The sequence below is a fragment of the Papaver somniferum genome, unplaced genomic scaffold, assembly GCF_003573695.1.
Source record: "Papaver somniferum cultivar HN1 unplaced genomic scaffold, ASM357369v1 unplaced-scaffold_83, whole genome shotgun sequence".
NCBI classification, from domain to species: domain Eukaryota; kingdom Viridiplantae; phylum Streptophyta; class Magnoliopsida; order Ranunculales; family Papaveraceae; genus Papaver; species Papaver somniferum.
Genome location: NW_020651304.1, coordinates 838,474 through 910,562, shown reverse-complemented (window position 1 = coordinate 910,562; position 72,089 = coordinate 838,474). Strand labels below are relative to the sequence as shown.

General features: G+C 37.5%; 2 protein-coding genes, 1 long non-coding RNA gene and 1 pseudogene across 7 annotated transcripts; 1 reads left to right on the top strand and 3 right to left on the bottom strand.

Moving 5' to 3' along the window:
• The window catches only part of LOC113345738, a 1,623-nt pseudogene extending 780 nt beyond the window's left edge, over positions 1-843 (bottom strand).
• Positions 844-44,744: 43,901 nt separating this feature from the next.
• On the bottom strand, positions 44,745-45,671 carry LOC113345736. Its single transcript, XM_026589416.1, has one exon. The coding sequence runs from the start codon at positions 45,669-45,671 to the stop codon at positions 44,745-44,747; it is 927 nt and encodes a 308-aa protein (XP_026445201.1).
• Positions 45,672-48,989: 3,318 nt separating this feature from the next.
• Positions 48,990-53,089, top strand: LOC113345766. 4 transcript variants are annotated; one of them, XR_003358295.1, is made up of 3 exons: positions 48,990-50,618; positions 51,496-51,620; positions 52,793-53,089. It is a non-coding gene; the product is annotated as an uncharacterized LOC113345766 (long non-coding RNA). The 4 variants fall into 4 exon arrangements; XR_003358297.1 differs by lacking the exon at positions 52,793-53,089 and having other exon boundaries at positions 48,991-50,141; positions 50,323-50,618; positions 51,496-51,964; XR_003358296.1 differs by lacking the exon at positions 52,793-53,089 and having other exon boundaries at positions 48,994-50,141; positions 50,492-50,618; positions 51,496-51,964.
• A 1,922-nt stretch (positions 53,090-55,011) lies between these two features.
• Positions 55,012-57,550, bottom strand: LOC113345726. 2 transcript variants are annotated; one of them, XM_026589409.1, is made up of 5 exons: positions 57,249-57,550; positions 56,808-57,152; positions 56,046-56,719; positions 55,822-55,912; positions 55,012-55,673 (listed from the first exon to the last, which is right to left on the bottom strand). In XM_026589409.1, the coding sequence occupies exons 3-5, from the start codon at positions 56,489-56,491 to the stop codon at positions 55,173-55,175; spliced, it is 1,038 nt and encodes a 345-aa protein (XP_026445194.1). In that variant the 5' UTR covers positions 56,492-56,719; positions 56,808-57,152; positions 57,249-57,550; the 3' UTR covers positions 55,012-55,172. The 2 variants fall into 2 exon arrangements, with proteins under 2 accessions (XP_026445194.1, XP_026445195.1); XM_026589410.1 differs by lacking the exon at positions 57,249-57,550 and having other exon boundaries at positions 56,046-56,387; positions 56,625-56,719; positions 56,808-56,849.
• Positions 57,551-72,089: the final 14,539 nt, after the last annotated feature.

The following is a 72,089-nucleotide window of genomic DNA, read 5'->3' as shown; positions in this document are numbered from 1 at the left end:
ATGTCCAAACAATTGTAACACAAACAGTAACGACAACAAGAATTAGGAAAACCAGTAACATAAATCCAAACACATAATAGACCTGCAAGCAAGAACAAGAGATAGAAATGGTAATATTAGATCAGGTTTTTAAAAAAATGAACAGTAAAATGTAGCTAGCAGGATACAAAATAAAACATAGCAGTTATATGTATGTAACTTGCAAAAAAAGCCTCCTAAGACTGATTAAAGAGGATATGTACCTTGTAATCCCAGAAGGATGTGAAGACAAAATACATCTCAACAAATATGCTGCCAAAGGGAAGAAGACCCCCCATTAGTGAGCCTACCGACGGTGTGAGATGCCATTTCTTCTCAGGGATTGGACGAGGAATGGTCTTGACACAACAAGGATTGTTTGGAGCACCACTCCAGTTTCTTCCAACACAACAGTACCAAGAAGTGCTAGAGGGAAGGAGATGAAGTCCCAGATGACGAAAACAACTACCATAGCTCCAAAAGGAATAGTGGCTAGAGATCCGTAGAATATGGAAATTGTATTGAGTGCAAAGCCAATCCCAAAGCACATAAATGGAAAAAGTGAGGTCGTAAGGATCATCGACTTTATCCAGCTTTTACCTGAGAGAAAAGGATTAGCAGGACTCCAGTAAGATACACTGAACAGAGATGGAGCATAAAGATAAAGCAATCACGCGTGAACCAAACATTTCCTAGAGTGAGTCAGATAAACATACCACCACTCCTGGAATACAACCCTCCTCCACTCACATAGCCAGAAATGAACGACGTAGGAGCATAACATACAATGAATATGGTGACAGTCGCTCATCGTCTGAGACACATCAACAATTTCAGTGGAAATAAAGTTCTTGACGAACATAAACAGAATAATGCAAATGTGAGGGGAAAGGAGTATACAAGTTTCCCACCCCCACTTAACGTTTAACATAAGTAAAGGTCAGCGCAAGTACACCTCACAGTAAGCTCATTAGAATAAGAGTTTAACACAATAATTTAATACTAATATCCCATACATATAAAGTAACTAAACTCAGTATATTACCAGCACGTAATCATTATTTCCATTCTCATGATTGTGAAGTTACTTTAACCAGAAATCTCTCTATTCCTCATCCACAACAACATCACTATAAGCAGCTCTGACTACCACATCTCTTAAATTCGATAAGTCTATTCCTCATCCACAACAACATCACTATAAGCAGCTCTGACTACCACATCTCTTAAATTCGATAAGTCACTCGTTAGTACACTTGATTTTTCTACAGCTCTCAGGAGAACATCCCAGAGCCTGGAAGAATGCAGAGATATAGAGTTAAACACAAACACAACTGAAAAGACGAGGGTATCTAAATACACGAAAATCTTTAATTTATCCACCTATAAGTCCTCTTACCGAAAGTGATTGTCTATGGACTAAGTCGAGATAATACGACAAGTCGGTATTCACACTTTGTGTGATCGTCTATGGGTACGAGATCGAGACAATACAACAATCAAACTGTGGTTACTTGATTATAGGTTTGAACTTAACCAAACTCCGTAGGATCACTATCAAGTAATACGGAGTTAATGTTTGTGTATTTTACTTTTAATTATAACAAACAATTATAATTGCGGAAATAGAAAAGTAAAAGACACAACAAGATTTTTGTAACGAGGAAACCGCAAATACAGAAAAACCCCGGGACCAAGTCCAGTATTAGATACTCTCAGAATTAAGCCGCTATACAAAATCTAAACCAACTTCATATAGTTGGGACCAAGCAACTAAACCTAGTTCACTTAGTTTCTTAAGTATCCATGCGCTTCCGACATTCAATAAGTGCACGCACTGGAACAATTCCTTTGGATCGTATTCCAAACATTAAAGGAACAACGAATATGTTTGGTAACAACTCTATTGATTCTTTCCAGATAAAATATCTCAAGTCATATGCAAAGGCTCTTCCGTTTAAACTAATAAACTCATTTGCCTGGTTAGATCAATTTACCCAACAACTACTGAAGTAACAGAGCTTAGATTTGCAATCAATCAGTATAGAATCTAACAAGAAACTATAAAGCGATGCCGATCTTACACAACTAATCAATCGAATAAATCCGATTCTAGTTATATCCCAGCTGATCAAGGTTTGTTATATACAAAGATATGAGAAACCAATAAGAAATCTTCTTCGTCTTCAAATCTTATTTAGTTTTCAATTAAACCTGCACAACATCACTTGAATCTCTTGTGATCAATCACGCACATAACGGAGTCTGTGAACAATGGATTATCACAAGATGTCTTTAGATCTACAAACATTTCTATAGATCCCGTCGACACATCGATCTAGTTTGAGTGAATCTTATTGTCATGTGGTTACCTAATAGAAGGGTTGTACTTATCTGAACCTGAGATGCCTTCATCCATTCTTATCTTTTATTTACCCTTTCATGTTTTTAGCCGCTAGGATTCACACACGTGTCGCGTGAGGATTGAATACTGTTTTCTTTAGTTTTGCCCTATTAATGGTGTAAGAGAGGCGGCTGTAAGGATTATCAATTAATGTATTTATTAAGAACTTAGTTCTCAGGATGATTTTCGAATCAGAGTTACCATTTTCGATTCATTTGTTATTTCAATTTGTTCATTATAGAACAATTGGCATCAGAGTCGATCGATCATGTCACCATGGGAGGGCAGGGAGTTCTAGCTACTAAGGATTTACATGATACACAGAGAAAAAAACAAACTCAGTTGGATAAGGTGAATCAAGATGTGTCGGAAATGAAATAACAACTTAATCAAGTGCTTCTACAATTACAGAATCTAAACAACAGAGAAGGTGATCATGGAGAATCAAATGCTATACCAAGAGGGGGAAGTATTGTGCCAGATGTTAATCAACTCACTGAGAATCGGAGTTTCAATAGCTACAATCGATTCCCCAAGCTAGACTTTCCTAGATTCGATGAAACTAATCAAAAGGGCGGATTCAGAAGTGTGACAGATTTTTTCTTCTTCACAATATCAGAGAGGAAACTCAAAAGGTGCAGATGGCAGCGATGCACATGTATGGCAAAGCATAAAGGTGGATTTCTAACTTACAAACTTATAAATCTATCTTATGCTGGTTTGAATTAGCTAAACAAGTTTGTTTTCGTTTTGAAAACCCATCAAACGATAATATTGTGGGTATGTTTAACAAGCTATCTCACACAACTACAGTAGTTGAATTTTTTGATGAATTTGAGGTTGTTAGGTCCTTAATGATGAGCATTCATCCTGAGTTTCCAGAGAGCTATTATGTAATGAGTTTCATTGGAGCTCTTAAGGAAGAAATACAACATAATGTTCTAATGTTTCACCCAACCACCCTCATGAGAGATTTTACTCTAGCAAGGTTGCAGGATCAATCCTTACTTCATCAACAAAAACCTTCAAAACCCACCACATTTTTTTTCCAATTATTTTTCTATGGGAAAACCAACCTACCAGTCTAGTTTGTCACCAAAACCACCAACCCTTCCACCAAAAAATCCTAAACCACCACCACCACCACTTCTTCCTGAGTCAAACCCCACCCACCCTCCCATTAAAAGACTCACTTCTGAGCAACTCAAACTCAGAAAGGTACAAAGATTGTGCTACAATTGTGATGAGGTGTATAGACAAGGTCATGTTTGCAAAACACAACAACTATTTTGGATAGTTGCAGAAGAGGAGAGTGCTGATACCATTACTGAAGAGGACATACCACATGAAGAAGAGACTAATTCTCCAATTGACATTGACATGGAAATTTTTCTTGATGCTTTAACTGGTACTAGTAGAGGGGACACTATTAGAGTTCCTGGTCTTCTGCGGAAGCATAATATCTCTATACTTATTGATACTGGCAGCACCAACAGTTTTATAGATTCAGCTTTAGCTGAGCAACTACACTGCATTATTACTCCTACTACTTAGTTGGTTGTCACTATGGCAAATGGTGCCAAAACTTTCAGTTCAGGCATCTGCAAGGCATTACAATGGACAATGCAAGATCATACATTCTCTGGTGATATCAGGCTTCTTCCCTTGGGTGGTTGTGATATAGTGCTGGGTGCTGACTGGCTAAGACAGTTTGGTAATGTACTCTTTAACTTCAAAACCTTGAGTGTTTCTTTCCTGCATCAGGGTGTACATATTACTCTCACTGGTACTTCTACAACACCTAGTTTGAGACCAATAAGCAATAAGGGTGTCCATAAATTCTTTCAAACAAACACTCATGGTATTTGTGCTTAACTAATTTCAATCTCAGAAACACCCACCCCTACATCACATCCTCCAGAAATTTCTTCCTTATTGCAAGATTTTCAAGTTTTTGCAGAATCTACATCTTTACCACCTCACGGAAGTCTTGATCACACTATTCCTCTAAAGCCCAATTCCACACCAGTCAATCAAAGACCTTACAAGTGCCCTTATGTCCAGAAAAGTATCATTGAAGATTTGATTCAAGATATGTTACATCAATGCATTGTACAACCAAGCCATAGTCCATTTGCCTCTCCAATTTTATTGGTCAAGAAGAAGGACAATAGCTGGAGGTTTTGTGTTGACTATAGGAGGTTAAATGATCTCACCATTAAGGATAAATTTCCAATTCCTATTAATGATAAGCTTTTGGATGAGTTACATGGTTCTGCAGTTTTCACCAAGATTGATCTCAGATCAGGGTATCACCAAATCAGATAGTTCCCACCTGACATACCCAAAACAACATTCAGATCTCATCAAGGTCACTATGAGTTCCTTGTCATGCCTTTTGGCCTCACCAATGCTCCTTCCACATTTCAGGCACTCATGAATGACATCTTCAAACCTTTCTTGAGAAAAATTTTTTTGGTTTTCTTTGATGATATCCTTGTTTATAGTCCAGATATGGAATCGCATTTACTTCACCTCCAACAAGTACTCTCTGTTTTGAGACAACATCAATTACATGCCAAGTTATCCAAATTTTGTTTTGCACAAACTGAAATGGAGTATTTGGGCCACATCATCACAGCTCAGGGTGTTGTAGCTGACCCGACAAAGATCAGCTGCATGACTTCTTGGCCAACTCCCACCACTATCAAGGCATTAAGAGGGTTTTTGGGCCTAACTGGCTACTACAGAAACTTTGTCATAGGGTATGGCACTATGAGTAAACTATTAACTGAACTTTTGAAGAAAAATGTTTTTCATTGGTTACCAACTGCTGAGGAGGCATTCAACAAACTTAAAGTGGCAATGACAACTACTCCTGTTTTGGCACTTCCAGATTTTTCAAAGAAGTTTATCCTAGAAACAGAGGCTTCTGATACTGGCATTGGAGTTGTATTGATGCAAGATGGCAGACCCATAGCTTTTCATAGTAAACCATTGGGCCCCAAAGCTATGGAATTATCAACATGTGAGCAGGAGCTTATGGCAATGGGGTCAGCAGTTACTAAATGGAGGAATTATCTCCAAGGACATCACTTCACCATCAAGCTGATCATGAGAGAATTAAATTCTTTCTAGAATAAAAGATCACCACTGGGCTACAGTAGAAATGGCTGATGAAGCTATTAGGGTTTGATTATGACATCCAATATAAGAAGGGGACTGAAACAAAGTTGTTGATGCATTGTCCAGGAGAACTCATCCAGAAATTACACTCCAAGCCATCACACTGTCCAAACCTATTTGGATGTAGGAAGTCATTAATAGCTATGTCAATGACCCAAAGTCCCAACAATTGATTTCTTAATTGTTGCTCTCACCTTCTGCAACCCCTAACTACACCTATCATGATGAGGTTCTCAGCTACAAACCCAGATGTACATAGGTACTGGCAACAATATTAAATCTTCGATTCTATCTTCCTTACACTCGTCAGTCATTGGTGGCCATTCTGGTATTCAAGCCACCTATAATAGAGCCAAACTTCATTTTTTTTTGGAAAAAAATGCAACAAGATATTATTCCTATGGTAACTTCTTGTGATGTTTGTCAAAGGAATAAGCATGAGCACACTCTTCCTGCTGGACTATTACAGCCACAACCCATTCCTGAGCAAGCATGACAGCATATATCAATGGATTTCATTGAGGGTCTTCCCCAGAGTGAGCACAAGGATGTTATCCTAGTATTGGTTGACAGACTCACCAAGTACAGCCATTTCATTGGGCTCAAGCATCCTTACACTCCAGTCACAGTGGCTAAAGCATTCCTCCATCACATATTCAGATTACCTGGCTTGCCTGCTTCCATCTCTGACAGAGACAACATATTCACCAGTAATTTCTGGAAAGACCTCTTTCATCATTTGGGTACTACTCTCAAGCTCAGCACTGCCTATCACCCTCAGACAGATGGTCAAACAAAGAGGGTTAATGCCTGTTTAAAGAATTATTTAAGATGTATGACAGGATTTCAACCCAAGAAATGGTTCAACTGGCTAGCACTTGCAGAGTGGTGGTACAATACTATCTACAATACTAGTATCAAGATGACTTCTTTTAAGGCTCTGTATGGTTATGATGCTCCTCATTTAGCTTTCCCAACCACTCTAACTACTTTTGTAGCTGCAGTTGAGGACTATCTTCAACAAAGAGCTGCCATGCTGGATATTCTTAAGGACTCTTTGTCAGTTGCTCAGGCCAGAATGAAGTTTTTTACTGATCAAAAGAGGACTGAAAGATCTTTTGAAGTGGGTGATCTAGTCCACCTCAAGTTGCAACCTTACAGACAGGCCTCTATCTCTTTCAGAAAGAATTTTAAACTTTTATCTAAGTACTATGGCCCTTTCCCTATTATTTCCAAAGTGGGTTCCTTAGCTTACAAGCTGCAACTTCCTCCAGAGGCAAGAGTACATCCTGTCTTTCATGTGTCTCAGCTTAAGAAGAAGATTTGATCTACTTATGTGCCTTCCCCAATTCTTCCCTTAGTCATGAGGGCCATATTATTGTCACTCATATATCAGCTCTTGCTTACAGAACATCTACCAAAGGTGATCACACTGTCCCACAAGTCCTTATTCATTGGTCTAATGCCACATCAGAAGAAGCCACATGGGAGGACCTACAAAACATTACAACTCATTTTCCAGCTTTTGTCCTTGAGGACAAGGACAATCTGAAGGAGTAGGCAATGTCATGTGGTCACCTAATAGAAGGGTTGTACTTATCTGAACCTGGGACACCTTCATCCATTCTTATCTTTTATTTACCTTTTATGTTTTTAGCCGCTAGGATTCACACACGTGTCGTGTGAGGATTGAATACTGTTTTATTTAGTTTTGCCTTATTAATGGTGTAAGAGAGGCGGCTGTAAAGATTATAAATTATTGAATTCATTAAGAACTTAGTTCTCGGGCTGATTTTCGAATCATAGTTACCATTTTCGATTCATCTGTTGTTTCAATTTGTTCAGTATATAACACTTATATCAGAAGAAAAGATTCTCAAGAATAAACAAACTAGGTGCAATCAAAGTTCAATAACCGTTAGTCGATCAAATCAATCGAAAACTAATAAACTGCAATTATCTACTTTCCCACCAACGGTACTCGTAGAGCTTCTTGATCCCACAGAAGTCTTTAAACGAGCAGTCGTAAGAGATTTCGCTTAATTAAGGTACTTTCCTCTCCGAATAGACGACTCCACCAGAAACAACAAAAAGATGAAGTTTGCCTGGCTCTTAGGATAGTTTTCTACAAATGCAAACTTAGTTATTTATAGACCAAGGATGTTTAGACACCAAGGAATTTCCAAAACCGAATTATTCTCAAGATATGCAACAAATGCCCAGATCGTTTTTCATAATTCCTGGAAATGCTCTATCCAATATTTTCCGAAATCTCTCAATAGAAAATCTCCAATCAGTAAATGCACATTACTAATTTTTATTTTCTAGAGATATGCATTTAATTGCTGGTAATTAAAGCATATAAAACTAACAACCTTAATTAAAAGATTCTTAATTTATTTCGGACCGGGATCTCCTTGAGTAATTAGGAATATGTTTGAACAGTAAAAGATAAGAGTTACAGTTCTTGTTCAAAGTATGTTGACATCTTTTCTTTGTAAATCCTCTTTCATATTTACAATCTTGGAATCGATTATACCACACTTCCAAACAAGTTTAGAATTGGTTCATCTGTATTCCAAGACAACTATGTGATTGATCAATTATCAAATCACAATCACGGGTTTAACTGGTTCTACCAATCACTGGGATCGGTTATACCTTAATATGGATTACTTGTGATCGAACACACAAGTTACCAGGACTTGTTACATCAGTTACCAGGATCGGTTACGTCAATTACCAGGACCGGTTTCCATATACTCATGGTATTACTTGTGATCGGTTACACAAGTCACTAGGATCGGTTATACTAATTATCTGGATCGGTTACACCAATTACTAAGACCGGTTACACCAACTACAAGGATCGATTACAAAATTCTTTTGTGATCAGTCATGCCAATTACTAGGATCGGTCACACCAATTACAAATATGATCATACCATCTCAGGTGATTACTTAGGATCGGTTACACTAATTAATAAAAACTAGTCATACCAATCATAAGTCAGGCATTGTGATTAGTTATACCAAGATACATAAAAATTTATGATCGGTTCAACTAACTCACACATATTGGTAATCCAAAGATCTGCAATGAATAACAATACCAATAAGCCTAGCGATTTCTCGTTCAATTCATAAAACAAGATCATGAATGTACTTCCTTTAAACAAATGTAAACATTGTTTCCTAGGATTAAATATTAACCTTTACCCATACACATAATCACAAAAGCATTTATACGATTATGTCGATGTCATATTTACGAAGTTCAAAAGATAAGCGTTATACTTCGTAGTCTAATTCCTTAACATTATGATCATATGATCATGACTCACTACTAGAGTAAAATATCATTCACAACTTCGAAGTTATGTTTTCAATATAGCACGACTTGAAAGATACGTTAGGAATGAAACAGTTCAAGTCAATATTACTAACCTCAAGAGGAAGGATGATGTCGTCGTTGTAGCTCGTTACTTCTTCACATTCTTCAGGTCTTCGAGTAATACTTGTATGTATCATATTCCTAGACTTTCTAGTCTAAACCTATATGAAGTTGTCTTTAGTATATAATCAAGTGACTCTTTGATGAGTTTTGGTTCACTAAAATATGACAACCAAAGTTGTCTCTAGTATATAATCAATTAATAAATGTTGATGTTGACATTTTAATAACAAAGCTTAGACTCCTCCTAAAGGTAAGATAGGTAGATTTTCAATCCGAACATCTTTGTTATCCCACTTTTTGTAGTCCAAATAACTACAACAGGAATATGATATGTTTCTCCCCCTTAGTCAATGCTTTACTCTTTCGTTAGATATAACGTTTAAGCACAATTGTCCTTTCCTAAGTGATTCCAAATCACTTGTTTACTCCATATATTTCTCCCCCTTTTTGTCACAAAATGACAAAGGTTCGAGAAAATAAAGGTCAAACCGAAAGGATCTTACAAATCTAAAAGACTTGTACAACCTATAAGAGTTAAGCACAAAGGTTTCACATACCACTTTAGATAACCAATATTAAAACCGGAACTACAAGTAATTTAGTTTTAATATGTTATCAAGGAAACAATTTCCCAAAGAAATTTTCCCTAATAGTTTAACAAATTGACTAAGAAACTTAGTTCCCTTGTTAAACCGATTGTAAACATACAATCGCTTATTTCGATAAGACCAAAATAAATTCATAATTAACTTATTTATCTCACCAGATTCTAATTATTCAGATAATAACTTAGACCTTTCACTTTAGACAAGATAAGTACTAGGTTAGTTAACTAGTATTTCTTGTCAAGGCATTCGATTAGACTTGAATAACCGAATCCTTCTATTTGATAAGTCTAACTAAGATCAGAATTAACTTAGTTTCTCTTATCCGGAATCGAATTGGAATAAACAAATGATCTCGTATTTTGTTAAGCCATAAACAATACATACAAACAAAAATAAATTGACTTGCACAATTATTTTCTTAACCGGAAGCAATTGAAACAAACATAGACATTATAGCATCGAAATTGCACCGAAATTTCGTTAAGCAAAAACAATAAAGAAGATACCAAACAATAATCCATATAAATTGACACAGTTTTTCTTAACTGGAAAAATTGAATCACACACACACACATCCATACACACATAATGTAATATATATCAAATGTACCGAAGTTTTGTTAAGCAAAAGCAAAATTTATGCAATATAAGGAGGCTTTTCTTAAACAGGAAAATGATTAACTAACAAATTCGTTACCTCAGTATGTTGTCATCCTCTCGTAAGAACAAAAGAACAACAACAAAGAGCAACCTTTACCAAAGAAAAGTTGGATCGGTTTTAACTAATGCGTGCCAATAGCAAAAGTTGAAAACCCGAAACACATATGTTTATGCTAAACACAACTCATCATTGTTATAAAAAGGTATGAGGTTTGTCTCCATGATATCTAGGGCTATCAAACGGACGACGTTGAACGGGGACCATCATCCGGCGGTGGGGATTCTACGGATGGATTTTTTGCTTGGACTGTTGGGAAAGACTCGGGTTTTTCGTGGGTGGATATAGGTCAATAGAATAGGGGGTGGGTGCGTTGTATGTAACCTAATTATCACTACAAACACTCTCTTTTCTCTATTCGCCTCTCTGAGAAACCTTTCCCGGATAAACCCTAGACCTTTGCTTCTCTCTTTTTCTTTGGTCTCTGTTTGATTTTTTCTTTTATGGAAGCGCTATTTACTAACCCAATAGTTGATTGGTTTTTTTTTTTTGCAGGAGTTTTGTTGCTTAAGCTTATTAGTCAGTATTATGTTTGCAATTGCAGAGCTTACTCCCATACGGATTTTTAATTAGGCAAATCTATATGTAGATGAAAAGAAATTAACTGAGAATCACACGACTATTGATAAGTGCATAATTCATATGATTTTAGTGTTCATTCCATACTTGTTTTAACTATTATTCTTCCATGTATTCGTGTTATTACTCTTGTTCTCTCTTATTTGCCTCTATTAGGTGAATCATCCAAAAAGGATCTACAAAGTGCTGAAAAGATCTAAGAAGAGAAGTTTTCCAAGTATCCAAGTGCCAAAGTCCAAGAGAAGTTGAAGAAGTGCGACGAAAAGGAGAAAAACGCTCAGAATCAAGAGACGGCCCAAAGACCGATATTAACTCATTCAAATTCAGGATTTCTCATTACCATCTTGAAGATAATTGAAAGAGGAAAAGAATGCAAAAATAATGAGGTCATTCCGAGTTCGGACGAAGAAGTTGTGGCCAAAACAAGCTTTTTATCCAATACCGAAGACAACTAAGTATGCAAACGGGTACGCATACTTAGTTGCGAAAAATTCTGCTGGAATTTGAGGTACGCATACCAGTACGCATACTTAACTAGTATGCAAACGGGTATGCATACTTGTGAAGGCTTAAGGTCACGTTTGGGGTCCTTATTTCGTATTTTCGGGTCGGGTTCTTGAACCGAACTAGTGATAGACGCATTTATATGTCTAATTTGTCCTCAATGTTTCGTATTGTTAGTAATCGTTTTCGTCCTTATTATGGTGTTTTGTGTGTTTGTAGGTATTATTTGGAAATAAATATTTTTGGAAATTTCGGCTCGAAAAGTTTCCCGGGGCACCCTTGGAGGACACGTGTTATTCGGACTCTCACCGTTGGTTAAGGGGCACCTCAATTACTAAGGGGCACCTCAGTTGGGCACCTGCTAGTCGCACCCCCAGTTTGGTTAGGGGGATACCCTTTCTTCTTCATTTGAATTATGAAAACCGGCGGGAAAAACCAACCTTCAGCTGTCGAAATTAGGGTTGCGATTTGAGCTCGTTTCAGTGAGACTAAACGGCTGAATTTGATTGGATTTGTTCATATGGGCTTAACAAACGTGGTGTGATATTCAAAATCAATTCAGTTGGACCAGATAATCGGCGAGAAGGAAACAGAGTTGCGTGTTCACGGGAAAAATATTCTGGATTTGGTTTGGAAAGTTTCTGGTGAAATTCAATCGAAGTTTTAGCTTGGTATGGGCCTGTTAACCAAAAACAGGGCTGGTAATCCTCTTAGACTCGTCAAAGTACGGTTGTATCACTGATTGGAAGAAAACAGAGCATCATATATCCCCATGAGTTATTCTCGGGATTTTCTTTATTCTTGGAAAGATTGCACGAGGTCAGAGCATGTATATCTTATTCTATGACGTGTATGAGTCTGTTAAGAGTATGTTGGATGGATACATACGCGTGAGAAGCTGTAAAAAGGGAAGAAATTCCGTGACTGGCAGTGAAGAATATTATCGAGTAATGAAGATTATTCGGAGTTATTGGCGAGTATTTTTGATTCTGGAGAGTATATAAAGGGTGCTGAGGGTTATGAGAGAGGATGGAGAGTTAGGGGAAGAAAAGAGAGGAGTTTGATTGAGTTGCAGAGTTGGTTCTGCTGCTGCAGAAATCCTAAAAGACGAAGAACATTGACCCACACAAGTAGTCGTTTATGCTACAGTGAATACGACAGTCGCAAGACAGTCTTATATGCTACAGTGGTAACGACCCACAGTCGAGGGTCGTAGTTCTCTGGTTTGTAACAAATATAATTGTTACAAACCCGGTTTTGAATTATTTCTCCCTTTTCATCCCTGTAAGCACCTTTTTGAGCAATTCAAAATTCCTTTGAGTGTGTTTTCACCATGAGAAGCTAAACCCCACCACCGGGACAACGGAGGAAACAACTTTTCATGATTGTGGTAAATGAATTAATTCTTTTATTGACTTTTTGCATAAATTTAATTGCTTTATGATTTCTATTAATTACTTGTTATTTTGTTAGATGCCGCATGCTTAGTTTTAATTACTTCAGATGCATCATGCTTTTAACTTACAAATAATATGTTACGAAATATATTTTTGCCAAAGAAGTAGAGTCACAACTTCTTTTGTTTGAGCTATATTGTCTAGAAGTAATGACTGAACCAAACAATATGAAAAGTAGTGGAATCCCGAGTCCGGTCTCTCTCATCTGTGACAAATTTGTATATATTTTTCCTTATTTTCTTTATTAAGTCTTAAAACAAATTCTCAACAAATCTGAGTGAACGAATCATCTTACTACAAATCATTGAAAAATACCATCAATTTTTGGCGCCGCCGACGCGGATTTGTTTATAATTTGTTTAGTTTTTTTATTTGTTCTTTTTTACGCGTTTTGGTACTTTTTTGCTTTCAGATTTGGAGCTAAGCTAAAGAAAAAGAGAAGTGCTGAAAAGAAAGGCGAAGCCCAAAAGGAAAGAAAAGAGAAATCCAAAAGGAGTGAAGAAGAAGATTTTGTAAATAATTTTTATTTTATTTTTTTAGAAACTGTAATTAAGTTTTTTTTTTTGTAAAGTTTTATTTTTGGACATTTTTATTTTGGACATTGGACATTTTTTTTTAAAACCCTACGGAAGGGTACTTTTAAATAAACTGTGCAGAGAAGGACGACGATTACGATATCGTCTCCCCCTCGGGTTCGTACTGACATAGGAGTCGTGGCCCGAGTCGACTTCAACGGTTCATCCCCCGTCTGGAACGGGAGGTAAGAATTCTAAACACCCGCGAATCCCCTGTCAGCGGGTTTACTGGATGATTTTGTATGCTATATGTTGAGGACCTGAAATCGGATTTAATTTTCTAGTAAAGGGCAAGGCCTGGCCAAATCAAGATAAGGACTCGGATTTCATCACCGTTTCCTTCTTGCCCGCCTTAGGAACACGTAACCTACGCGAACCTAAGCCTAAAATTTGACTAGAACGAGACCGATAGGGTAACGAGCTTAATAGGAAAGTCATTCGAAATATTGGTTACTCTTTTAAGCATACTTCGAAGTTCATGATGGTTTCTGTGAGTTGAATGCGTGACTGCGCCGCCTTGTAATGCGGTGAGGCCTTGGGTATCAAAGCTCCACGCAGCTTCCCTCGCCTCTATTCAACTTACTTTGACTCGGATTGATTCCAGAGGGGTTTGCTCAAATTGTAACGAATTCCCTTTCGAAGGATTAGAAGCTGGTCTAGAAACAATCTAAGTGGAGCCATCATGCTTTTTGTTTGCTAGATAAAATAGGCTTGTTGTGGTCGAGTCAGCCTTCTTTGTGTTTGTTTAGAATTCCCTTGCAGTTAGGATGTCGAACTGGTATTATAATAGCCAATACAATGAGTATCCGACTGAGCAGCTTAGACATTATCCTTTTTATGACCATAGTGTGAATAGTGATTGGGAACGCGAAACCTTTGAAGGTTATGGTCCATACCATTTTGAGCCCAATTACTATCCACATACCCACAGGTCATACGAGCAAAACAATCCTTCTATTTCTCTAGAAGAGTCTCTCAAGAGTTTCAATGAGTCAGCACGGAAGTTATTTATGAAAGATACTTATAATATTCTTCTCCCAGAAGAGTCCGTAGAGCGGTCAACTAAGATATCTCTAGAAGAGACCCTCAAGCAATTTACTGAGAATACAAATAGGATTGTGGAAAAACTTGCTCAGGATAGTCTTAATTTCCAGTGTAGTTTTCCCAATACCACCCTCGAAAATAAGGATAGTTTTTATTCACATAATCAAGATGACGAGGTTAGAATTGGTAACACTACTTGTTTTGATAAGGTTCGATCATTTTCATGTTATTATAGTGATGATTATGATGAGGATAGTATTGAAAGAACATGAAATATGTAGGCATAGTGATCAGGAATTTGTTACTGATTGAGCTTTATAATGATGTGTTGTTTCTAGTACAAATCCAAATAATTTTAATAATTATTCACCTATTCAAAAGGATGGATTTGACTAGAGATACCACCGTTTTAGACGATGTAGTTCATGATCCTTTAGCCTGCATGTTGGATAATCCATTATTTGATGTGCCTATCAGTGAATCAGAGGAGGTAACTATGATTAAAACCTTAGTTGATGAGCCTTTATATGAAAATTTCTCTGATAATCCTTTATATGATTGTGATGATGGTTTAGAGGAAAGAGTTTACCCTGAGAATACTGTTTTAGAATCTAGCGATTTAGAAACACTAGTCTTAGAAGATGATAAACTCGTAGAAATGAGTGAGGATGAACCCAACTTAGAAGAATCTATTGACCATTTCCAGGAATCTGATGACCTAGAAATTAGGGAAGTTGTGATTAGTCTTTCTAGAGACACAAAAAACTCTAAGTTTGGGGCTGTTTAGAATTCTCCGTGTGCTTTAACTCTTAAGTACCCTCATGTTGGACTTGACATTTGTGCCTCAACCATCTTACAAGATTATCTTCATACACGTTTTCCCGAACCTAATGATGTCCAGAAAGAAGCTCAGTTGTTAGAAACCCATCCTCTGGTTGATGTGGTTAACCCAGGCTATGATACCAAGATTGACTTTGTTTTCCCACCAAAAACTTTTCTTCCAATTGTGGGAACTTTTGATTTTAAGATGTGTCAGGTATTAAGTTTTGAGACTAAACCTAATCACTTTAGGATATTAGGGTCGACACATTTTCTTAAGGAAGACCACCTCTTTCATTGTGGTCAGCTGTGTGAGTCAAATCTGATTGACTTAGAGATCCCCAGTTATTCAGGTTGTTGTTATGTGATTCTAAGTTCTTAGTTGAGTTTTTCCAGACTCTAATACCTGAACCGGATCTTAGCTTTGAGGAAATCCAACCGATGAAACCTGTTATCTAGACCCAGTTATAGAACCTGAACCTGAGCCACAACTAGATGTAGTTGTCTTAAACAAGGGTATGTTCGGTATCTTTTTGGTCTGTTGCAGTTTCCTCTTCTTGTGGGTAATACTTTTTGATCCAGATGACCCACAGTTATTCCGGCTACTTCTATATGATTCTATGAGGTGACTAATTCTTCCAATGTCTGGCTGAAGAATTTAAACTTAGTACTTCTTGGGAGGTAACCCAATATTCTTGCCACACGGTAATATGTTTTCTTATCTATTTTGCTTCAAGTCGTAACAGTATCTCCTTGTTCATGCTTTTAATTTTATCTTTAGAACATTGAGGATAATGTTAGATTTAAGTTTAGGGGTATTTTAGTCGCATTTTTGAAACTTCTAGCGTCACATGGTATCCGGTTAGCTAAGTTTACATACTGTTTCTCACCGAAAAGATAGAAATTGGAATACTAGAGATAACAATCTATTGAGACATTAGAGAAAAAGACATTGAGATCCTTGAAATTCAGGAGAGAACTTGTTCCTTTTAGAGGGTAACCGTGATGGACCTAACCATCCATGATGGAAAGGCAACTAGGTCAGGAAATGCCAGAAAGACAAAGCAACCTCACAATGTAGTCTTAGTTACTGGATTACGACTCTCTCTCAGTAGAAACTTATCATCATCAACAAGCAGAGCGACATCAAAATTTATGAAGAAAATTGAAAACGTTTAAGGTTTAGAAGCAACAATAGAAAAGAATAATTCAAAAAAAAAAATCGAAGTTGAAGACTTAGTTACAAAAAGTTATAATAGCAAATGATATAAGTTGTTGAAGTTCATGATACCAAGACATCACAAGTTGCGAAGATCCAAGTTCTAAAGTCCTTCTATCATGGCCATTTAAATTTTGTCATGTTATTTTTGTGTTGAAAAAAAATGAAATGAAAAATGAAAAAAATGAAAAATGAAAAAAATCATCGTTACGTTTTGTTCAATAAGGCCAAAGGGAAGTAGAAATTTATAAGTCAAGCAAGAAATCGAAGAGAAGAGTTAATTGTCAAGGTTCTATGGGGTTCGATAGTTTATCATCAACAGTTGAAGACCGAAGAAGACGTTGTTTCTACTGAGCACTATGAGAGAGTCGAAGAAAAATACATTTGGTTGCTTTGTTAGTCCGCTTTCAATCTGGCACAAGATCTTTCTAGCACTGGTTTAACTCATCACACGTAATTAGTCCAGCTGTGTAGCAGATGTCCCTCTCATCTTTATCTCTCTCCTAATCTTATCCAGCTGTAAATCAGCGGACGCATCTTACAATGTTTATCTAGCTGTGTAGCGTATATCTCTTTATCTAGCAGTGTTGCGGATGTGTCTCCCCTTTTCTTTAGTCAGCTTTAGAGCTGACACCTTTAATTTCTCTAGCATTCTAGTTACTTGGAGATAGGTTGATAATATGTATGTCCTCATAGCTCTTTGGATACTTGTGACCAAGTAGGAGTAATGGTTTTGTGGGTACACCTCTGGTAAACCCTTCCGAGATTAACTCGGTTTTATCTTTTATTAGTTTTGCTCGAGGACTAGCAAATAATAAGTTTGGGGGTATTTGATAGACGCATTTATATGTCTAATTTGTCCTCAATGTTTTGTATTGTTAGTACTCGTTTTCGTCCTTATTATGGTGTTTTGTGTGTTTGTAGGTATTTTTTGGAAATAAATATTTTTGGAAATTTCGGCTCGAAAAGTTTCCCGGGGCACCCTTGGAGGACACGTGTTATTCGGACTCTCACCGTTGGTTAAGGGGCACCTCAATTACTAAGGGGCACCTCAGTTGGGCACCTGCTAGTCGCACCCCTAGTTTGGTTAGGGGGATACCCTTTCTTCTTCATTAAAATTATGAAAACCGGCGGGAAAAACCAACCTTCAGCTGCCGAAATTAGGGTTGCGATTTGAGCTCGTTTCAGTGAGACTAAACGGCTGAATTGGATTGGATTTGTTCATATGGGCTTAACAAACGTGGTGTGATATTAAAAATAAATCCAGTTGGACCAGATAATCGGCGAGAAGGAAACAGAGTTGCGTGTTCACGGGAAAAATATTCTGGATTTGGTTTGGAAAGTTTCTGGTGAAATTCAATCGAAGTTTTAGCTTGGTCTGGGCCTGTTAACCGCAAACAGGGCTGGTAATCCTCTTAGACTCGTCAAAGTACGGTTGTATCACTGATTGGAAGAAAACAGAGCATCATATATCCCCATGAGTTATTCTTGGGATTTTCTTTATTCTTGGAAAGATTGCACGAGGTCAGAGCATGTACATCCTATTCTATGACGTGTATGAGTCTGTTAAGAGTATGTTGGATGGATACAGACGCATGAGAAGCTGTAAAAAGGGAAGAAATCCCGTGACTGTCAGTGAAGAATATTATCGAGTAATGAAGATTATTCGGAGTTATTGGCGAGTATTTTTGATTCTGGAGAGTATATAAAGGGTGCTGAGGGTTATGAGAGAGGATGGAGAGTTAGGGGAAGAAAAGAGAGGAGTTTGATCAAGTTGCAGAGTTGGTTCTGCTGCTGCAGAAATCCTAGAAGACGAAGAACATTGACCCACACAAACAGTCGTTTATGCTACAATGAATACGACAGTCGCAAGACAGTCTTATATGCTACAGTGGTAACGACCCATAACCGAGGGTCATAGTTCTCTGGTTTGTAACAAATATAATTGTTACATACCCGGTTTTGAATTATTTCTCCCTTTTCATCCTTGTAAGCACCTTTTTGAGCAATGAAAAATTCCTTTGAGTGTGTTTTCACCATGAGAAGCTAAACCCCACCACCGGGACAACGGAGGAAGCAACTTTTCATGATTGTGGTAAATGAATTAATTATTTTATTGACTTTTTTCATAGATTTAATTGCTTTATGATTTCTGTTAATTCCATGTTATTTTGTTAGATGCCGCATGCTTAGTTTTAATTACTTCAGATGCGTCATGCTTTTAACATACAAATAATATTTTACGAAATCTATTTTTGGCAAAGAACTAGAGTCACAACTTCTTTTGTTTGAGCTATATTGTCTAGAAGTAATGACTGAACCAAAACAATATGAAAAGTAGTGGAATCCCGAGTATCGGTCTCTCTTCATCCTGTGACAAATTTTGTATATATATTTTTCCTTATTTTCTTTAGTAAGTCTTAAAACAAATTCTCAACAAATCTGAGTGAACGAATCATCTTACTACAACATCATTGAAAAATACCATCAACTAGATACTTGATGGCCAAGCAATGTAAACCTATAAAAATTGGTATTAGGCATTTCACATATATTCGAATATCAATCATCTCATATCACAAGTTCTACATCAAAACCTAGGGTTTACCCCTTTAGGGGGAAACCACCATTACTCATATTCTTTGTAATATAAGTAACGAAATCCTTTGTTGATTAAGGATGAATTCAATGTTCTAAGCGTGAATCTTTATTAGTAATATAAGTCTATTTGAGGTTTTAATCATCATCGTTTGTCTTTACCATATCTAGGGTTTATGAGTGATTCTTAGATTGATTTAGGATGCATAATAGATTAGTCTATTGATTGTTCTGTCGCTAGTAGAAGTTATGAGATAAGTAATCGTCGATTAACTCTCTACACAAGTAGAAATCGTGAGACCTTACAGAGGGATTCTGTGGAGGAATCGTGTGTGTAGACAACACTAGCAAGTGAACCTTGATCTAAGAGTTTAACTAATGTGATCAACCTAAATTCACAAAGCTTAAAGCGTTCGATTGGATTACACCTTGAGTGATCTACTACTTGGTGGTTCGTTGGATAGAATTTGGTGGTCGAGAACTTCTGTATCCAGTGATAAAAGGAGTTTTGGGGATAACACTGATTTAGTTGTTATTCCATGGTTGGTGATGAATGGTTCTTACGAACAATAGATAAGTATTCTAATCATGTTAACGCTTGGTAACGGCGAAGGATTCCTTGATCATCTCTTTTCTTTATTGTCTTTCTATTTATCTGACAACCAAAACCCTACTTTTGTGCTCTTTACTCTATTTTGCTAATACAAATAACCTATCAATTACACAGCTCTCCGTGGGAACGATCTCTTACTACCGCTATATTACCAATTAATTGTGTGGAAATAAGATTATTAATTTGTTGCATTAACGACACGCATCAAATTTTGGCACCGCTGCCGGGGATCAAATTGATTTGTTCTTTGTTTAGCTTGTTTTCTATTTTTGTTTTTATTTTCTCTTTTGTTCTTGTGAGTCGTCATGTTTCCTTACGGAAATAACATGTACGAAGTACAAGACCAATCAACACATAATAGTGGTAATCAATATGGTTTTCAATCTCATTCACATGAAAACTACCAACCATCCCATGAGTATAATCAACACCAATCTTTTGATTATGATCATTATCCCACGGAACCTTACGGATATTCTCATACATGTCAACAACCTTATGATGGCATGTAAGCGAACAATCAAGAGGATGGAAGGATAGTTATGCTTCTGATAAATTGTTTTCTACTAATGTGCAGATGACAGAGAGTTTGGAACTAAAAACAAGATATACTCCTATTTATCGTGATTTTCCTTCAATCTTTCCAAAAGAAGAGGTACGGACCAGGCGTGTTAACGTCAGAAAACTTTTTAAGCAATACAAGCAGCTAGAAAAATCTGGAGCATCAGAAGAGACTCTTCAAGAAATTGATAGAGCCATACGAACTTAACTTCAACGTCGTTGGGATATGGAAGATGATGAGGTTGACGAAGATTCTGATGAAGATGAGCAAGCTTTGGAAAGTTCTTGTAACAATGATACAATTATTCCAACTCCGGATCATAATAAAGATCCTTAGCCTATTCAAAATTAGGAGATTGGGTATGACATATCTATTGTTATAAATGGTTTAACGTACTCAAACGAAGAAATTAGGAGTTGCATCAATAAACTAGACGTTTTAGGAGAGGATTCCATTTCCGATGACGAGGTTGTTGAAGAGATTGAGATTGAGAATGAAACCAAATTGATTAAAGTCGTAGAAGACCCAATTGAGCTAGGTAATAATAGTTCGATAGAGGACCATGATATACTTGAGGTAAATAATTCACTGGATTTAATTAAGAAAGAGGAGGATCCGATACAAGGTTTGTCTAATCCTTTGCTTAAGTTTATATCTATTGATCCTTTATCTTTAATCGAAGTAGATTCTAAAGGAGTTGGTGACCCAACTTTTAAGAAAATACCTCACTTAGGATTGGAGTTGTGTGCTTCCAAAGTTTTAACAGATTATTTTGCTTCTAAGTATCCATCACTTGATGTGTTTGATTCGAGTATTGTGCAGGTTCACCAAGCTGAGGAACCTTTTGAAATCCCCGAATTTTATGTTCTTTATCCACTTCTGAATGTAGAAAGGACTAAATGTGGGGGAAACTTCAATAAAGTGATAGCTTCAATATTTATCTTTTGTGCTAATGTTTTTGTGAAACTATTATTTGAATTGCATATTGTTATTTGGAAGTATTACCAAATATTCAGATTCTTGGTGTACGGATGATAACAATAACGTCGGGCTGACGACGTTAAACCAAATGCTTCATGGGAGACAAACCATCGGTTTTGTATCTCTATCCCTTTTATTTTTAGTTTTTCTTAATTTTTCATATCATATCTTTCATTCCCATCTTAGATTTTACAGAGTCCTATATCTATAATGAAAGTTGTGATGAAACTACTCTCGTCAGAAAATTCTGACTGCGCACTCATGACGAAAACAGCTCTCGAGACTTCATACATAGTCAGATTTGAGTAGTTAACCCTAACTTTTAAAGAGTACAGACACAACTTTCTTTTCCAGAAAAAAAAATCTAAATTAGGAGTCTGTTAAGTTGGACCGATTGGCCTGGACATTTGAGTTTCGGTATTTGTTTTTTTCCGAACTTTTCATATTGCATGTCTGTCAGTCCGGAGTCCATAAAAGTCAGACCGTTTATTGAAATACTGTGAACTTTTGACACCTCATAGAAAAGACGTAGGTGAACAACTTTTGTTTAGGATGTTTTTCCTAGTTCCCTACCCATTTATACATATTTCGAGTTTTTCAGGGTTGTTATGTCAGAAATCAGAATTTCGGTTTTGAACATTGAGGACAAAGTTGAGTTTAAATGTGGGGGAGTGGTTAAGCATGTTTGGCTTGCATATAAAATAAATTAAAAAATAAATAAATACTAGTCTTTGATTACTTGCATACTTGAGACTCCATCTTTTGGAGTTAATTATGAGCTATTTAGGATGACACTCTAACCTTTTCAGATTGAAACAAGTTCTTACGGCTATAGATTGAGTTCCAATTTGTCATTCTACAATCCTTAATTATATATACGTTCATAATTGAATGCGAAACTCAGATGCTAGAAATGGCATGGTAGTCGTTTGAAAGATTCATCCTCGTAATTAATCATTACCGAATCACTTTCTTTTTATTTTTGCAGTTATATGTTTCTCTAAATTAATTTGGTGGGATCCTGATACTGCCATGGATGTTGTAGAAAGTTAATCATTGGTTGAGTATATAAAATCCCCATAAGACAATTGTCTTACACTCATAAAGAGTGATCCGAATAAAAATTAATAAATATATGAGGCTCCTCTTCATTTATCGACACTAATAAACGATAGGTCCGGAATTGCGGACTAATCATGTATTCGATGAAACAAAAACCTATCATCATTATATAGCAAGTCAAAAAGACTATTGATGAGGTTATCGACACTTAGATAGCAGTATGTGTGAAACGTTCTCCGTGTCTCCGTTGCCTAAACAAGCGTGGAACGCAGGATCCAAGACAACTATCACATATTTGCTGATAAGTAACATGCGCTTAGAGTATCTAATCATGTGATCGAGTTAAATGGGTGCTTCTCTCAACTATTGTGCTATAAATAAGAATTCTTTGACGACATTCATACAAGTATTGTGGGTAACATCTTTCACTTTAGTCAACATTTGCACACTTCACTTTTCTATTTCCATTCTCTTAACTATCCATATGATTTCAGTACGCGAGTGTTGTGGCAAACGTTGCAACAAGTACGATGACTATCTTAGTAAAGTTTTACAAACAAGTTGAATGTCACACGTAAGTAATTGCTTATGTGTGATGATTGGAATATATGTGTGATGTTTGCAGCTAAATAACTTACGCAAGCTAATTATTTGGCTATCTGCTTTGTGTCTATCCTTAGCGGTTCTTCCAAGGCGAGAGATTGGAGTAGGTTTTGTGGGCATACATCTTGTAAACCCTTACGAGACTATAACTCATCCACTAGGGACACCTAGGAGTTTAAAGGAATGTTGCATTAGCTAAGTGCAACCGTTTTCTCAATGACATGGAGTTGTTGTATTTATGATTAGTTGTATTTAGTTTGCTCGAAGCTAGAAAAAGCTAAGTGTGGGGGAATTTGATAAGTGCATAATTCATATGATTTTAGTGTCCATTGCATACTTGTTTTAGCTATTATTCTTGCATGTATTCGTGTTATTACTCTAGTTCTCTCTTATTTGCCTCTACTAGGTGAATCATCCAAAAAGGAGATACAAAGTGATGAAAAGAGCTAAGAAGAGAAGTATTCCAAGTATCCAAGTGCCAAAGTCCAAGAGAAATTGAAGAAGTACGACGAAAAGGAGCAAAACGCTCAAAATCAAGAGACGGGCCAAATACCGAGATTAACTCATTCGAATTCAGGATTTTTCATCACCATATTAAATATAATTGAAAGACGAAAAGAACGCAAAAAGAATGAGGTCATTCCGAGTTCGGACGAAAAGGTTGTGGCCAAAACAAGCTTTTTATCCAATACCGAAGACAACTAAGTATGCTAACGGGTACGCATACTTAGTTGCGAAAATTTATGTTGGAATTTGAGGTACACATACCGGTACGCATACTTAACTAGTATGCAAACAGGTATACATACTTGTGAAGGCTTAAGGTCACGTTTGGGGTCCTTATTTCGTATTTTCGGGTCGGGTTCTTGAACCGAACTAGATACTTGATGGCCAAGCAATGTAAACCTATAAAAATAGGTATTAGGCATGTTGATGGTGGTTTTTAGTTCATGGTCAAAATTGTAAAACCCTATATTTAATGCGCTGTCATCCTACAAAGGAACAAAATCCATTTGAAAGTGATGAGTGTTCAAACCTCTTTACTTATATATGTATTGAGCAATTCGACATATTTATGAAATTTATTAGAATGGTGCATCAACCCCAGATATTCTATAAATTTCAACATGTCGTATTAGTTACTAATGCATAACTCACCTGATATTTTCCTATGCTATGTCCCAGCCGAACTCCCAATATTGACATGACATGATGATCAAATGTTCACTCTCAGCAAAGTAGCATGAGTATCCCGAAGTGTTAGTATTGAGACCTGCATGGAAATACCCACATGGGCTAAACCACCCTCTGACAAAGAGATTAGCGTGTTAACACGCCTTTAATTGAAAGATAGCGCGATTGAACGCGTTTAAATTCCTTAAGGAAAATCTAGACTGTTCATGTCAGTCTAAAAAAATAATCACGGCAACACGATTTGGCCGCTCGATTTAACAAGCATACCTTACTCCTAGCAGAACTACGCGATCACCGTAGTGACCACCGGCGGGCCCACTAGTGCCCTAGTCAATCGAGTCCCGTTCCCTCAGCCACAAGTGCTTCGAGCGCCGACCCCAAACATGGGTGATCACGCTGTATAAAAACAGCTCGAACGAGCTGAGACCGTTAAAAAGAGTCTCAAAACGCATCCCGACTGTCCAACTTTTCCAGCCTAGTTGGACGGCTTAGATCTTCTTACAAACAATTAAGGAAGTGCCGGCATGTTCATTGGCGGCCCAATTTTCCCCTTTGACAATCGACTTGCCTGCGGAAAGCCTATAGGGCGCTCAACCATTTTCCCAAACTCGAGCAAACACGCCGTATTCAAAACCCTAAATCGGGTCGTGGCAGTATACAACTGTCGTAAATCGATAGCGTTCGTCCAACTTGGATAGCCTAATTGGAAGGCGTAGATCGCAAGTCGGACGATCGAAGAAGCACCAAAGTATTCATTGGCGTCCCAACTCCTTCCTTGGTCGATCGACCTACTCACGACAATCCCTTAACGCATTAAGTCCTTCGATCGAACTAGGGAAGACGCGGCCGTTTTTAAAACCTAATTGGTGTTTACGGCAATATGTTATCGCCGCAAATCGATCACGACCATCCATCTTCGCCAGCCAAATCGAGTGGCTTAGATCTAATTTTTAGGTGACCCAGGAGATACCAGCACGCTCAACGGCAACCCACCTTTGCACAAGGTCGATTGACCTGCTCAAACTGGCACGCAGCGCCTCGAATCGCTCGCCCAAAAAGGGGTAGCCACGCGGCTCCTAAACCCTAAACATTGGCGTCAATGGAAGTAGATAATTTCCGCAAATTGATTACAACCATCCAACTTCGCCGGCCCAGCTGGACGGTGCAGATTTATTTTTAGAAAATTAACAAAACGGCATTATGATCGCCGTATGTCCCTCCTCCACAGGGAGTGGTCGAACAGGTGATAGTTCACCCATAAGGTCCTCAAACGATCACCCAAAGAGGGTCGGTCGTGTTACTTTTAAGACGCTCAATCCGTGACTGACTCGATCGAGCTCAAAAACAGCGATGCTTCTACCACATCGATTACTTTCAGTTGCTTATTCGAAAGCGATGCTTTACGTACATCGATTATAATCAATGCTTTATAAACATCGGTTTCACAAATAATTTATTATTATTTAACCTGAAAGCATTATGTGCTGACTTTAGCGGCAAGTTACATGACTTGACCCATTCATTCGAGACATCAAACATGTCACAAACTGGGGGATACTCACTGGGGTATTGGTCTGTCGGTTTACAGTATGCTGCGTGCAACGCGCCTATTATGAGAAGGTGTCAGGAAAGATGGACAGTTAATGAGAGTAGTGGGTGAATGTGTGATCAGTCTTCACTCATAACGGAAACACGATGATCACTACCTTTTGCACAAATCCACTTCTCCACTACTTAACTTCATCCACTTCCTAAGAGATCAGGGTGCGCTCAATGACTTGTATAAATAGGTTTTCAATCTATTTCGAAGACAGTACATAAGTGTTATCAACACAAGTAGCCAGAAACCATTTTCTGATACACAAGTCATAAACAGCCACACCTTCATAATTCAACACTCTGATCTGAAACACCTTCTTCGCTTCCCTCCCTAAGATCAACCATTCTCCTTCACCTTGTGACCGAATTGAATCTGGAATGACCATTTCTTGGTTTAGGTTAGAGTCTTACAGATTTATCTCTCGAATCTAAAGTACTCCCGTGCAGTGCATTTGTTTAGGGTTTGAATTCGTTTCTCATCAACACACCCAAATTTACCAAAAACAGCAGAATCAGTTTTTTCCCTCAAACAAATGGCGACCACAGTGGGAGATTAATATCTCGGTTGCAAGATCAATTTTGAAATTCATATCAATCTTCTCGAATTCAAGAGGGTGGATTTTAGGTCTAAACCCATTCGTTAACCCAATTTCATTTCAATCACAAATATCAACTTCCACTCTGTGATACATCCTCGTCAGCCAAGCTCTCCGAAAGTCATGAATGATCGAAGCGCAATCACCGCAAGAGACATATCTAGGTTGTTAGAAGATATCCTCGCAAGTCAGGCTGATATCTCCAAACGGCAAAACGAGATGCTTTGTCTTTTAAGAAGTATGGTAAACCGGTTGTGGAAGGAGACGACTAACATACGCCCGGAGAACACCATTAACGATAAATATGACACCGGATCTTTATCTAAAGTCCGTGCTTCTACCAGCAGTGATGCAGACAGGATGCGTAACCACATCGGATGTGAGCCGAAAGGAAACGATCGACAAAATCCAGGGAAGGGCCGAAGAAGTTTCACAGGGAAAGGGACTCGCCGGGAGTGTCACAATACTGCAGAATAAGAACCAAGGCAACTCTGTCGGAGAGTATATCTCAAGACCTTTGCAGAAGTTCAAAGAGTTGTTCAACAATCCACAACCCCAACCACAACGGCTTTACCAAACAGAGAAGCACCTGAAGAAGGGGAAATTTTCCAAGACCATCACGAAGACAAAAACTTCACGAATGAACGGTACTCAGTTCAACCGTGTCGCAGCGCCTCTAATGCAGGACCCTCGAGAGAAGTTGAACTTCAGCATAACCGCCAAGCTAAATGATCCGCGTCTATGTCAACTCACTCACGTCCAACCACAATCTCGAAACAAGTCTCGCATCAAATCCCGCAAGAGTTCTCACGACAACAGCTGCAAACACAAGAAAAGCTAAACTCAGGGTACCCGCACTTCCCATTTCCAATGAGGAAGGTTCTGGAGTTGTTGGAAGCTTGGGTGCAAGACGGGGTAGTTCAACTACCTCTTGTATGGCGTCCACCAACTGATCAAGAGATGATTGATCCGAGATATTTCCATTACCACAGATTCGTCCATCTCCCCACCAGTGAATGCAATGGCCTGAAACGCATTATCTGGGGAAAAATCAATTCAAGGGAGTTGCGCCTATGAACTGGGAATATTTCCTCTCTCCACAAGCCGACATGCGCAGTTTCACAAGAGAGATCGAATCATTTGGAGATTTTTCATTAGCAGAGGTCTTTAGCAGATGCGTGTTACAACAACCCGGGACGCAACTTGGATTTTAAGCAATTATCTGGGAAAGACCAACTTCGTTCGTTGTAACCTCGTCAACAAGTAAGTCTCGTTAAAACAATTATTTGTACGACAAGTTTTTTAATTTGTCGGGGACTCGACGCAGGCGTCCCATTTTTGAGAATGAAGTCATTATCGTTCTCAATCTCCATTTTATGTTTCACTTTACATGTTTTACTTTCGTGTAACGTTTGCAATTTTCATGCAACATACACAATTTCTCTAAGTTGCATTACTTGCATAAAAAATGAGAATTTCTGGAATTTTTGTTGACCCAGTCATAATTCCTCTCAGAAAAACTACTCATGAATTATCCCAAAATCAAATTCAAATATCTTCATAAAAAGCAATCACTTGCTAGTTCAAAACCAAAAAAAAAAAGAGAAAATCATCAAACCATGAAAGGAATTCCTCACGTCATTCAAAGACACCTAAAAGTAAAAAAAAAAAAAGCATAAATTATTCAAGGGAATTCGTCCAACAACAACTCGTTCTTCTTGGCAAAGGCATCTTTCATGTTCTAGAGAGCAGTCTGCTTCAGCTTCAACTCATGGGACAATTTCTCGACTTACGCCTCTTGCTGAGTAATGAAGTCCATGGACGAAACATCCTCTATTCGCCTTGCAAATTTTGGATTTCAGAAAATCCTTCACAGAACCAAGGGGCGTTAAACTCATACTTCACGAACACGTCTCCGTGGAACTCCCAGTTTGAAACTATCTCTTCAGAAACGATGCGCCCAGTCAGGATGCTCATTCCATAAATGGAGGATAAAGTTTCTTCGACACGTTTGACTAATGCAAAGCAACTTTTAAGCTTCTTGGAAGTGGCAATGTGACCATGCTTCTTCCATATCTTGGTGTATAACTCTTCATACTTAGATGGCACACTGAATCCTCCAACCAGCAATGATCTATGAAAGGGGCGTCAAAAGGAGGATAAAAATGATCCCAGCAGCGGCGGAGTGCACAACTAATGCCTTGTCGGTCACAGGAGGTTCTTTAAATGGAAGCACATCTACGACCATAGATGTAACATCTCTAGTGGTCCCTACATCATCATTTCCCTCAACCTCAAGGTTGGTATCTGTCACAGTCTCATCGCCCGGTTCGCTGGAACGGTCAGGCTCCCTACTACATTTGGAGACGCTTCCTTCGTCGCCGGCGAGTCTTCTTCATCCTCATCCTCGTCTTTACCCTCGAGAGGTTCAGTATCTCCGGATTTCTCTAAAGCTGCGTTATGACTACGTGCCAGCCTCGTAAAAGCTTTTTCCTTCCTGAGACCCTGATTTTGGATAAGAAGCACATTCAACGTGGGTTTTCCGAGATGAATAAAATCAGTGGATCAAAAGAAGAAAAATTTAAAGTACATGCATATGGGAAGAATTAAAAACAACCGGTCCACCTGCCTGCTTCTTAGACCTCGCTCCTGCATCCTGGGGACTTCGGTCATCAGAAGCGTCGGCCCTGGTTCGCTTTCCCGGAAGCGGCTTCAACAATTTATGCTGCTTCAAAATTTCGGGGGTAGGCTCGCCGCGAGGAACTGCTACAACTTCTTCCGAGAACCTTTGAAAAGCTAGCAGCTCTTCTCTCCAGAAAACCTTATACCTACTAGTCGCCATTGGTTTCCTTCCGAGGAGCGGGAATGGAAGGCTCTGCTTTGTTGCAAAGATGCTAGCATCGAGAACAGACAGCACAAGATCTGCTGAAGGCATTGGCGGACGATAAAATGGGATTCCTTGATCAAATCCCATGTGGCGAGCGACTCTGTCAATGTTATAAGGAACTGCAGTAAGAGATTCATCAAAGAAAGATGGAATATATCCCGGTATACAACTTCTCAAGAATATGATCTCTCCAAGGCTCATATCCTTTCCATCGGTGTGCAACACAGTGTCAGGAGCAGTAGCAAAGGTCTTTGGTTGAACCATGGAAGAATGAACCGGTCCCCACGGGCGAAAATCTATGGCGTACACGTTATCGAAAAAATCAATAAGCTTTAATCCAGGTTTTGGACGTCTGTTTTGCCAACAGAGTATTCTCGAACCTCCGTACAAACTAGAAAACGAAGTTGCCAGGATGGGAGCATAACCTTTGAAGTGGTCCCATAAGCACGCCTGGAGGAAAGCTACGTGAACATGTGATTCATGCATATCTGTTGCCAATGAATCCAAATGAGTGTACAACGACCCAAGGAACAAGCTGCCTAAAGGGAGGACCACGCCTTGCGCCAACTTAATAGCAAAAATGATAAGATCGCGTCTTATAGTCTTCTTACCGGAGCCATCATCAATGATGTCTCTAGACAGCCACAAGGACAGAAATGCGACGACGCTGATTTCATCATCCAGTACTTGGCCCGGCCTCGGTTTTGTAGGAAACCATTTAGACACCCACCAAGTATAAAAGCATTTCTCACCCTTTTTCTGTTGGTTATATTATTCTGCCTTCTGAACTAAAGCATCCAGCGTGACGCTTTCTGCGGCGGATAGTTTATAGTTGAAACTTCCCGCAACTGGAAGACTCAACAAATTAGCTACGCTTTCCAAAGTGATGGTCATCTCTCCCCATCTGCATATGGCCGTGTGCGTGGAAGGACACCATCGAGAAATGAAAGTGATTAAACCTGCAGCATCGTTCTTGATATGAAGTGTTGCAGATGCCATGACAGCTTCAACAACTTGCGCTCTAGTCAGGTTATCTTTGATGCGTTCATTACCCAACATATACTTCATCCAACCTTCATAAGAGTGCAGCGGAGTGTGGCAAATCCTGAAATCAATAGGAGAAGCTGGATACTCTTTCTTTTGGAGACACAACCTCATCACACGCTCCGGGGAAACTGATGCAGCAGCCTTCTCATTCTTTGAATCTGGAGGAGGATTATCTTATGACCAGGATGAATCATAACGTTCGGATAAGTCACAACAAAGATCTCATCATATATATTTGGCATGTCTTTGGCGTTGCTGGCAGCTTCTGGCTTTGCAGCAGAAGTATTTCCAGGTGACATCTTAACGAGAATTTTTTAAGTTCACTTCCAAATAACTACAATGAAGCACAATGGAAGAGAGTTATTATTTCATGTTAAGAGAGGATCACATAAACAATCTGCTAATTCAACATGATTACTAATGGTCGAAGTTCATGGACGAAAAATGGCCACTATATGCTCGATCGCTCTCATGGCCACTGCATGCTCGATAGTTCTCATGGTTGCTGCATGCTCGAACGTTCTATTGGCCTCGAGGCATGTACATCCGGGCCCAATAGAATCTACACCCACTCGAACAAAAAAAAAATGGAGGAGGTCTCATAAAGCCATGTATTGGCCGTGGGATGTATTGCCACGGCCAAGCTGAAGACACAGACGGATGAACGGGCTTACTGTGGGTATTATGCTCACGGCTAAAACCTATAGCTAAGTTTTGCATCCGTCACAACCTAAAGCTAGGTTTTGCATGCAAAAAAGAAAGAAGAAAGGGAGCAAACGGTGGCATCCAACTTAGGTTTGCTCGTTTATTGGTGATCTTAGCAACGTTAACTACTCTGCTACCGAATCTACTGGTGGAATTCACTACAATATCACCAACGAAGAAGTTTCATTCGCAATGGGATGATTCTTTCGAGATTCAAAGAAGCTACACCTAAAACTAGGGTTTGCATCCACACTCAAAAAAAAAAAAGAACTTGGAGCAAAAAGAAAAGAAGAGGAAGCATGTACCTTGCTGCTGGCGGACACGCGACGGCGACGAGACAACTAACGGCGGCGGCAAGGGAGCGATCAATGCTGAGGACGGGAGCTAGAGCAAACGATAAAAAAAAAAGAAAAAAAAAGAGGGGGTCGACCCCATTTTATACAAAATCGTTTGGTAGAGTTCTAACCGGAGGAGGTTTCCTCTTTCGATTAGAACACGAAGGGAAGCAGCCGGTCCCACTACACTTACGCCCCATGGACGCACCAGTACCGTCCCGCACTACCAATGTTTGGATTTTCCCGGTAAGCCTCTTCTCTTTTGTGTTCGTCCTATCTTGTACGTCACCATCTAGTGCTTACCCCGCAACAATGTCACTGTTACGTGCTAAGCAGGGGACTTAATGTTGATGGTGGTTTTTAGTTCAGGGTCAAAATTGTAAAACCCTATATTTAATGCGCTGTCATCCTGCAAAGGAACAAAAGCCATTTGAAAGTGATGAGTGTTCAAACCTCTTTACTTATATATATATTGAGCAATTCGACATATTTATGAAATTTATTAGAATGGTGCATCAATCCCAGATATATAAATTTCAACCTGTCGCATTAGTTACTAATGCATAACTCACCTGATATTTTCCTATTCTATGTTCCCAGCCGAATTCCCAATATTGATATGACATGATGATCAAAGTTCACACTCAGCAGAGTAGCATGAGTCTCCCGAAGTGTTAGTATTTAGACCTGCGTGGAAATACCCACATGGACTACACCACCCTATGACAAAGAGATTAGCGTGTTAACACGCCTTTAATTGAAAGATAACGATTGAACGCGTTTAAATTCCTTAAGGAAAATCTAGACTGTTCATGTCAGTCTAAAAAAATAATCACGGCCACACGATTTGGCCGCTCGATTTAACAAGCATAGCTTACACCTAGCAGAACTCCGCGATCACCGTAGTGACCACCGGCGGGCCCACTATGCCCTAGTCGATCGAGTCCCGTTCCCTCAGCCACAAGTGCTTCGAGCGCCGACCCCAAACATGGGTGATCACGTGTATAAAAACAGCTCGAACGAGCTGAGACCGTTAAGAGTCTCAAAACGCATCCGGACCGTCCAACTTTGCCAGCCTAGTTGGACGGCTTAGATCTTCTACAAACGATTAAGGAAGTGCCGGCATGTTCATTGGCGGCCCAATTTTCCCATTTGAAAATCGACTTGCCTGCGGAAAGCCTATAGGGCGCTCAACCGTTTTCCCAAACTCAAGCAAAACGCTCATTCAAAACCCTAAATCAGGTCGTGGCAGCATACAACTGTCGCAAATCGATAGCGTTCGTCCAACTTGGATAGCCTAATTGGAAGGCGTAGATCGCATCTCGGACGATCGAAGAAGCACCAAAGTATTCATTGGCGTCCCAACTCCTTCCTTGGTTGATCGACCTACTCACGACAAGCCCTTAACGCATCAAGTCGTTCGATCGAACTAGGGAAGACGCGGACGTTTTTAAAACCTAATTGGTGTTTGCGCCAATAAATTATCGCCGCAAATCGATGACGACCATCCATCTTTTCCATCCAAATCGAGTGGCTTAGATCTAATTTTAGGTGGCCTAGGAGATACCAGCACGCTCAGCGGCAACCCACCTTTGCACAAGGTCGATTGACCTGCTCGAACGGGCACGCAGCGCCTCGAATCGCTCGCCCAAAAAGGGGTAGCCACGCGGCTCCTAAACCCTAAACATTGGCGTCAATGGAAGTAGATAATTTCCGCAAATTGATTACAACCATCCAACTTCGCCGGCCCAGCTGGACGGTGCAGATTTATTTTTAGAAAATTAACAAAACGGCATTATGATCGCCGTATGTCCCTCCTCCACAGGGAGTGGTCGAACAGGTGATAGTTCACCCATAAGGTCCTCAAACGATCACCCAAAGAGGGTCGGTCGTGTTACTTTTAAGACGCTCAATCCGTGACTGACTCAATCGAGCTCAAAAACAGCGATGCTTCTACCACATCGATTACTTTCAGTTGCTTATTCGAAAGCGATGCTTTACGTACATCGATTATAATCAATGCTTTATAAACATCGGTTTCACAAATAATTTATTATTATTTAACCTGAAAGCATTATGTGCTGACTTTAGCGGCAAGTTACATGACTTGACCCATTCATTCGAGGCATCAAACATGTCACAAACTGGGGGATACTCACTGGGGTATTGGTCTGTCGGTTTACAGTATGCTGCGTGCAACGCGCCTATTATGAGAAGGTGTCAGGAAAGATGGACAGTTAATGAGAGTAGTGGGTGAATGTGTGATCAGTCTTCACTCATAACGGAAACACGATGATCACTACCTTTTGCACAAATCCACTTCTCCACTACTTAACTTCATCCACTTCCTAAGAGATCAGGGTGCGCTCAATGACTTGTATAAATAGGTTTTCAATCTATTTCGAAGACAGTACATAAGTGCTATCAACACAAGTAGCCAGAAACCATTTTCTGATACACAAGTCATAAACAGCCACACCTTCATAATTCAACACTCTGATCTGAAACACCTTCTTCGCTTCCCTCCCTAAGATCAACCATTCTCCTTCACCTTGTGACCGAATTGAATCTGGAACGACCATTTCTTGGTTTAGGTTAGAGTCTTACAGATTGATCTCTCGAATCTAAAGTACTCCCGTGCAGTGCATTTGTTTAGGGTTTGAATTCGTTTCTCATCAACACACCCAAATTTACCAAAAACAGCAGAATCAGTTTTTTCCCTCAAACAAATGGCGACCACAGTGGGAGATTAATATCTCGGTTGCAAGATCAATTTTGAAATTCATATCAATCTTCTCGAATTCAAGAGGGTGGATTTTAGGTCTAAACCCATTCGTTAACCCAATTTCATTTCAATCACAAATATGAACTTCCACTCTGTGATACATCCTCGTCAGCCAAGCTCTCCGAAAGTCATGAATGATCGAAGCGCAATCACCGCAGAAGACATATCTAGGTTGTTAGAAGATATCCTCGCAAGTCAGGCTGATATCTCCAAACGGCAAAACGAGATGCTTTGTCTTTTAAGAAGTATGGTAAACCAGTTGTGGAAGGAGACGGCTAACATACGCCCGGAGAACACCATTAACGATAAATATGACACCGGATCTTTATCTAAAGTCCGTGCTTCTACCAGCAGTGATGCAGACAGGATGCGTAACCACATCGGATGTGAGCCGAAAGGAAACGATCGACAAAATCCAGGGAAGGGCCGAAGAAGTTTCACAGGGAAAGGGACTCGCCGGGAGTGTCACAATACTTGCAGAATAAGAACCAAGGCAACTCTGTCGGAGAGTATATATCTCAAGACCTTTGCAGAAGTTCAAAGAGTTGTTCAACAATCCACAACCCCAACCACAACGGCTTTACCAAACAGAGAAGCACCTGAAGAAGGGGAAATTTTCCAAGACCATCACGAAGACAAAAACTTCACGAATGAACGGTACTCAGTTCAACCGTGTCGCAGCGCCTCTAATGCAGGACCCTCGAGAGAAGTTGAACTTCAGCATAACCGCCAAGCTAAATGATCCGCGTCTATGTCAACTCACGTCTCAACCACAATCTCGAAACAAGTCTCGCATCAAATCCCGCAAGAGTTCTCACGACAACAGCTGCAAACACAAGAAAAGCTAAACTCAGGGTACCCGCACTTCCCAAATCCAATGAGGAAGGTTCTGGAGTTGTTGGAAGCTTGGGTGCAAGACGGGGTAGTTCAACTACCTCTTGTATGGCGTCCACCAACTGATCAAGAGATGATTGATCCGAGATATTTCCATTACCACAGATTCGTCCATCTCCCCACCAGTGAATGCAATGGCCTGAAACGCATTATCTGGGGAAAAATCAATTCAAGGGAGTTGCGCCTATGAACTGGGAATATTTCCTCTCTCCACAAGCCGACATGCGCAGTTTCACAAGAGAGATCGAATCATTTGGAGATTTTTCATTAGCAGAGGTCTTTAGCAGATGCGTGTTACAACAACCCGGGACGCAACTTGGATTTTAAGCAATTATCTGGGAAAGCCCAACTTCGTTCGTTGTAACCTCGTCAACAAGTAAGTCTCGTTAAAACAATTATTTGTACGACAAGTTTTTTAATTTGTCGGGGACTCGACGCACGCGTCCCATTTTTGAGAATGAAGTCATTATCGTTCTCAATCTCCATTTTATGTTTCACTTTACATGTTTTACTTTCGTGTAACGTTTGCAATTTTCATGCAACATACACAATTTCTCTAAGTTGCATTACTTGCATAAAAAATGAGAATTTCTGGAATTTTTGTTGACCCAGTCATAATTCCTCTCAGAAAAACTACTCATGAATTATCCCAAAATCAAATTCAAATATCTTCATAAAAAGCAATCACTTGCTAGTTCAAAACCAAAAAAAAAAAAGAGAAAATCATCAAACCATGAAAGGAATTCCTCACGTCATTCAAAGACACCTAAAAGTAAAAAAAAAAAAAAAAAGCATAAATTATTCAAGGGAATTCGTCCAACAACAACTCGTTCTTCTTGGCAAAGGCATCTTTCATGTTCTAGAGAGCAGTCTGCTTCAGCTTCAACTCATGGGACAATTTCTCGACTTACGCCTCTTGCTGAGTAATGAAGTCCATGGATGAAACATCCTCTATTTCGCCTTGCAAATTTTGGATTTCAGAAAATCCTTCACAGAACCAAGGGGCGTTAAACTCATACTTCACGAACACGTCTCCGTGGAACTCCCAGTTTGAAACTATCTCTTCAGAAACGATGCGCCCAGTCAGGATGCTCATTCCATAAATGGAGGATAAAGTTTCTTCGACACGTTTGACTAATGCAAAGCAACTTTTAAGCTTCTTGGAAGTGGCAATGTGACCATGCTTCTTCCATATCTTGGTGTATAACTCTTCATACTTAGATGGCACACTGAATCCTCCAACCAGCAATGATCTATGAAAGGGGCGTCAAAAGGAGGATAAAAATGATCCCAGCAGCGGCGGAGTGCACAACTAATGCCTTGTCGGTCACAGGAGGTTCTTTAAATGGAAGCACATCTACGACCATAGATGTAACATCTCTAGTGGTCCCTACATCATCATTTCCCTCAACCTCAAGGTTGGTATCTGTCACAGTCTCATCGCCCGGTTCGCTGGAACGGTCAGGCTCCCTACTACATTTGGAGACGCTTCCTTCGTCGCCGGCCGAGTCTTCGTCATCCTCGTCTTTACCCTCGAGAGGTTCAGTATCTCCGGATTTCTCTAAAGCTGCGTTATGACTACGTGCCAGCCTCGTAAAAGCTTTTTCCTTCCTGAGACCCTGATTTTGGATAAGAAGCACATTCAACGTGGGTTTTCCGAGATGAATAAAATCAGTGGATCAAAAGAAGAAAAATTTAAAGTACATGCATATGGGAAGAATTAAAAACAACCGGTCCACCTGCCTGCTTCTTAGACCTCGCTCCTGCATCCTGGGGACTTCGGTCATCAGAAGCGTCGGCCCTGGTTCGCTTTCCCGGAAGCGGCTTCAACAATTTATGCTGCTTCAAAATTTCGGGGGTAGGCTCGCCGCGAGGAACTGCTACAACTTCTTCCGAGAACCTTTGAAAAGCTAGCAGCTCTTCTCTCCAGAAAACCTTATACCTACTAGTCGCCATTGGTTTCCTTCCGAGGAGCGGGAATGGAAGGCTCTGCTTTGTTGCAAAGATGCTAGCATCGAGAACAGACAGCACAAGATCTGCTGAAGGCATTTGCGGACGATAAAATGGGATTCCTTGATCAAATCCCATGTGGCGAGCGACTCTGTCAATGTTATAAGGAACTGCAGTAAGAGATTCATCAAAGAAAGATGGAATATATCCCGGTATACAACTTCTCAAGAATATGATCTCTCCAAGGCTCATATCCTTTCCATCGGTGTGCAACACAGTGTCAGGAGCAGTAGCAAAGGTCTTTGGTTGAACCATGGAAGAATGAACCGGTCCCCACGGGCGAAAATCTATGGCGTACACGTTATCGAAAAAATCAATAAGCTTTAATCCAGGTTTTGGACGTCTGTTTTGCCAACAGAGTATTCTCGAACCTCCGTACAAACTAGAAAACGAAGTTGCCAGGATGGGAGCATAACCTTTGAAGTGGTCCCATAAGCACGCCTGGAGGAAAGCTACGTGAACATGTGATTCATGCATATCTGTTGCCAAGGAATCCAAATGAGTGTACAACGACCCAAGGAACAAGCTGCCTAAAGGGAGGACCACGCCTTGCGCCAACTTAATAGCAAACATGATAAGATCGCGTCTTATAGTCTTCTTACCGGAGCCATCATCAATGATGTCTCTAGACAGCCACAAGGACAGAAATGCGACGACGCTGATTTCATCATCCAGTACTTGGCCCGGCCTCGGTTTTGTAGGAAACCATTTAGACACCCACCAAGTATAAAAGCATTTCTCACCCTTTTTCTGTTGGTTATATTATTCTGCCTTCTGAACTAAAGCATCCAGCGTGACGCTTTCTGCGGCGGATAGTTTATAGTTGAAACTTCCCGCAACTGGAAGACTCAAAAAATTAGCTACGCTTTCCAAAGTGATGGTCATCTCTCCCCATCTGCATATGGCCGTGTGCGTGGAAGGACACCATCGAGAAATGAAAGTGATTAAACCTGCAGCATCGTTCTTGATATGAAGTGTTGCAGATGCCATGACAGCTTCAACAACTTGCGCTCTAGTCAGGTTATCTTTGATGCGTTCATTACCCAACATATACTTCATCCAACCTTCATAAGAGCGCAGCGGAGTGTGGCAAATCCTGAAATCAATAGGAGAAGCTGGATACTCTTTCTTTTGGAGACACAACCTCATCACACGCTCCGGGGAAACTGATGCAGCAGCCTTCTCATTCTTTGAATCTGTAAGGAGGATTATCTTATGACCAGGATGAATCATAACGTTCGGATAAGTCACAACAAAGATCTCATCATATATATTTGGCATGTCTTTGGCGTTGCTGGCAGCTTCTGGCTTTGCAGCAGAAGTATTTCCAGGTGACATCTTAACGAGAATTTTTTAAGTTCACTTCCAAATAACTACAATGAAGCACAATGGAAGAGAGTTATTATTTCATGTTAAGAGAGGATCACATAAACAATCTGCTAATTCAACATGATTACTAATGGTCGAAGTTCATGGACGAAAAATGGCCACTATATGCTCGATCGCTCTCATGGCCACTGCATGCTCGATAGTTCTCATGGTTGCTGCATGCTCGAACGTCCTATTGGCCTCGAGGCATGTACATCCGGGCCCAATAGAATCTACACCCACTCGAACAAAAAAAAAATGGAGGAGGTCTCATAAAGCCATGTATTGGCCGTGGGATGTATTGCCACGGCCAAGCTGAAGACACAGACGGATGAACGGGCTTACTGTGGGTATTATGCTCACGGCTAAAACCTATAGCTAAGTTTTGCATCCGTCACAACCTAAAGCTAGGTTTTGCATGCAAAAAAGAAAGAAGAAAGGGAGCAAACGGTGGCATCCAACTTAGGTTTGCTCGTTTATTGGTGATCTTAGCAACGTTAACTACTCTGCTACCGAATCTACTGGTGGAATTCACTACAATATCACCAACGAAGAAGTTTCATTCGCAATGGGATGATTCTTTCGAGATTCAAAGAAGCTACACCTAAAACTAGGGTTTGCATCCACACTCAAAAAAAAAAAAAGAACTTGGAGCAAAAAGAAAAGAAGAGGAAGCATGTACCTTGCTGCTGGCGGACACGCGACGGCGACGAGACAACTAACGGCGGCGGCAAGGGAGCGATCAATGCTGAGGACGGGAGCTAGAGCAAACGATAAAAAAAAAAAGAAAAAAAAAGAGGGGGTCGACCCCATTTTATACAAAATCGTTTGGTAGAGTTCTAACCGGAGGAGGTTTCCTCTTTCGATTAGAACACGAAGGGAAGCAGCCGGTCCCACTACACTTACGCCCCATGGACGCACCAGTACCGTCCCGCACTACCAATGTTTGGATTTTCCCGGTAAGCCTCTTCTCTTTTGTCTTCGTCCTATCTTGTACGTCACCATCTAGTGCTTACCCCGCAACAATGTCACTGTTACGTGCTAAGCAGGGGACTTAATGTTGATGGTGGTTTTTAGTTCAGGGTCAAAATTGTAAAACCCTATATTTAATGCGCTGTCATCCTGCAAAGGAACAAAAGCCATTTGAAAGTGATGAGTGTTCAAACCTCTTTACTTATATATATATTGAGCAATTCGACATATTTATGAAATTTATTAGAATGGTGCATCAATCCCAGATATATAAATTTCAACCTGTCGCATTAGTTACTAATGCATAACTCACCTGATATTTTCCTATTCTATGTTCCCAGCCGAATTCCCAATATTGATATGACATGATGATCAAAAGTTCACACTCAGCAGAGTAGCATGAGTCTCCCGAAGTGTTAGTATTTAGACCTGCGTGGAAATACCCACATGGACTACACCACCCTATGACAAAGAGATTAGCGTGTTAACACGCCTTTAATTGAAATATAACACGATTGAACGCGTTTAAATTCCTTAAGGAAAATCTAGACTGTTCATGTCAGTCTAAAAAAATAATCACGGCCACACGATTTGGCCGCTCGATTTAACAAGCATAGCTTACACCTAGCAGAACTCCGCGATCACCGTAGTGACCACCGGCGGGCCCACTAGTGCCCTAGTCGATCGAGTCCCGTTCCCTCAGCCACAAGTGCTTCGAGCGCCGACCCCAAACATGGGTGATCACGTTGTATAAAAACAGCTCGAACGAGCTGAGACCGTTAAGAGTCTCAAAACGCATCCGGACCGTCCAACTTTGCCAGCCTAGTTGGACGGCTTAGATCTTTCTACAAACGATTAAGGAAGTGCCGGCATGTTCATTGGCGGCCCAATTTTCCCATTTGAAAATCGACTTGCCTGCGGAAAGCCTATAGGGCGCTCAACCGTTTTCCCAAACTCAAGCAAAACGCCGCATTCAAAACCCTAAATCAGGTCGTGGCAGCATACAACTGTCGCAAATCGATAGCGTTCGTCCAACTTGGATAGCCTAATTGGAAGGCGTAGATCGCATCTCGGACGATCGAAGAAGCACCAAAGTATTCATTGGCGTCCCAACTCCTTCCTTGGTTGATCGACCTACTCACGACAAGCCCTTAACGCATCAAGTCGTTCGATCGAACTAGGGAAGACGCGGACGTTTTTAAAACCTAATTGGTGTTTGCGCCAATAAATTATCGCCGCAAATCGATGACGACCATCCATCTTTTCCATCCAAATCGAGTGGCTTAGATCTAATTTTAGGTGGCCTAGGAGATACCAGCACGCTCAGCGGCAACCCACCTTTGCACAAGGTCGATTGACCTGCTCGAACGGGCACGCAGCGCCTCGAATCGCTCGCCCAAAAAGGGGTAGCCACGCGGCTCCTAAACCCTAAACATTGGCGTCAATTGAAGTAGATAATTTCCGCAAATTGATCACAACCATCCAACTTCGCCGGCCCAGTTGGACGGTGTAGATTTATTTTTAGCAAATTAACAAAACGACATTATGATCGTCGTCCGTCCCTCCTCCAGAGGGAGTGGTCGACCAGGTGATAGTTCACCCATAAGGTCCTCAAACGATCACCTAAAGAGGGCCGGTCGTGTTACTTTTAAGACGCTCAATCCGTGACTGACTCGATCGAGCTCAAAAACCGCGATGCTTCTAACACATCGATTACTTTCAGCTGCTTATTCGAAGCGATGCTTTACGTACATCGATTATAATCAATTCTTTATAAATATTGGATTCATAAATAATTTATTATTATTTAACCTGAAAGCACTATGTGCAGATTTTAACGGCAAGTCACATGACTTGACCCATTCATTCGAGGCATCAAACATGTCACAAACTGGGGGATACTCACTGGGGTATTGCTCTGGTGGTTTACAGCGTGCGGCGTGCAACGCGTCCATTATGAGAAGGTGTCAGGAAAGACGGACAGTTAATGAGAGTAGTGGGTGAACGTGTGATCAGTATTCCCTCATAACGGAAACACGATGATAACTACCTTCTGCACAAATCCACTTCTCCACTACTTAACTTCATCCACTTCCTAAGAGATCAGGGTGCGCTCAATGACTTGTATAAATAGGTTTTCAATCTATTTCGAAGACAGCACATAAGTGTTATCAACACAAGTAGCCAGAAACCATTTTCTGATACACAAGTCATAAACAACCACACCTTCATAATTCAACACTCTGATCTCAAACACCTTCTTCGCTTCCCTCCCTAAGATCAATCTCTTGTCCTTCACCTTGTGACCGAATTGTATCTGGAACGACCATTTCTTGGTTTAGGCCAGAGTCTTACAGATTGATCTCTCGAATCTAAAGTACTCCCGTGCAGTGCATTTATTTAGGATTTGAATTCTTTTCTCATCAACACACCCAAATTTACCAAAAACAGCAGCATCAGTTTTTTCCCTCAAACAAGGCCTTTCACATATATTCGAATATCAATCATCTCATATCACAAGTTCTACATCAAAACCTAGGGTTTACCCCTTCAGGGGGAAACCACCATTATTCATCTTCTTTGTAATATGAGTAGCTAAATCCTTTGTTGATTAAGGATGAATTCAATGTTCTAAGCGTGAATCTTTATTAATAATACAAGTCTATTTGAGGTTTTAATCATCATCGTTTGTATTTACCATATCTAGGGTTTATGAGTGATTTTTAGATTGATTTGGGATGCATACTAGATTAGTCTATTGATTGTTCTATCGCTAGTAGAAGTTATGAGATAAGTAATCGTCGATTAACTCTCTACACAAGTAGAAATCACGAGACCTTACAGAGGGATTCTATGGAGGAATCATGTGTGAAGACAACACCAACAAGTGAAACTTGATCTAAGAGTTTAATTACTAGGATCAACCTAAATTCACAAAGCTTAAAGAGTTCGATTGGATTACACCTTGAATGATCTACTACTTGGTGGTTCGTTGGATAGAATCTGGTAGTCGAGAACTTCTGTATCCAGTAATAAAAGGAGTTTTGGGGATAACACTGATTTAGTTGTTATTCCACGGTTGGTGATGAATGGTTCTTACGAACAATAGATAAGTATTCTAATCATGTTAACGCTTGGTAACGGCGAAGGATTCCTTGATCATCTCTTTTCTTTATTGTCTTTCCATTTATCTGACAACCAAAACCCCCCTTTTGTGTTATTTACTTTATTTTGCTAATACAAATAACCTATCAATTACACAGCTTTCTGTGAGAACGATCTCTTACTACCGCTATATTACCAGTTAATTGTATGGAAATAAGATTATTAATTTGTTGCATTAACGACATACATCAACTATCCACATATACTGCAGGTATATTGAGGTTGTTTCTTTTCAACCTTTCTAGGGTTCTTTGGTTTAATAATTAGGGTTCTTTCCCTCTTTTCTGTATTCTCTTTGCAATCTAACTAATTATGTATATCTTTATGTTTATTGTTTATTGCAGAGATTTATGTCGGTTATTAACCAATCTTTGTGCATCAAATCGATTTAATGAGGTAATGTTTTTCTAATAGTTTTACAGTATTGCTTATTAGTTTTGTGGATTCTTTGTTTTTGTTACAGTTTCTCTGTGTTTCTGTGATTTATTAACAACATTCAGAGGTACATTAAGAAACCCAAATTCAACAAAGTTAATGTTAATTCTTTTTTCTTCATATTGTGTTAATTTTTTATTCATATTGTACATTCTTTATAACGATCTGCATACCACATATGTTAATCAGAGTGAGCTGCAAGGATACAACACCATTACAGGGAATCATTACTGCTTGCTCCAGGCATTTGAATCTTAATAATTTGAAGTTCATGTGAGAAAAGAGACCATGATCACAGAAAGGTAAAAGGTAACAATACTTGAATGTTCAATATGATACTTTCTTTTTTAAAACTTTATTGATTATAAATAAATAGCTAATCAATACTGTTTTGCAGCAGTTCAAAGCTTCATAGAAGGTTCTCTATTTAGCCGGCAGAGTGCATAGGCTTTGTGAGGCGATCTTCCGATAGTCCCATGCACAGTAAGCTTTTCTTACCATATGCTTTAAATGCTGCTAAAATATTGTGATACTAATATAAGTTATGTTACTTAAGTATTCAAAGAAAATTAGGGTTGTGCAATCTTGATTTGCACTACAAGATGGGGCTAAAGGTAATAATTCTATTTTCAGTGAACTTGCATGGATGCTGTATGGATATTACTCTTTAAATTATGATTTGGTCTCTCTATGGATGGTGACAGTTAAGTTTGTCGACGGTTTTATGCAAGCAGGGAAAATCAGTCAAGATAACATGAGCATCTGTTAGGTGCAAGTATACATAGTTACACACCTCGATGAAGACTTATATTCTTTGCGGCGATTCCTTCACCAACGACAGCAGCAGAAAAACAAGACAAAAGTCGTATCGTGCGCAGTCGCAACACACCAACCACGACGAAAAAACGTCAGGGGCCGAATACAAGCTAATCACTAGGGGAAAATGTGGTGCGAACCAATGAGACTCACCTAGGAGTTGAGGCAAACCAGCACCAAAGATTCTTTCAGAACCGAATCCGTATATATCTGCATACAACCTTGCACAAACTATGTTCCAATATGGCGAGGTACAACCATACGTGTACAACCACCTGCATACATGTGTACAATCATCTATACACATGTAGTGATAGCAAATGTATACAATTCGTCAACCATTTATTTATATTGGTATGAGTTCGTTTTTCAAAGAGCATTCAACATTGATCTCTTTGATTGAGTTCTCTTTTCATGTATTTCTAATAAATGGGTTCTTTGTATTATATATATGGATTCTATGTATTCTTATATTCTTGCTCTTTTACTTCAGGAAAATAACTACTTTCTTTTAGATGGCAATAGGTTCAGAAGAAGATGTAAATGCAATCTCACATAGCTGATGCTCTACATGGTTCGTAGAGGAATGCACAACTATTAGCCGAATCGGGTTAGTGTATGTACATCTAATCTAAAATGCTTGTGGAAGCGGTGATATTAGATGTATAAATACTAACCCAATATCAGTTAAACAACAACCAACGGGTCGTGTAGTTTGTTGTACTCCGATACTATATAAGTTATCAGTTTCAAGAAAATTAGGGTCATGTTTTATAATTGTACAAAAGTCCTTCTCTTGGATAATACTTAGTTGATCTTCATTTTGTTTGAGTTCACTTACGCCACACTTTTTTTTTTTGAGTAAAAAGGTTGATATATTAAAAGAAAATGTAAAAAGGCCTAAGCTCCCATTTTATGAGTTTCTTACATTATCTGCAGTTTATGATCACTTTCCAGTGTGTTACAAGCTCTCTAAAGGAGTTAAAATGAAACCAGTTTTGATTTGTGCCCCAGTTGTAAAGCAAGAGCTTCACTTCTGTAATCACCACCTTATCCTCTCTTGGTCTCTTGTGTGCCATGACCCTTCTGTTCCTTTCATCCCAGATGGACCAACAAATTGCAAATATTACTAAAGGCCACAGTTTTCTGCCTCTGTTCCTTCCTCTGCGAAATTTCCAAGATTCCAATTGAGCAATGAGGGTTTCACCCTGTACCCAGCTAACAACATATCCTTTGAGAAAATAGTTCCACACTTTAGAGGCATATGCACAATGTAGAAATAGATGGTTCACTGTTTCTGAATGCATCTGACACATGGGGCATAACTGATTTTGTACCTGGCAACCCCTTCTCATCAAATTATCCAAAGTTGGTATAGCATTTAAAGCTGCTGACCATAAGAAGAACTTCACTTTAGGTGGAACATATTGAATCCAGATGCAGGAGACTGGAATTTGATTTGGAAGTGCTGGCAGCTGCTCCACCAACCAATTGTAGCATGTTTTAGCACTAAAGCCTCCTGCAAGTGTGCATCTCAGCTCATCTGTAGCCTCATCATCTAAAACTGGAGGAGTACCCAAGTCTGCAAATAGTGCAAGCATTTCTGTAGTCTCAATCTGTGTCAAATTCCTGCTCAGAAGTATGTTCCATGTATCATTTTGTACTATGTCTTTCATCTTCAGTGGCTGAGTTCCAGTCCAATTATCCCACCAAAAGCTAACTGCATTACCTTTTTTAACTTCTGTGACTGCAATTGCCTCCAGAATTGGTTTACACTTTTGTATTCCTTTCCAGATGCTTCTTCCTTCAGGTTCTGAGTTATCCTTGATCCATAAATCTTCTTCCTGAGCTTTCATTTTTTCTTGTATCACTCTTCTCCATAATAATTTTTTTCCCTAGAGAATCTCCATGACCATTTTGATAGTAAAGATTTATTGGTAAGTCTGAGATTTTTGATTCCAAGACCTCTCATTTCCTTTGGTGTGCATAATCTATCCCAATCCACCCATTTTATCTTCCTTGTTTCTGATGTTGACCCCCATAAGAAGTTTCTCATTATTTGATTAAGTTTCTTTTCCACACTTGCTGGCATGGGAAAGATAGACATATAGTAAATGGGCAGGCTTGCAAGTGATGTTTTAATCAACAGAACTCTCCCAGCTTTAGTGAAGAATCTTCTCTTCCAAAGTGAAAGCTTCTTCTGAAATTTTTCAATTACTGCATCCTATATTTCAATGCATCTTGTTCTTGATCCAATTGAAAGCCCCAAATATTTTTGAGCTAATCTTTCTATCCTGCACTTTAGAATGTCAGCTATGTCTTCAATTTTATGATCAGCTCCTATACTGATAACAACACTTTTGCTAAAGTTTACTCTTAAAACAGTGATAGCTTCAAAAATTTGAAGTATTAAAACCAAATTCTCAGCTCCCTCTTCTTTTGCATCTATAAACACAAGTGTGTCATCTGCAAATTGTAAATGTGAAATTTGTATGGAATTGATTGAGAATCCTGATATCATATTCAGCTGGACAACATTCTTCATCACTTTTGAGAAAATTTCAGCTACTAATATGAATAAAAATGGGGAGAGTGGATCTCCCTGCCTTAACCCTTTTTGTGGTTTGAATTTTGGTGTAGAAACTCCATTTATTAGCAAAGAATGTTGAGCTGATGTTACACACCATTCCATCCAACTAACCCACTTTGATCCAAATCCTGAGCTTTGAAGTACATTCTTTAAATTCTGCCAGCTGACATTATCAAATGCCTTTTGAATATCCAGCTTACACATCACTCCTGGAGATTTTTCTTTTAATCTTGAATCTACTAATTCCCCTGCAATTAAAATGTTGTCTAGTATTTGCTTATCAGCTATGAATGCTCCTTGATTCTTTGAAATAAGCTTTGGCATCACAGATTTAAGTCTTTGAGAGAGTACCTTTGAAATCACTTTGTATATGTTGCTCACAAGACTAATGGGTCTAAAATCTTGTGGGTTACCCACTTGTTCTTTTTTTGGAATTAAGCTGATGAAGGAGCAATTTGTTCTCCAATCTATCTTCTCTTGATCTTCAAATTCCTTTATAACATCCATGAAGTCCACTTTGATTACTGCCCATGCTATCTTGTAGAATTCCATATTATACCCATCAGGTCCAAGGGATTTGTTGCTTTTAAATTTTTTTATAACTCTCCAAACCTCTTCTTCTTCTATCTTTCTTTCCATCCAAATGCTCTCTTCATGTGAGATTTTGGAAAAATATTCTTCATTTAGCTGAGGTCTGCAAGTGCTGTCTTCTTGAAACAAATTGAAAAAGTAATTTGAGATTTCATCTCTTATATCTTGCTAACAAAAATTATCTTCCCTATTGATCACAAACTTTTGAACTGTATTTCTTCTTCTTCTACCATTGGCCAAAGTATGAAAATACTTGGTATTAGCATCTCCCTCTTTGAAATGTTGAGTTGTTGCTCTTGCCAACCATTTCCTTGCATTGTTGAGATTTATTTTCTTAAGTTCAGTTCTCCATTCCACTCTTTCATAAAATTGTTGTGTAGTAAGAGTTGAACTTTCCTCCAATGTGTTCATCGCATCAATTAGAAGTTTGAGTTCTTGTTTCCTATCTTCCATTTTCCCATAAGTAGCTCTGCTCCACCTCTTTAGAAAGAACTTTAAATTTTGAAGCTTTTTGGACATAATGTAACTTGGTGATCCATAGTAAGTCATAGCTTCCCACCATATTTTTAGATTTGTCATAAACTCTGGATGAGAGAACCAATAGCTCTCCACTCTAAATGGTGGTTTTTTTATCTAAACATTTGAAGTTGTAATTAGAATTGTTGAATGATCAGATAATGTCCTAGAGAGAACAGTTTTTGTGAGAAGAGGGAATTTACTTTCAAATTGTGGAGACACAACTGCTCTATCCAATCTGCAAAGTAGGGGATCTGGTTGCATATTGCTCCAAGTGAAAATCCCTCCATTCAGTGGTAAGTCCACCAAATTATGCTCCTCCATATACTCATTAAAGAGTCTTGTATTTCTCTTGGAACCTCCTGGCTTATTTCTCTCTTGCCTTCTTCTAATGGCATTGAAATCACCTGCCATACACCAATGTTCAGAGACCCACCCTGTAAGATCTTCTACTTCCTCCCAGAATTCCCATCTCTCCCAATAAGTACATGGTGAATATACATTAGTTAGTGTCCATTCATAGTCTTCAACTTTACTTTTGAGCTTTTGAGATAGAGTATTTTGTCCTACTAATTCATCTGTGCATTCCAGTGTTATATCATCCCATATTGTTAATAGACCACCTGAGAGACCCAGTGATGGAATGAATCTCCATTGGTTTTGATCACTGCCCCAAATGTAATTTACTCACCCATTTGTCACCTTCATCATATGTGTTTCTTGAATCAAACATGTTGTTGGCCTTGTCTTCTTAATCAAATCTTTTAAAGCATCCATCTTATCCACTGAAGCCATTCCCCTCAAATTCCACACCAATATTTTTAATATCCATTAAGTCCATCTGAAGCCAAATTTACTGCATCCTCAAAGATTTCTACTTCTCCCTCTCCATTTGTACCTGTATTTTGAATTGTGTCTTGAATATCAATACAATTCAGTTGGTGCAGTTTTTTTATTGTTTCTTGCATCATTTAGATTGGCATGCTTTGTGACTAATTTTGTGTATAGCTCTCTGTTTTGCCCCTCGTGCCCTCCAAAATTTGCTCCAACATTTCTGGTTGCCTCCATGATTAAATCTACTTTATTGTGAATCGAGTTTATTTTCACAATTTTATTATTAAGATTCATCGGATAAGACTCTTCCACTCTCTCTTCAGTTGGATTTGCGTATAATACTAAGTGTTGTGGACTCGCCCTTTAATTTGGAGAATCAATCAAATCCGGCGAAAAAGAAGCCGTTTTCTGTAACTGCTTTAGCTTTTTTCCGGTGTAGTAACGGTTAATGAAATTTTGAATTTGAATTTGAATTTGCTCACTAGTGGGTAGAAGCCCGTTACCTGCTTGACCTTGACCATCAGAAGTTTGATTTCCTTTGACTTGTTTTTGAAAAAAATCTGTAATGACACACTGTCCTTTCTCCACGCGTGTTGATGTGAGCCAAGTATTACTTCTCTCTCCACTGTTACTTTCTAAAATCTTGTCGGGGATAAGAGAATTTTAATTTTGAATTCTCACCGATGTCTGACGCTTCTCCATCTGTTGCAGAGTTTGCCTGTAAGCTTTGATGGTAGCTTTTTGTGCCGGCACATAATCATAATTCCATTCCACTGCCAAAATCCATGTTGTTCCGTTAAGTTCAATTTGGATTGTTGCTGGGATTTCTGTAGCCTGGAATTTGACTCGCAATCTACAATAAGAAGGATTTTTTCCAGCAGTCTCTTGATCTACCTCTGCTAAGCCTCCCATTTGTGCTCCTATTTTATCAAAATTTTCCTTTGACCATAATTGTACTCGTAGACCTTTAATTTTTATCCAGTTTTGAGCTGAGTACACAGATCTGGCATTAATGGTAACATCTTCAGAAATCCATCTTTGTACTTCCATTGTTGTGTCTTTAAAGCTCCATTTGATGGGTTTCCAGCAGCTATTCCATTCCCAATCATTGTTAGGTTGAAATGTTGCCAGAGAATCATTAATAACATTTATTTTCAGATATCTACCCCAATTAAGTTTAGTTGCAATCTCTCTGGCTACTTGATTCCATGAAATAGATCCATTAGCTACACAGCTGAAGGTACGCTGAGATCTATGATTCGTCTTTGATTGATTGTTGTCCGGAAAGTCTTTCTCTGTAGGAATATATTGATGGCGTACCTCAGATTTCCTTAGAAGTTTATCTAACAGTTCAAGGAATCTCAACCACCCATATTGATTATTTCCTTTTGGAATGAAGAGAGATTTCTTTGTACTTCTATTGATATTTGTCCTTTGTACTTTGATGAATTCCCCCCTTTGATTTTTGAGTTTCTCAATTGTAAAAGAGAAATTCCCTTCTTTAACTGGCCATTTCTCACCGTTGATGCTGCTTGAACGAACCACTCTTCTCATAGTTGTACTAATCCATTCACCTATCGTTGCTGTAAAGATGATTTTGAAGTTGAGGCCTCCTGCTCCTCGCTCAATAATCTTGAATCCATCATGATTTCCTATTTTTTGAAAAGAGAATTCAAAAGATTTTGAATCAATTTGAGTTATTGATTCAGAACTCTCCTCTCTCGCTCTGACACTCTCTCTCATTTCTCTCTAGCTGGTTTGGTTATCCATTTACGCCACACTTATGAGCCTAAAGGTAACAATTTTCTTCTCAAAACTGTTAACTTAATATTTTCTTAGAACGCATTCATTGCAGAATCTCAAGGGTCAGTGGATACTTTAATTATATTTCACCATTATGTTCACCTTAATTAATTGGATATTATTGATCTTGCATTGAAGTAAGATGCTCTAATTATTTTTTTCTTCTTGCCCAGGGAAGTTTTCATACATGGTCTGCTTTAGCCCTAATTTCTCTGCAATTCGTATATTTATGTTTCTTCAATTCGTATGCAAGAAGGGATAATACGTATTTCTCTTTTATCTATTTAGCTTCATTGTTTTGATGGTTTACTTCATGCTGTTATTTCTCTTGCTTCTTTGCAGCTACAACAAAGATTCTCAAGCAATAACTTTTGGTATGTTGTGAGATGATGTGAATTTTATGCAGGGAAACCATGACTGTGTTCTTGGTGACTACTTAGATGTGGATGATATGGGAGGAATAATACAGGTAATTTGATTTTGTAATATTCTTGAAGTACCAGTCTTAACAAACTTTACTGTCTAAATAGAGCAGTTGAATCTACTACCGGTATGAAATTAGCAAGCTTTGGAATTCAAAGAAGGGATGGAAAAGTAGAGATCATTAGAAAACAACACCCCAATTGGTAGTCCTTGATCTGCACTTAGAATTGTATTGTTGGATACCTGAGTTCACATCCTAAATTACTTTATCAATATTCTTTCATCACCATTGCGAATTTGATTGAAGCCATCACCGAATAGGTTATTTACTTATTTATTACTATGATGCATCTAATTATGACATCGAAATGCGAAATATAATCTGCTCAGAAATTAGGGCGCTTGCAACTATAAACCCTGAAAGAACGAAAGATAGAGCAAACATATATACTCAGTGGCCAGGAAATATAATCAGTTTTCAAGCTTTTCTTTTCTTATTTCATAAGAATTTAACATGTGCATAAGTTTGGAGGATAAATTATAGGTCTTATTATTCATTGATTAGCTTATCATAGATTGGAGGATTTTGATTTCAGTTTGCGGTCATCTTGCTCTCATGGACAATAAACATTATAATAATTATAAACACTAAGATACAGAAAGAAAAATAATGAGGCTAAAATCCCCCTGTAATGAGAGGTTAAACTTAAATATCCTCTTTGATTTAGCTCAAAGAATACCGCAGTTCTGTTTTTCGTTTTTTTTTTGGAACAATGTCTTCTATAATGCATGATCATGTTCTTACCTGCGGTTTATGGTTTGCTGCTTTATTATTATGTCGGTCCACTTCCATTAATCAATTTCTTATGGTATGAAATATGCTCAGTAAATGTTCTTCTCTTTAATCCCATTGTGTTATGCAGATGGTTTTATTTGTACTTTCCTAGGATAACGTGTAGAGGAGGTAGCTTTGTCTGAGCTTTCTGTCGATGCTGGAGATGAGAATGTCGAGAGAAATATATACATCAATGGGCGATGGGTGATGAAGGTCATGTAGCTCATATCCTCATATTCTTTTTATACAAGTAACCAATGGGATTAGCATCACTGTTTTGGTAGAGAATTTACCAGTATAGCAATGTGGGGTATAGAGTGAGTGTGTTTTAATTGCGTCTAAATCAGTTTTGATCGTGCTTACTGTTAGCAAGTGTACCATTTTTTCTTTTTCATAATGGTTGGAATTTTCTACTTCTTTTTTGTCCCATGTTGTCGTCCTAATTCCATAGCTCTCATGTACTATTGTAATGAGGCTTATTTAAAGTTTTTAAGTTTGTAAAAATATTTTTACAAATTTTATATCATTGATTTGAATAAAAAAAACAAGCAACTAAACCCATAAGTAGTTCTTTTGTTTTATTTTGTTTTGATTGTTTCATCTTTTTCACCGTGGGGTTGATGCTGAATCAAAAAAAGGGATTCATGGTTCTTTGGTTGAAAGAAATTATTATAGCCACCGATACTATTGGAGGAGCAGCTATCGGGGCTTTCTTTTGGAACCCTTTTTTTTATTTGCTAATATCAAATCAACTTAGATTGCATGAAGCCATCAACTATCTTGATTTCTAAATTAGTTTGATGATATAATTTGAGAAGTTGGTAATTTTGATTATGAATTTTCCAGGTTAAAAACCTCAAATTTTGTTGGGGGAGAAGATCTGATGTTTACGCCTACTTCTGAATCTTTTCATTCCCAAATTTTTAGTTTTCTATGGATTAACATTAGTAAATTAGGTTTGTCTAGGATTCACATATTATTGATTCTTTTTTCTCAGGGGTATATGCCTTTCGGTAATCTCACGGATCCCTTGAGGGATTCTATTTCCGATAAATTTTTATTGAATTATATGTGAATTAGTCTTTTTGATTTGATAAGTTTTAAATGATAGATTATATTTTGAAGAAATTTGGGTGGGAAGGTTGAATCAGAAGGAAAAGAAGAAGGGGGTGGTTAACATGTCAAAACCCTAGATTTGTTTTATCTGTAAGGTTTATTAAGTTTGAATTCGATCTAAACAGGTGTAATAGGGTACCAATTACGATAAAGAAGATTGACATCTTAACTTTACGCCAAATCTTTGTTTTAAGGAATGCATCTTACTTACAGGATCAGAGGTATGCCAATGCCAGATAAATACTGAGTTTGTGCTTTTCATTATGCAGGCAAAGTTGGCCAATTATGTGCACCATCAGGAACAACAACAACTTGCACCATTGAGGTTTTAGGCCAACACGGGTTTGTGAAGTGGATTGTTATGGACAAAAAAAGATTCTAATATTTGTTATGTACAAAAGCTTCTGAAAGTTTTGATTTTTCGTTATATATAGTTGCATCTATAGAAAAGATTAAGGATTTATGCTTTTTTCTCAAAATGATTTTCCCTTGATTGATTTTATGGCAAACAAGGTACATCTGCTGATTATTTAGAATTAAGATATCGGTTTATGTTATTTTCCTCATATTTTTTTATTATCCAGGTGTCTAATGAGACAAAGTAGTTGGACATATCTAAGTTTTGGTTAAAACCGTGGAGGGGTTTAACTAAGGGTTAGGCACATCCAAGTCCTAACCCTGGATTTAAAGAACAAATAGAATAATTTGGGTAACATTATCACAAAGATGAGCTAAAAGTAAAAAAAAAAAAAAAATGCAGGATGTGAACATTTAAAGAACATCAACAGCCAAAATATAGTGTAAAAATGGATAAAATTTGGGATCGACAAAGAAGGTCTTATATAGTATATAAAACTGAAGAAAGAATATGGGAAGTCGTTCACAATTCAAGCACATATATATTTGGTTTCGCCATTTTGGGTTAAATGACTATCAGAAATCAAATAGGATTAAAAAAAATGTCACGCTACGTTTTACGTTAAACTTTATGGTTGTTTTTATGTCATTTTTTAATCAACATATACTAATGTTTTTCTATTTTGGTTGAACGTGTTATATCTATCAATGCAGACTATAGTAGGTATGAATATGTACCTATCAATATTTGATTAGTCTTTCGATTCCTATCTTCTACATTAAGGTCCAATCACAATGTTTTATATTTTTTTAAGTTAGAATGTTTTAGATTATTATAAACTTATTTAGCATACTCAATGGGTTATAAATCTATGTTTATATTTTTAAGGATTATTGATGTTTTTTCCTGGAAACCTATAGTGCAATATTCATATTAACGATGTTTATGGAAAATCAAGAAAACTTTTTTAGTTTTTCGGGTGGTGCTTATTACAGATTGCTGGGCCAATAAGTTCCTTAAAAATTTAGCTTAGAACAATATTCTATTGTTTACCATAGCGTCCAGAGTTAGACAACAGCTGTGACCACACTGTGATAAAGTTTTTGGGGAAATTAATAAAATGCCCATGAGGGAAAATGTAATTAAGAAAATGCTCACATTTTTTTGAAAATTAAGAAAATGCCCATGAGTTGACCTTTTCCGTCCCGTTTTTTCAAAAAAACGGCTAACGGACGTTACATGACATGTGGCACTAAATCTGTTATGTCAAATGACATTCTAACCCCTAAATCAGATGGATCGGCCCGCGTTGGAACTATGACTCATCACGAACTCGACTCATGAGTGACAACACGTTATCTACACGTGCGAACTTCAGTAACGGTCGGCTGACACGTGTCACTATCTTGTAGTAAACAATCAATGGCCCAGATTTAATCCCCTTTTGTAACGGTCATATTATCTTTCAGCCTGTATAAAAACCAATGAAGAGACCCAAGTTCACCCAAATTATCAAAAAGAAACCAACTACACACATAGACATGAGAAAAAGTCTGATACATTCTCCTAGTAGTAGTAGAAACAACAACATCAAGGCTAGTGAAGAGAACCAGCCAAATCTATGTTCAATATGTGATGTAGGAAGCCATGAATCAAAGGTTAGTCCTTAGATGTATTCTAGGTGTAAACATATACCTTGTAATGGCATAAGGAAATTACTTAGATCAAAGACAACTGAAACAGAAGGTGAAATGTTCTTCAAGTGCTCAAATCCTACTTGCACATACTTTGAATGGTTTGCTTTAGCCATTGATGTAGTCAGATGATATCAAGCTGCCATTTAAGATTTGTTGCTGAGCTTGTGGAGAAGCTGGTCACTCCTACAACAAATGTCCACTGCACAATCTACTACAATGCTTCAAAGGTCACTGCAAATCAGAACTGAAACTGAAATTATGTAAGAATAATCACAACTTCAACATACCTTATCTTACCTGCACAGATTGTGAAGCTTTCATATTGGTTTCTAATCACATAGTCATTGTTGCAAGGGAAAGTGTTATGCATTCAAGTATTCATGTCAAAGAAATATGTAAGGAAGTTAACAAAAAGCTTACAATGTAATCTGCATTACTTTAAACTAATAAACTTGATTAATATTAAAAGGTACTTCAAATCCATATTGTTTTGTCATCCATAAACAAGTTCAGACCTAAAAGCACTTGAAACAAAAGACAAACACTGCAACAAAGGATCACGGATCCAACAAAAAAGCAAAACAGACACACACATTACTTCTTCTTTGCATTCTTTCCCTGCTTTCTCTTAGCCTGTGTAACAATAGCAATATTCTGAGCCACATATCCAATACCAGCAAAAGCTTGACTGAAACTTTGTGTGATACTAGGTCCTGCAGATGCATATCTTTGAGTGTTTGGTACTGGAGGTGGTTTTCCATGAGAGGATGTTCTTGCAGAAGACTCACCAACATATGATGCTTTTCCTTGCTTCTTTGCTTTACCCCTTGCAGTGCTAGTTTCAGCTCCATCTGTGTTTGTGAAAGTGAAGTTTGTAGCATCACACTCAGTTCTTGGCATATATCCAGTTTGATTCTTACCAACATCACCACCTTTACAAGTTCTCTTGTTGTGACCTTCTGTAGATCCACATTGAGTACACTTCCTTTTCTTCTTCTCAGTTTGAGGCTCATCATAACTTCTTCTCCTCTTTGAATGAGGTCTGCCAGGCTTTTTTTGGCTGGGAGGGTGTAGTATCTTGTTTTCCATTGGTGGCTACAACAAGAAACAAAGAAAAGAAAAGTTCAGAGAAGAAATAAGAGATGGGATGGGAAGTGATGAAACCCTAAAGTGCTTTTAAATATAAAAAAAAAGTTAAAGTTTAAAGTAAATGCACAACAACCCATAAAGTTTAGAATAGTACCTCTGGATAGTAAGAAATGTCTTCCAATGAAAAAACTTTTGGAGCATATGTGGTCCTATAATAATCCACTGAATAGTAAGGAGAGCAATACCTGACAAAAGAAATGTAAATAATATTGTTAGAATCTTCCCTTTAATGTTTGTTGGTACATTAATGCACAAATAAAAGAGAAATAAAAAATGTAAATGCCACAATAAATGCTAAGATCAAGACATAATACATACTCGGCCCAATTTGGTGAGATTGTCTTCAATGCAGAAACAACATGTTGACAGGGGAATCCCCTAAACTTCCACTGCAAACAAGTGCACTTCTTCTCTATAAAGTTCACTGTAAATATTTTTCTGGTGGACCTGTTGGTGACCAAATAAACCTCCCCAACCACACTACCTTGAACATGAAATTTTTCACTAATGTCAAGCATTTGTTTGATAAGGTCCTTAGCTTTAGGAACCAAATCTCCAGATTTCCACTTTGTACATTGTTCCCTTCTCTTTGTAAACATTTTCATCACCAACTCACCGTACAACATGCCAAGAATAACTACAGGTTTGTCTCTCAGTTCACTAGCCATTGAATTAAAAGATTCAGAAAAATTGTTATTGAGATCCTCACAACAATTAGTGGGATCAAAAAAAGCCCTAGCCAAATTATGGTGACCTTGTTTCATAAGATACTCTGCAGCTTTAGCATTTTCTTAGTACATAACAGTCATGTGTTCATACATTACCCATTTGTACATTAGTATGTATTTACATTAATACTCTAGAAATGTAATACAAACAGATTTAAAAGAAACAAACCTCAAAATGCTTTATCTTGTAGGCTTTGGTAGCATTCCACATTGAGTTGTGCAATGTGGGGGACTTATGTTTTCTTGAAATTCTTGTAATTGTGCCTGCAACATAATTCAGACACAGACAAAATTAATCATAGTAAATAAATAAGTTATTATACAACAACAAATTTAAAAGTAAGGTAATTACCTCCAACGCTATCTATGGGGCATACCAGGAAGCACTTCTGCAACTGCTTCCAACAAACCTTTCTGCTTATCTGATATGAAAGTGACTTTTCCAGAAAGATGAGCTAAGATCCCTGGTGCCAAATCTTTGAGGAATATTAACCAGTTTTCTCTGGTTTCACTTCTAGCCACTACAATACCTAGAGGCACTAATCTAGTCTCACCATCAAGTGTTGTTGCAGCCATTAAGACACCACCCCACTTGCCAGTAAGATGGCATGCATCAAACCCTACAACACCTTTGCAAGACTCCTGAAAGGCTTTCATTGGTGCAACAAATGTATTGTCATAGTCTCAAACTTGAAATCTGCATATGCAGGTTTCAACATCAGTTCTTTCCCAAAAAAGAAGTACCAATACAAAATAAAGAAGAATACAAATCAGAAATATTAAAAGAACTAACATTTTCTTCCATATCTAAACTTGGCAACAGATCCTGGGTTAGTATTGGCCACCGTTGAACAGAACTTAGGTACATCAGCATAACTTTCTTCATAATTTCCAAAAAATTCCTCTAGAACCAGATTCCTAGCTTTTCATGCACAAATATAGGGAATGTTGATGTTGTGAGTACTTGCAAAGTTTTCTTGAATATTCTTGGGCTTTGGTATGAAAGCCCCAGAACTTTCTTTCAAACTTTCAAGTACAACATCTTTTACAGTTTCTGGATCAGCACTCCTATTCCTACCTTTCTTATCCCCAACACATGTGTGTTCCAACTTAACACTTCTAACAAAAAAAGTTGACTCATTTTTTACTTTACTAGCATAAACAAACCATTTACAGTCATATTCATCCTTAAACCTACACAGCGCCTTAACTTGCACATAACAACTTTTTCTACATTTGAACTGCCAATTATGAATGACACAAAATCTTTTAAGATGCTTTTTAAAATGTTTCTTGTTATGAAAGGCATACTTTACCAACATCTTACTAGGGTCCACTGGTGGTATTACATCTTCTTCAGGGAATAGATTTGGATCATCTTCCTCACCAATGTTGTTGATATCTAGTTGGTATTTGTTGTACCAATCAGGTTTGCCACTAACTTTATTAATCACTACTTTAGGGCCACTATCATCTTTATCTTCATCTTCAAGACCACTACCATCTTCATCTGCAAAGTACAAACATTAGAGTTATTATACTTACATAAATTAACATTTATTACTACTATTCAAGATTTACCACTTTTCATACCTTCACTGCTACTTGATTCCTCATTGTCAGCTAGAACTTTATATGTCTTTAAATATTCAGCATAATCCTTCTCATCATCTTCATCACTGTTATATATTAAAGGGGAATCTGGATCTTCAACTGGGTTACACTCATCTAACTCAGTGTTCTCTAGCTGCACATCTTCCTTATCTTCAGATTGATTCTCATCATTGTACACAGTGCTTCCTTGTGTTACATTAAACAAGTAATCATGGTTGATGACATGGTTGACTGCTACCCTGTGTTGTATTAGTTCCAACTCTAATTGCTTCACTCAAACATGACATACTCTCCACTTCATTCAACAAATCCACAAAACATAATTTCCTAGATGCTCCTCCTTGTTGATCAAAGTTCTGCACGTCAGAAGCTGTATTTAACCTTGGTGATCTCCTAGGTGGCTTAGTCTTTTCCTTTGAAACAGTCTTCTTATTTGTCTTCCAAGTCTTCTTTGGTGTCTCATCATTTGTTATCACTGGAAGTTCCATTGCAGCATTCAAGAAGTCATCATCTCCAAATTCAGAATTAGTTATAGACAGCTGAAGATGTATAAAACCAGGTTCATTAGATACAAAAGTGTCCCAGAACTTAAAGAAGTCATCATTTGTTAACAAAGTTTTAGGGGAACATGGATCATCAGGTGTGTAATACAAGTTCACTATTTCTTCTTTTTCCAGACCCAACCTTACATGCAACATGTTCTCAAACCTCTTCAAATCAATTTCTTCTTTGTCTATGTGAGGGAATTCTACTGTCATCTTACTCATCTGAACATATACACTAAAGTTCTTGTAGGAATAATGAACATATCCCCTGCAACAGAACAAAAACTACCCAAATTAGTCTAAATTGCAATTACAAATTTAAACTATTTGAATCTGCAATTCCAAATTGAAACCCTAATCCCTTACAAAAATCACAGCACATTAAAACTCAAATTACAAAAACAAAACAACAAATTGAAACCCTAATTAAATCAAAAACCCAAATTTAAGCCCTAATAATATAACATCTTCAAATTAAAACCATGATTACATATAAAATAGACAGAATATTTAAAAAACAGAATCCGATACTATATTTTTTCGTCGGGATTATTGATTTTGTTTTCAAACAAAAAAACAAAAGAAAAAACCCTCACAACACCCATCATAGATTTGATTCCCTTGTCAAACAGATAAAACCAAACAAATCTAAATAAATATAAGAGAAACGGATCTAAACAGAAGAAAACAAAGTTAGGGTTTATGAAAAAAACTTATGGCTTAATCGACTTCGGCTTCTCCTTTTTGATCTTCATCTTGACGTTTACAGAAATAGAGATCTAAAAACCCTAATTACCAGTACGAAGAACAAATCTTCGATTTCAATCACTCATACTCTTGTTCATAATACTCAGAGACATATAGAGAGGAAGAGAAAAAAATGAGTGAGAATGAAGGAACTGAACCCTAACTCGTGTTTCATTCTCATTCTTATCTACTAAACACGTGTTAGCTACTGATGCACTTATTTTTTTAGCCGTCGATTAATATCACGCGTGGACGACATAGATGTTTTAGATCTTCAGCCGTCAATTGAGCTGAGCTGACACATGGACGGTGGAAGATTAACATTTATATACCTTAGGCCAATGGGTATATTAGTCATTACACCCACCAATTTCTCGTCTCGTGTGATGAGATATTGACAAAGTAAAACGGGTTTTACCAAAGTGGTGGGGCCAGACGGAAAACGCGACGGCATGGGCATTTTCTTAATTTTCAAAAAAACGGGGGTATTTTCTTAATTACATTTCTTCTGATGGGCATTTTATTAAATTTCCCTTTTTCCTTAACAACCAGGTTACATAGGTTCAGGTGTGATCCTGACAGCTTGAACCACTAGTCGCAGTTCAGTCGATCTCCAACTACTTGCTTTTAACTACAAATCGGACTTACTGAGGTGGAAAAGCAGTGTTCACAATAACCGGGTATAGTTTCTCATGATGCTTGGATATCTAGCAATGCGATCAAGGATATGTGGTTACATTAACCTAAATTCAAGAATGAACATGCAGACTCAACAATAGAATAGAGAATAAATAGTTGTAGTGCAAGTAACTATCACGTTTCTGTAATACTTTTTTTTTTTAAGTTCCGACACTTTCGGGGCACAAGATCTATAGTCTAAAGGTAAGGATTTAATTCACATCCAACACAACTAGACCAATTTATGATTTTCTTAACCCTAAGACAAACACAATGTCTAGGTTTCTATGACTGTTTACACTTTATCGTGTGACTTTGTGAAATTTGTTAAATTTCGATGATTAAAATCAAGTTACAGGGATAGTACTCCAAAGACAAGACTGGATTACTGAGGTGAAAAAGCAACGTTCATAATAGTACACGTACATAACACAAATATACGTCAAGTTTGTTGAGTTGGTTGCTAAAACATAAGGGTTCCAGACTAACCGGACACAGTAATTCCAAAATATCTAAAAAGGTACAAAAATGTATTAAACAATCTACACAGGTTCCTACAAGGGATAATTGGAGTTTGGTACTCAGGTTTGGACCAACATTAGGCTTTGGTCTAATATTTGTCCAACATTAGGGCTTGGTACCTGGACTGGACGTTGAACCACGTTGACTAGGTTAAGTCTTAACTTCTGTTTACTAATTACACAACAAAATTGTATAATATGTAATTATTATGATTTTACTATCATACCCCTTCAATTTTATTAATATTTACAAAATTCCCAACTTGTTCTTAGCTTTTCTCAAAACTTGTTCTTAGCTTCTCAATACAGAAGATCCATGGCAACCATCTCTTCTTGTTGTCTCAGAACTTCACCCATTTGAGGCATCCTAACCCTTGAGTCTTTCAGCTGAAATTCTAAAAAATTCACCACATATGGATGTAGACTCAATTATTTCTTCTATTTGTTCATCACTGCAATCAACAACAACATAATTTCATATTCTGTGTCGTACTTAGCTTCGATTTCCCTAACAGGACCAGCAATTTCATCATTAACTCAAATCAACAACCATACCTAATGCTTCTAAAACTGCACCTACTTCTTACTCTTATCTCAGCAGCAACAACTCAAGATTTATATTCTCAACTATAAAATCAAATCAAACTTTCCAAGAAATCAAACCCATCTTCTATATTTCAACAGTGACCAGAATTCTTTTTTCTCGCTGAAATTCATGTCTTTGTCCAGTGTTTGATTATCAGGTTTTTAAAACACCACCTTCTACCCACTTCAACAGCGACCATAAGATTCTTCTCTCCTTTCCTTGATTTCGATATCAGCAACAGCAACAGCTTTGCTTTACAGATTCTCCAAATCAATTTCTAACCCTAAAACTTCATTAAGTCCCAAACTCAACTCAAACCCACTCTTACCAAATCATTCAATTTCAAAACTCAGCTGAATTGCGGTCATGTTTCTTTCACATCTGTTTTTCCTTTAAAACCCAGCATTGTCTCTTTCTCCAAACATCTTTTTCGGTATCAACTACCACCAGAACTCATGGCATTTCTCTGTTATTCTTTGAATCCAAACCCTCGAATTAGTGTAACTCATCACTCTTCCCTGTAAAACCCGAATTCTCAACCAAAAACTCCTAATATTCTGAATAAAAAAAAACAGATCGTTGAATCAAACAAAACCCCAATTTACCGATTAAATCAAACACCCAATTTTACTAAATGGAAGCCCAAATTTCTGAATCAAACAGACCCCCAATTTGTGTATCAAATAAAATCCCATTTTTCGAATCAAATCAAACCCCCAATTTATTGAATAACTTGAAACCTCAATACTGCTAAATCGAAACCCATATTTCACTGAATGTTGTGTTCGAACTAGTGGTGGTGATTTCAGTGGAGTGGTATTACAGCGGTTGAAATGGTGCTGAAAGAAAAAGAGACAGAGAAAGTGATAGTGGTGGTGGTCGTGATGTGAAGAAGGAAAAGAAACGAAAAGTAAAAATGTTAGGAAGAAGGTTATAAGTGTAAATTGGTCTTTTAATTTCATTATAATTTTTGTTTTTTATTTATTTAATAATTTTAAAACATAATTCAACATTTAACTTGGTCAATGGTAGTCAACATCCAGTCCAAGTACCAAATCCTAACGTTGGACAAATGTTAGACCAAAGCATAGTGTTAGCCTAAACCTGAGTACCAAACTCCAATTATCCCTTCCTACAACTATATGATTTCCAAAATCTATCAGAACTCTGTATATACTCAAGTATTCGAATCACAAGCGCGGATCAAAACACAGGCTATACAAGCCAACAGAATAACAAGGTTTACTGCTACATAAATCGGGAAAATAACAAAGTTTTCATATTACAACAATTGAACTTTGAGAACAATAAAAGGTATGGTTTTGGAGAACAGTAGAAAGAGAAAATATCTCTCCACAATAGGATAGTTCAAACTTCGGATTAAAATAGTTCAATAGATGAAGAACAGATCGTTATCAAACAACCAATGTTAATTACGGCACAACAAAATAAACCCTACACACGACGCCCTTATTTCCACAATAGAAAGCCGATGGATTTCGATGACAAATATAAGTTGAAATAGTATATATATGGATATCGGTATGGGTACGAGTCCACGTTTTTGCATTATTATCCAACTGAGTTTTATGAATCTAAAAAAATTGGATTAAAGATCATTACAATATGATCATATATATCATTACAACAAAACATACGTTTAGTGACAAAATTTTATGTGACCAATAAAATTTTGTCTACACGAGTGAGTGCAAAGACATTCTGTTAGAAGTCAGTTGGAATTATAGTTCTCTTGATAAACAAATTTAATATCAAAAATTATTTTAAGTTTTTCATACACATGGCTATGATTAAAACCTAGTTGCTTAAAAGTAGAAATACATGATGTATTCAGATTTAACCAAGATGCCCAGTGACGAAATTCAATAAAAAGAACATATATTTTGTATTCGAAACTACCCATGTCATAATTACTAATTGTTTTGGTTGGCTACAACAGTGCTGTCAAAGGAACATATGTAGGATCGCATCCTTTCCGATGGAGGTGTACCCTTGAACGGGCCACTTCTACTAGAATTTAAAGTGGGCCACCCATTGGAAGTTCTAAGATGAAATATGTCAAACTAATCAACACATTCATTAATGATGCGGATTTACAAAGCGGAGAAATGAGATACCTGTGTCGAAAAGAGGTTGTGGATTTTTCTCTGTAAGGGTAAACATGTTAAATAAATGTTGTTTTTTTTTGTGTGCTTTTTCACATAATAATTAGTGTCCTTCTAAAGATAAGAAAGGTAAATTGTATCGGTAATTTTTTCATTTTCTATTTCTTTTCACTTTTCAGTAAATGTTAATTTGTATTCTCCATACAGGTTTGCAATGGTCGTACAAAATCAGTCTGGAATAGTTATGTAAAGTATAACCTACGTATAGTAATACTTCCGAGAGTTATGGTACTCTTAAAGAAAGTCGATTAACTAAAATGTGTACTGCTTGAAGTTAATGGAGATTCTGTGTCAGATTGGTATATGTAATGTGCTACTGGAGGTTGTGTCAGAGAAATTACTGCGGTTGAGCACATGACGAGTGACCCACCGTAGAGGTTATCGTTCGAAGTTGATCTTTATAGGTACGTTGGTATTGTATAAAAAGTGATCAATTGCTTTGTTATCGGGTCTTATTAATACCGATCCCTACACCACCAAAATATGGGGGCATGTGATATTAAGTGAAATATATGGTTTATTGTAGTTGTTCATGAAATAGTAATATTACGTGATCTTTTCCGTCATATGTATTGGTCTGAATAAGATATAAAGTTATGATAATCAGTTAGCTTGGACGTTCGAATCAAACTAATATATAAGAAATATATTTCTTTCGATCAATATTTTAGCATCCATGAAGTACTTAACTTCTTATTTCGTTGGTCGTTCATCATTGGTTCTCAACAATTTCTTAGAGACAAAAAGTGAGACAATGATTGTCAAGCTCTGAAGGATTAGCGCTTCTGCTAGAGAGACTCGACATGATGATGTTATTTATTTTTGGTTAAACATACAAATTTTTGGTGAATATATTAAAGCCTTAAAAAAGTGGTGTCTGTCTTGAGACATTTTCGACCCTTGTTCGGCCATCCTGCATCCTGAATCATTAGTTCGAGGGATATTTGTCCGTCCATATGTTACTGGGTTTCCTAATATAACTACGTTTCCGTTACTTAATGTAAGTGTTATATATATATATATATATATATATATATATATATATATATATATATATTTTACACGTCTTCATCGATTAGATATATTGATACCTAACCTTAATACGAAGTATACTATTCGTTTGTGTTTTTTTTTCTTTTTTTCTTTTTAAATTCTTCCTTCTTTGATGTAGTTCACTGAATTTAATTGTATTGTTGCAGTTTGTCAATCTTTTTCACTTTTTTTTTCTTCAAAGGGGTCGTTGTAGATCAGAAATATGTGCAACTTCTTAGGGTCATTGTAATCAGATTGATCTTGCAAAACGATTAGGTAATAAAATTTATTTTTTGTTTGTAATTTGAATTATTAGTGTCAATCATATCTTCTTCTTCTTCAAATTATCAAGCAGTTATCAATGGAAAATCTTCCAGTTTACTGTGGTACTCTTCTCTTCTTCTAGCTTACTTGGAACAAAGAAATCGGTAAAAACCTTCTCCATGGTCCTCCGTGTTTCAGCAAATTCGATCTTCTATGTCAATTACAAACCAAAATATCACTACTAAAGTGGTTTGTATCTTTTTTTTGATAAATTCTGATTAGGGTTTTTGATTATTCTTCTTGGTTGGATTAGGTTTGACTAATTGTGGGAGGTACTGAGAAAAGGGAAAGTTTTTAATAAGAATTACAAATATTTTGTATTTTAAATTGACTAATGGAGAACCCATACCAGAGAGACAATGACCGAACCCATTTTTGAGCAATGTTGTTAATGGATGGGTTTGTCATTGTGAATTGATTCACTTATAATCAAACCGTAATTCTATGGCTCGCACGGATCGACCAATACTCGAGAGACAACACGGGACATTGATTGAGGGATAAATCAATGGACGACATCCATTTCTTCCAATGACTATGAAGACTTACCTCCTTTCTATCATGCCCTCAACCACTAACTAGGTATTAACATTAGAGCTACCAAAACACTGGGGGCTACGATCCACTGCCCTATATACAACTTCAATAGAGACTGAAAAACGAGATTGGTAGGTTCACAACCCGTCTTATATCAGTTAATGTCTTTTATTTTTGTATCTCTTGATGTCAGTTCAGTTCAATTTTTTGATGTTTTATTTAATCAGGATTTGTGGGTTTAAATATTTTATTTTAAGCATCAGTCTTTGAATCCAAATCCAGACTCCCGTTGTGTTTGATGTATCAATTCCCAGGATATGGGCACAAAGCAGCGGCATCAAAACCAAAGGGAGAAATTGAAACTTCGGGCAGTAGATAACCCTAATAGGAATCTGAAAACCTAATTGGGTAACCAAATGCCGAGAGATAATAAAGTTGTTCTTCTTATATGCAAAGCTGGTATGCTGGTCTCAAAACTTAAAAATTAGAATTGCATTTTTATATGTGAATAAATAGGCTGGCACCAGAGGACCATTGATTCAATTCATGAAAATAGAGAAGACTGTTTCCATGTTTTCTCTCAGTAAAAAAGTGTTCAGAATCGATTGACATATAGGCATCAAGAAGGAAAACACCAGTTCGTATTTCATATTTTTAATTTTATTTCGTAGATATAACATCACTCAATTGTGCATTACCATGTTTTTCAGATTGAGTCGAATTAAATTTGTTAGGCATCGGTCGAGGCATGAAAAATGATTCTCAGTGACAACTAAAAATGTATTGCACATTGATTGTTGTTGAGCGTTAAATGTCATTACATCTTGATTGTCAGTTTACTTGACCATATTATCCCTAGGTACCGAGTATTTTCCTAGGACCGAAGAAACTAAACTTTAAAATCAAGTAAACATCTGAAATATATTAAATTAAGAACCCTTATATTGAATAACCACGAACATGTAATAAAATACCAAGATGTTTAGAATGCAACAAGTAACAACATGTTGAATATTCTTTTCCAGATTAAATAGGTTGAGACTAAATTATTGTTGAAAATATAATGTGAACTTAGCGTTATTCATTATTGAATTAATAAACCTTATATTGAATAACCATGAACAAAAGAAAATATACAATTATGAAAGATTGAGCCAGGAATATAGGCAGGGTGATGCCTAGAGACATAAGAAAAGATAATTACTGCTTGAAAACAGGAACGCATTAGACAGTAAATTAAAGATCAATCAATTCTTGCGGGATTCATATGGGTCCTTAATCAAGAGCAAAAATATTCTGATAACAAAGAAAAACCGGAGAACTTCTTGGAGTATCTAGATCAATAAAACAATATCGATTTAAACCTTTTGATTCATTGAAAAAAAAATGTTTAGACATGAATTTGAAACGAAAAAGTGTATGAAAGATTATGCAAAAAAAAAAAAAAAAGCTTCAAAAGTTTAAACAATATAAAAAATGAAAAAAGTTTAGAAACATATTACATTTTTGAAGTTTTTGATGTTGCCCGATTTTGATCAGGTTAAGAGTGATGAGAAGTATCATCGCAACATTGGAATCTTACGATCACATGGAAATATGATGCTCGAGGCGTATTTAAAGAATGACGATTTAATTGAATATGGGGAAGATAACCGTGATTTAACACTGAAACAAATCGACAAGGTCATGATTACATTTTTAGAAAATTGGTTATAGAAACCATTTTTAATCTCGAGCATGTATTAGTATTTTTTTACAAGGTGGGTTTGAACAGAAATTTTACAGTTACATGACGTGAATCCATGAAAGTTTGGATAAGTTAAAATCAAATAAAAACACAGGATACGATGATTCATACAATGTCTAGAAAGGATACACAATTCTCGGCATAAAAAAATTTGGACTCGATGAAGAATATAACTGTACAAGAATAATGGAATTCCCAAAGTAAGAAGCTTGGAATTCGTGGACGGGTCAAAGACATATTTATTAACTTTTTTAATGGATCTAAATTCTTTTGTTACTTTAGCCAATTTACATTCCTCATTAGGTATGCTATACATCCAGTTTATATTGTACACTTTATCGTATGCATGGTTCACCAGTTTTTTTGGCGTGGACATGAACAACTTCTCGAACAACTTTAATAGCTTTTGCATAATTTACCTTATTATTATTCTTATTTATTTATTTATATTTTTTTTGAAGCTTGGCATAGGCCCGTCCTGCCCCCTGGAAGCGTAACCACAATAAAGTTGGTATACACATAAGAGGAGTATTTCATGAAATCTCCAAACTCTTGAGCGGAGACTCGATCCGCCGACCTCCTACTTGAGAGTTAGGTTCCTGGCAAACTGGGCTAACCCCTGATGGTTTAATTTACCTTATTATAGTTCTGGTAATTTAAATTCTTATCTTATATGGTTTTTTTCTCTTCAGAATAGATATCCTGGATTGCTTTATTAAAATTTATACTTACCGCTTTAAAATTATTAGAATTTCATTTCTTCTGAATAATTTATTAAAGAAAATATCAAAGTTTTTTATTTGTTGGTTTCATGTTGATAATTTCGTTTTGTTCAAACAACGCTTAAGCTTAATTTGTTGGATTAAAACGCTCAACATCATCCAGTTAAAGTCACATGATACTTTGACTGCCATCTTTCACAGATGATGTTCACGTTTAAACAGTGGCCACCATATACTTATCCTAGAATCAATGAACCAATAATACAAAAGAAGAAACATTTAGGAAATCATCAGCAGTGATACCTAGATAACATAAACCGGACAATATGAATGGAGATACCTATATAACAATCATATCATTAATATTTTATATTATTTTCTCATGACATATCAAGCTAAAAATTGTATGTCGAATACCGAGACTACCCGGCGCTTAACATTTATCGGAGGTTGAGCCGGGACCGTAAGGCCCCGGTGATACCTTTTTTTTGCTAGGTCAAAATGGTTTATTAAAGCAAAAAAACGTAATTACAAGAATTACAAAATGGGAGGCTCTAGGACTCCCCACCCCTATAAACCAAAGGGGCAAAAAACTCTAAAAACACATAAGATAAACTCCTAAACACTTGAAAAATAAGATAAAGAAGAAAACTAGGAAAATTAAAAAACAATTCGCCCCTTATTTCCAACTTTAAAATTCTTCTTCTTGGGAATGAGACCAGCAATTATTTGAGTCAAATCATAGTCTCCATGATTCTCCTTGTATTCATCTTCATAATCATCATAAGTACCATCATAGTCATAATTCTCTCCATTTTCATCTGAAGCATAATTACCACCCGGAACAAGCTTAATAGGAGATTGAGCTTTCTTCTTAATTGACATTCTATCCATTTGCTCCTTTTTTTCCTTGAAATAGTCTTGTCTAAAGACTGGATCTCTAATGAAATTAGCATGCACTTCATCAATCTGAATAGTACTTGCCTCCTCTAGTTCCTCCTTAGTTAAAATATTATCGAGATCAAAAACATTTTCCTCCAACCCTGCTTGAATATCCTTGTTATGTTCACGACTTTGAATTTCCTCCTTTGAACTAATATCCATGATCTTGGCAGCTTGCTTGGCTACTTTTCTAGCTTGTTTCCTTACTAGAATATCTGCATCCCCGGTAATACCTAGTGTAAACACAAATTGATTCAACACATTGTGTCTTTTTACATATGAGTTTCAATCGGAATACCTTATGATTCTTTGATAAAGCCTACCAACATGGGCTAGAACTTAATCCCGCTAAATATAAAAGTCACACAAACCATAAGGGTTCACATCATATGAGATCGAATATTAAGTTTATGAAAACCGAAATCAGACATCCCATAAACCGAAAACACATAACAACAATATAGACATTCAAGCACATGCTATGTAATCGGAAACTATCACAAGAAAAATTATAAAATAATAATAAATGATAGTTCTTTTCAAAAATAGACCTTATACAATAATCGAAATAAATCAAAAACTGATGTCTATTTTTCTTGAATTAAGCATTACAGCATATAACTTAATCCCTAGAAGTGCTCTGATTATTTACTGAAGTTTCTTCAGCGTTCAAGTTCTTGAGTCTTCTTTTTTCTTTCAAATGATTGAGTCTCCTCTTCAAGAGAATCACCTCCACAATCAACTTCAAAAGATTTGAATCGAGCCACTTCTCATTCTTTACAGAAGCTTCCAATTATTCTTGAGCAATTTCGAAATCTCTTATTAAAAAGAACATAAGCTCGAGTGATATTTGATTCCTTTTATGTTCCCTTAAGAAGTAACACTTAATCTCAGTGGGAAGACATGTTTCAAGCTTCTGTAATTGTGAATCAATATCAATAGTATTTTCACTCATCTTGAACCGCAGACTAGAAGTAGAAAAAGAATCGGTTCAAAAGATGTTTTTATATTTCAAATAAAACTTGGTTTCCAAGTCTTTAGAATACCTAATAGGGTATTTTATTTGAATAAAATTCGTGAAAATATACACTTTCGAAAATATAATCAGTAAGGTTTTTCCGAACCATTATTGTCAGGAGAGTCTGAATATTTCTTGAACAATATTATCATGAACTTTCCGAAGATCGAAAGTATTTTTCTATAAAATGAAAAGGTATTTCATAACTAGAAAAATACTTGTTAGAGCATAGCTTGGTTGAACCCACCAAGCGTTGGTATGTCAAGTTTGGTTGTCATATTTTAGTGAACCAAAACTCAATTAAAGAGTCGCTTGATTATATACTAGAGACAACTTCGTATAAGTTAGGCTAGAAAGATTAGGATTACGAGACATACAAGTATTACTCGAAGACTTGAAGAATGTGAAGAAGTAACAAGCTACATCGACGACATCATCATTCCTCTTGAGGGTAGTAATATTGTAACTTGAACTGTTTCATTCCTAACGTATCTTTCAAGTCATGCTATATTGAAAACATAACTGCGAAGCTGTGAACGATTATACTCTAGTAGATAGAAGTAGTATTAAGGAATTACAATACGAAGTATAACGCTTATCTTTTGAACTTCGTATATAAGAAATCGACACAATCATATAAATGCTATTGTGATTATGTGTATGGGTATGGGTGAAGATTTCGTCATAGGAAACAATGTTCACATTCGTTTAAAAGAAGTACATTCATAAACTTGTTTTGTGAATCGAAAGGGAAATCGCTAGGCTTATTGGTATTGTTATTCATTGCATATATTTGGGTTTACCAATATGTGTGATTAGTACCACCGATCATAATTTATTATTTATCTTGGTAAAACTACTCACAATGCCTGACTTATGTATTGGTATGACTTTTATTAGTGCAACCGATCCTAAGTGATCATCTAAGATGGTATGATCGATATTTGTAATTGATGTGACCGATCCTAGTAATTGGTGTGGCCGATCCTAGTAATTGGTGTGACCGATCACAAAAGAGTGTGTAATTGATCCTTGTAATTGGTGTAATCGGTCCTGGTAATTGGTGTAACCGATCCTGGTAACTGGTGTGACCGATCACAAGTAATACCATGAGAATATGGTAACTGGTCCTGCTAATTGACGTAACCGATCCTGGTAACTGATGTAACTGGTCCCAGTAACCATATAGAGGTAGAACCGATCCTTGTGTTTGGTAGAACCGTAAACCCATGATTAGTGATTCGATAATTGGTATTTGATCAATCACATATAGTTCTTGTAATTCAGATGAACCAATTTTAAACTCGTTTGGAATTGTGGTAAATCGGTTCCAAGATTGTAAATATGAAAAAAGGATTTAGAAAAGATAAAGATGTCGACATACTTTGAACATGTTGAGTAACTCTTATCTTTTATTGTTCAAAAATATTCCTTAATAACTCAACGAGATCCCGGACCGAAATAAGTTGAGAATCTTTTAATTAAGGTTCTTAATTTTATATGCTTTTAATTACCAGCAATTAAAATACATATCTCTGGAAAATAAAAATTAGTAATGTGCATTTACTAATTGGAGATTTTCTAGTAGGATTTAGGTTAATTTTGGACAGAGTATTTCCAGGAATTATGAAAACCGATCTGGGAATTTATTGCATATCTTAAGAATATTTTGGTTTTGGAAATTCCTTGGTGTCCAAACTTCCTTGATCTATAAATACCCAAGTTTGCATTTCGAGCAAACTATCCTAAGAGCCAGCAAAACTACCTTGTTGTGTTGTTACTGGTGGAGCCGTCTATTCGGAGAGGAAAGTACCCTAATTAGGCGAAATCTCTTACGAATGCTCATTTAAAGACTTCTTTGGGATGAAGAAGCTATACGAGTACCGTTGGTGGGAAACTAGATAATTGCAGTATTATTAGTTTTCGATTTGATATGATTGACTAACGGTTGTTGAACTTTGATTCCACCTAGTTTTTTTATTCTTGAGAATCTTCTCTTCTGATTAAAGATTCACTCAAACTAGATCGAAGTGTCGACGGGATCTTTAGAATTGTTTGTAGATCTAAAGACGTCTTGCTATAATCCATTGTTAACAGACTCCGTTCTGTGTGTGATTGACCATAAGAGATTCAAGTTGTGGTGTGCAGGTGTTTATTGAAGATTTAAGAAGATTTGAAGACGAAGAAGATTTCTTATTGGTTTCATAATCTTTGGTGTGCACAAAACTTGATCGGCTGGGATCCAACTATAATCGGTTTATCCTTGATAGATTTGATTGATTAGTTGCATAGATAGGCATCATTATATAGCATCTTGGTAGATTCTATATTTGATTGCAAAATCTAAACTCTGCTACTTTGGTAGTTGTTGGATAGATAGATCTAAACCCAACAAAGGAGTTTATTGGATTAAACAGAAGAGCCTTTGTCTAAGT

Coding starts and splice junctions, on each gene's coding strand:
- LOC113345726 (XM_026589409.1), bottom strand. CDS start 56,491: ATGAAACAAGGTCACCATAATTTGGCTAGGGCTTTTTTTGATCCCACT. Junction 55,913..56,045: donor ATCTCACCAAATTGGGCCGA/GTATGTATTATG, acceptor TTCTTTTGTCAG/GTATTGCTCTCCTTACTATT. Junction 55,674..55,821: donor ACATTTCTTACTATCCAGAG/GTACTATTCTAA, acceptor TTCTTGTTGTAG/CCACCAATGGAAAACAAGAT.
- LOC113345736 (XM_026589416.1), bottom strand. CDS start 45,671: ATGAAAGCTCAGGAAGAAGATTTATGGATCAAGGATAACTCAGAACCT.